The sequence below is a fragment of the Patagioenas fasciata genome, chromosome 7 (genome assembly GCF_037038585.1).
Source record: "Patagioenas fasciata isolate bPatFas1 chromosome 7, bPatFas1.hap1, whole genome shotgun sequence".
Taxonomy (NCBI): domain Eukaryota; kingdom Metazoa; phylum Chordata; class Aves; order Columbiformes; family Columbidae; genus Patagioenas; species Patagioenas fasciata.
In genome coordinates, this window is record NC_092526.1 from 6,587,458 (window position 1) to 6,659,546 (window position 72,089).

Below are 72,089 nucleotides of genomic sequence, written 5' to 3' on the forward strand. Positions count from 1 at the left end.
TTGAACCCATTACCCCTTGTCCCATCATTGGTTGTCACTGAGAAGAGCCTGGCTCCATCCTCCTGACACTCACCCTTTGTATATCTGTAAACATTAATGAGGTCACCCCTCAGTCTCCTCTTCTCCAAGCTCCAGAGCCCCAGCTCCCTCAGCCTTTCCTCACACGGGAGATGCTCCACTCCCTTCAGCATCTCGGTTGCCCTGCGCTGGACTCTCTCCAGCAGTTCCCTGTCCTTCTGGAACTGAGGGGCCACAACTGGACACAATATTCCAGGTGTGGTCTCACCAGGGCAGAGCAGAGGGGCAGGAGAACCTCTCTGACCTACTGACCACCCCCCTTCTAATCCACCCCAGGTACCATTGCCTTCCTGGCCACAAGGGCCCAGTGCTGGCTCATGGGCATCCTGTGTCCACCAGGACCCCCAGGTCCCTTTCCCCTACGCTGCTCTCTAACAGGTCATTCCCCAACTTATACTGGAACCCGGTGTTGTTCCTGCCCAGACACAGGACTTTACACTTGCCCTTGTTCTATTTCATTACATTTTTCCTGCCCAACTGTCCAGCCTGCTCACACCTCAGCTCAGCCCCATCTCACACCCTGCTGCCCACATAGCCCACCTTGTTGCATATACAAGGAACACACTGGGCTCCCCAAAGAACACAAAACCACCGCAAAGCAAAAGAATATATGCTTTTCCAAAGATGCAGTTCAGTCTCCAACTCAGCACAAATCCAGCACCAGCCACAGCCTAATTAAAAAGCAATTATATTCATGAGAAAACACTTTACTCAGGGAAGGGAAGAAAAATTCAACCTACGTAAACCCTACGAGACTCCAAAGAAATAGCAGCACCTTGCTGCTCAACAGCAATGAAACAGCCAGGTGGTTCACAGCATTTCTCACACTGCTCTCTGGTTTTGTCCTCAAGTCAGGACACAGGAAAACAACAAAATCCATTCGTTTAGGGATTCTTTTTAATGTATTTTCTTCATCTCATGAAGAACGCCCATCTGTGATTTTCTGATGTCCCACCACTCCCCTCTCACTTTAAGTTGTCAGAAAACAAGACAGTTTTATTACCAGCTTGATCCCAGACCCACACCTCGTGTTCCAGGCCTCATCCTGCCCTTGGCAGCTCCACCCTTGGGCCCCCTCAGATGCAAATCCCATTTCTCCAGTCTCTTGCCTCATTCCCAGACAGTACATGGCTCTTTCCTCATTATGCAGTCAATTAAGCTTTGGCCACCTTATCTTAACAGCTGCAAATAAGCTGGTGATCTTCCTGAAAGGTGAAACATTATAATTGGTACCAAACAGGCAAGAAAGAGAATAGTGAAATATGAGACTTAGAGGTTATTTGGATTAGTGCCAAAGCTCAAATGGCCAAAAAAGCACCTAAAGTTATCAGGGTGATTGCTTAGATCTTCTATTACTGGTCAGGTTTGTATCACTAGCACAGAGCCACATGGGTGAGAGGGTCCCGGGTGCCAGGCCTGGCACAGGGTACATTTCAGGCGCTCACACTCTATAGGTGTCTCCGCCATATATACAAACATACATATAATTGTTTGGAATCCACAGCTCAGACAGTGCCAGGGAAGCTCAGAGCAAACAACTCATGCTTCCACCCAGCTGGGACTCGGAAGCTTCTTGCATTGCTGCAGCCCCTGTTTTCATCCTGTGAGGAAAGCCATAAACACCTAAGCAATAAACACCCGACAAGAGTCGGGTCCAGATGAATGTCTTAATTAATTATGAGGTTTTTAGATGAGCAGGCAGCAATTGCACCCCCTTTTATCTGCATTTCAACAGCCCTTGATGAAACACAACTCACCTGAGCTCTCCTAGAAAACGCCAAAGGCATCTCCTGGCAGGGGAGGACTTGGGGCTGTGCCCCCGTTTTCTGAATGCATCAGGCTGATGTTCTCAAACATGAGCACGTGTGTTTCGGCTTAGTACAAGAACTGACTCAATAGCCTCCGGTCTATTGAGCCAACAGTACTCACACCGTTGCACCAGCTTTTCTTGTAGGGAATATCTGAAGCACACGCATGGCAGGTGATGCCGAGCAGACCGGCACTGCTGACCTGGGATGCCAGCAAGCAACATTTAACACACATTTCTGAGCAGGTGAACCAAAGGATTAAAAATATTTCAAGCTGCCATATTGAAGATGATAAGCAAGGCTATTTATTATACAGTACTTAAGGCTACTTAGTCCCAATCCACTTCTCTTGTCAGATGTGTTTAACTGTAGCGTTTCTGACTTCAATCATCAAAGATTTGGATTAAACAAAGTACTCTGGGAAATGAGATGTCTGCTCCCCCCACTAGGGAATACCCACTCTCATCCCTCTCCTTCTACTGGTTTTAAGGTAAATACACCATAAATACCAGACCCGCACCAAGCACAACCTGACTGCTCAAAGTAAAACCGGCACCACATATGAACAGTGTGCAAGGCGGTCGAGCCCCACGAGTCGGCCAAGCTCATCGGTGTGCCAAGGCATTACGGGGTATTTATTTTATTTGGCAAAAGGAATGGAGAAATATATTTTGATTCGCCACACCAGTTATCTTTAAAACAAGCAGAGCCCCCTATTTGAAATATGAGTATTGAATTGTGTTGCCAGAAGCAGATTAATTGCAGCTTCCAGGAAAAACTCTGAGCTTATTTCACATTGACTTTTATTCCCACTTGAATTAAGTTCCTTATGTTACACCAACTCATTTGAATTTTTTGAATTGGTTTTGCACAGTATCATTTACTGATGTACTATCTTTAATTACATAACACACATACACTCTCCAACTGCATTATTAATGAAAGTGTTTTTAATTAAATGGCTCTCAGCATAATATTCAGTCATTAATTTCGCATGCTCAGGATGTGAAGAGATTCTATGCTGATGGTCTGGGGAAACTTGGTACTTTAGATGAGGGATACTTCCAAAGTGATAGTTTCAGAGTGAAGCTGAAAATCATTATGAGCACTGAATTACCCTCTGAGCAGCTGGTGCCGCAGTTCTGCTCTTGTGGGTATTATCTGTTCTTCAGCTCAAGTGCTCCTTGTGCTTCCGCACCAGTCGTTTTCCAACGCCTCTCACTGGATTCACACACCTTCCATAGGGAATAATATCAGAGTTATCTTTTAGTAACAATTTATACTTAGACAATGGCACTAAGGCTGCACCCTCTACAATAAAAAGCTCTGCACCCTCCTTTCCAATTATATCGCCCACCTACTCTAAACTACCAGCGCTCTTTGGAGTGACAAAGAACGTTCACTCTTGGGGTTGGGCTTTTCTTGCCCATCCACCAGATGGAGGCACAGCCACGAGTTCATCCCCAACATCCACCTGCTGCTAATTGCCAATTAGGACCACAAGACTAAAGAACAGTCTTAAAACTTCTGTTTCCCCTCCAAACTAGCACAAATTTAACACAAAGATAGCAAATAGACCTCTTCTGCAGCTCAGTGTGGGAAAGAAGCCCACAGGAGCAGTCCTGGACAAGTTTTTCCCTTCCACAAAGTCTCCAAAAAGGACTCATTTTCACTTCACTTTATGCCTTCTACTTATTAATAAGTAATCCCTATGACAGCATTTTCCAGGAGGACTCTTAGAAGTAATTTTTCTGTCTTTCTAGAAGAGCCCAAAAGAACTTGAGAGTAAGGAGACCACACAATACTGTTCGTGTTCAACCTGTGAGTTCTGTGCTAAGTTTACCCATCTTCCCCAAAGGCAATTGCATATAAAACAATACTTTGGTAGGGCTATTCCTGAAATTCTTCTCATCTAATCGGTCCCTAGGCAGTTAAGTCCCAGCAACACATAGTCCTGGACCTTTGCTTTTGAGTAATGAAGTGCTTCCCCCAAAAAATGTCTTCTAGTTTTAGGTTTAAAAGCCTTCTCCTCCAAAGAAGAGGAAGGGGAAGATAGACAGGGAGGGTATAGATCAGAATAAATGCTCAGAAACCTCCTGTCAGTAAGGTGAAATCAATCCCTTCCTTCCTTAGGAACCAAAAGGACTGAAAGGACTTTGGTGAGGAAGTTCAAAACCTCACTGAAAATCAGAGCGAGACTCATCTCAGACTCATTGGGTTTTAGTGTTAAATTTAAAAAATTTAACTAAAAAACACCCAAGTAAAAAAACATATTATACATAGACCTCCAGTGCATTTAAAATGCACTTCAGAAAAATAACTCCAGTATTTTTATATTACAAGACTAATATGTGCCATATTCTCAGCATTTCACATCTACACAAAACACTGCACCATAATGAAGATAACTGAAAATATTACTTCCGTCAATATTTAATTAGCATTTGGTGCTAACTCATTATTTTGGTACCATTAATTCGACACCTTGCTGTTTGGCCTGCACAGATTTCCTTCTAGAGGGCTGATCTAGTGGTGGTACATATGGAATATCAGAAATACGGAGAACACAACTGACATTTTATTCCACTCCAGGATACAAAAGCATAACATTGAAGCTCAAAATTTGCACGTATTTAGCTAATGCCTTTTTTTTTTTGGTAATAAGGGAAATATTCTACTAAACTAACATTAGAAAACTAATTAAACCATCACAACAGTCTGCCTTTTCCTCACCAAATCCCCTGGCTTAGGTACCCAGTGATCATTTAGTAAAAGAGACCGGTAGTACATTCCGTTACCAAACTGAAATCGCTGTAACTAACAATTTTAAGATGAATCCCCATAAATATGTAGAAACCTCAACGAAAAGGTGGAACTCCAGATGATCACAGAAAGCAAGATGACTCCTGATGAGTGGGATCTACTTTACAACAGCAGGCAAAGGACAAAAGATGATTCTGTCACTTAGTCCAACTTATAAAGCTACTTCAGAGAGATCTTAGCAGGAGATATAAAGCAAAGTGAATACTTTGCCTTCCGCATCTTCAGAGAAGTGGATCCCAGAAGATACTACAGTTAGTAACTGGGGTATTGCTGCCGTGCGGGACGAGATGTAGGGAAAAAGGTAGCAAAACAGCCTCGACTGAAGGGAGCTGAAAACGCACTGCTTGTATTCCCAGATGTTCGGTGAAGTGCTGGAATAGATCCCGAGCGTGCTGCACACAGGGATCGCCTGAACAACCTTGCGCCAACACTGAGCCCCTTTGCAGAAACAGAAAGCAGCCACATCCACGCTTAGTTAACACCTAATCCAGTATTTTTCAAAGACAAGGTAATATGTACCACAGGATGGGTATGCAGCTGGTAACATGTACCATAGGACTTTCAAACCTGCTGCAACACATTCACAATTGTCACTCACTGGAAGTCTGAAAGATTTTAAGCATCTTAGAAGTTGGCCACACCGCCCAAAATTTGAGATGCTCAAGTAATTGTTTTCCTACGCTTCAGATATTTGAATGAAATGTTGAACAAAGCTTTAATGAGTGTCACGAATCGTGAACTGGTACCGAAAGCTGTGAGATGTTTTATGATTTGCTTTCCTCCACTTGCACATGTTCACTTTTTTTTATTCAACATAATCCCCTAGAGCTGATGGAGTTTTTGAAAATATACGGGTGAGGAAAATGTACTATTGGCATGCTTTTTTTATTTTTAAGGTAAAATGGTTCTTTTTTATGATTTTCAAGTGAAGGCAAATCTAAGAACAAAAAATCATGCACCTTTGTTACTTCTGAAAACAAATAAGGCATAATACTTATGTCTGGCATGCCGATGGAGCAACATATTTACAGCAGCTCTGCCATACGCCTGCTCAGAACCACATTACTGGCCATGGCACTCACGACCCAGACAGAATCTATTTCTTCATGTCATTTCTCTTCACAGACTCACAGAATGTCAGGGATTGGAAGGGCCCTGTAAAGCTCACCCAGTGCAATCCCCCCATGGAGCAGGAACACCCAGCTGAGGTTCCACAGGAAGGTGCCCAGGCGGGTTTGAATGTCTGCAGAGAAGGAGACTCCACAACCCCCCTGGGCAGCCTGGGCCAGGCTCTGACACCCTCACTGAGAAGAAGTTTCTTCTCAAATTTAAGTGGAACCTCTTGTGTTCCAGTTTGAAACCATTACCCCTTGTCCTATCATCGGTTGTCACTGAGAAGAGCCTGGCTCCATCCTCCTGACACTCACCCTTTATATATCTGTAAACATTAATGAGGTCACCCCTCAGTCTCCTCCAAGCTCCAGAGCCCCAGCTCCCTCAGCCTTTCCTCACACGGGAGATGCTCCACTCCCTTCAGCATCTTGGTGGCTGCGCTGGACTCTCTCCAGCAGTTCCCTGTCCTTCTGGAACTGAGGGGCCACAACTGGACACAATATTCCAGGTGTGGTCTCACCAGGGCAGAGTGATTTAAATCACCTGCTCCCATTGCATCTGTGACCCAGGAGAGGAGGAGACAAAATTTTGCAAGGTGCAAAGCGGGGAGTATTCAGCCTGCAGTGCAGTGTCACATCCTTCCAGCTCACACCCACTGGAAATAAGAAAACACAAACCACTTGCTGCCCACGCACGCTCCTGCTTATCAATTATTCGATGAATCCTCCATTCTCAATATTTGCTTAAGACACAAAAGAAAGAAATCCACCACATAAGCAAGCTGGAGCAGCCTCTTTCTCTTTCTGGTTTGCAGACGACATCTCCCGGCTCATACACAAGAATTAAGTGTGAACAACCTCCTCCCAAATCATAGTGGACGTTTTTGCTGAGCGTGCACACACATAGTCAAGCGTACCTTGGGGAAATTAATCATAAATGCATGGAGCCTGTAACGAAGCCAATAGCGTGTTCAGCTGCAAGTCCCAATGATGCAGCATACTCAAATACATTTATATTACACTTAGAGAGCTGGTTGGAAAAAGAAAACCAAGCGTTTCTAGTGGTGGAAAGAAGTACTGAAGAAGCTGCAGACTGGACACAAGCTATTTCCCTTATAGATGTTTAAACCCTGTTTATCTGCAGGAATAGAAGCCAGTTCTGACACACAAAGTTTATCGCTATAGGAATCAAGTTAAGATTACAAAACTATGTCAGTGCTATTGATAGTTCTGTAATAGGAACCTCTACCTAAATAAGCTGCTGCTTCTTATTACTGTTGTGGTCTCAGTGGAACTGAACATTGCTGAGCCAGCCCTGGGTTTTGTGTTTGTTTGTGAAGAATGAAGAAAAGCACTCATTAAAGGAAAAGTACCCTTCCATCTCTGTAATTCAGACCAAAACACAAGTAAGGATTATTGTTAAAGGTAGTCTCAGTGCAACAGCACCTTCCTCTACACCTTTGTGTCTGGAGGAATCAGGAACAAGTGTTTGGTTTGCTCTCTGCAAACAAGCAACAGGGCATGATAATGGACTTGCTTGCCTAAAGTAAATAAAATTACTGTTCACAGAATGACTATGACTGAGAGAGCAGAGATTATTATTACTACACAAAATGAGCCCAACTTAGAAATACTCTCAGCTTTATACCACACAGAGTATCCTCAAGAGCTGCCTATTTTACATATGTTCTAGAAAAATGTAAAACAAAAAGAAAGAAACCCAAAACAAGACCTTTTAAATTCTTCCCCTTAACATAAAGTCATGACCCACCTGCACTTCTTGTCTCTCTTTTTCTCACTGCCCAGAATCTCATCTTACTGGAGAACTGCAGCCACCTGCTGAGCCTGTATAGGCTGTTCAGCTCCCCCCCTCAACTCTTCCTGAACACCCATACTAACATTTATTTCAGGATAATTCTTCCAGAGAGTCAGTTTCAATATTCTGCTTGAACACTTTTGATTAACATGTGTACAGAATATTCACAGGGGTGAATGCGAGCAGGGACACACTGCTCCAGCAAACACCATATATTTAACTAAACAAGTGCGGCCACCAGAGCCCTTTGTTTTGCCCTTTCCCGGTGCTGTGCACCTTACAGCTTGTGATTGTTTAAACCCTCATGGTTCTCTTCAACTCAGTGAAAGAGGACAAGCATTATGCAGAATCACAGAATTGACTGGGTTGGAAAAGACCTCAGAGATCATCGAGTCCAACCCTTGGTCCAACTCCAGTCCATTGACCAGATCATGGCACTAAGTGCCATGTCCAATCTCAGTTTAAAAACCTCCAGTGCCGGTGAGTCCAGCACCTCCCTGGGCAGCCATTCCAATGCCTGACCACTCTCTCTGCACAGAATTGCTTTCTAATCTCCAGCCTCAATTTCCCCTGGCAGAGTTGAAGCCCATGCCCCCTTGTCCTATTGCTGACTGCCTGGGAGAAGAGCCCAATCCCCACCTGGCTACAACTGCCCTTCAGGTAGTTCTGGAGAGTGCTGAGCTCACCTCTAAGCCTCCTCTTCTCCAGACTGAACAACCCCAGCTCCCTCAGCCTCTCCCCATAGGTCTTGTGTTCAGGTCCTTTCACCAGTCTTCTTGTTCTGGGATCAGCTGACTGAAGCCAGCTTGGTCGGAGCCATGAGTGAAATCTCGACGCTACAGAAGACACATCTTTATTTTTACCCCTTGAATCTCTATGTTTTCTGTCCCCACGTCCTCCCGGACGCAGAAGAATGCTGAAATGGTGTAGAACCAAATGGTAGCTTGGGCAAGATCAAAAGCTGAATATAAACATCAAAGAGGAAATTCTAATTATAACATTCCTCCTCAGACCTCAGTACCATACCTCACTGTCCCTAACTCGGCCGTGCTGACTTGGTCGCTTTTGCAAAGTCCCACCTTGCATTATGTTCACTGTTGCCTCAAGGTGTGTGTGTATATATTTATTTATTTAACAGCTTTAAAGCATCTCCTTTGCACAAAATCTGCTGATTAACCTGCCAAATATTAATTTCTATTTCTTCAAGTGAAATCTTTATTTCCTGCCAACCTATCACAAAGTTTTATCCTACTGCCCTTTTTTCTCCTACTGGAGTTCTATTTGATCTCAGTTGTTTTCTCTGGGTGAGCATTTATATGAGAAGACACAAGACTAATTAAGCAGCAACCAAAATTGTTTGGTGTTTGGCTGGTTTGTTGTTAGGAATAAATGTTAGATACCCACAGAGTAGCATGGAAAGCCTGTGCCCCTATGCAGATTAAAACCCAATGGCTTTCAAAACCTCATGCTACTGATTTTAAACATAAAATTCCTAGGATGGTATCTTTGGATAAATCCCTCCTTGCGTGCATGTTAGGAGGAGGACAAAACCGAATGACAACATAAAGGAGGGATATAGAGACTGTAAACATATAGAGACCGTAAAAATTAAAAGCAGCTCTGAAGAGCAGATGCCCTTTATCAGGATTTACCTGTTTTTTTGCCATCTTACTGATGTAAATGTTTTCCAGGGACGAGTTAAGGCTCCTGATGATACATCTGCATCCCTACATTCCCTTCCTATCCACTGAAGAGTGGGTGGGAGGAAACTGCTTTACAGAAAAGATCCAAGACCTGGGTTATGTCCAAATTGCTTCTTACAGAAGCAGCACATTAAACTATCTACCGCATCTACCACATTCTCCCTGTTCAACTGAAAAAACAAACTGAAGAGCTGAAAACCTTGACACTTCGGAGAAATGACAGACAAAACTGCCTCACCCACATATACAAATCTAAGGTTTTTTTAAGAAACACTGGAGCTTGAATATGCAAATTATAAGCATGTATTAATTATCATTAATCATTCCTTCACAAAGACTAGAACTAATTGGAGAAATAATTTGAGAAAATTGAAGTACACGACAAAGAATTAAAATCCATTAAGTTTCAGTTCTTTGGTCTGTCAGCTTGTCAAAGTAGATGCCTGCTATTCTAGCATTACTGGTAAAACACTTCATATTTTCCTAATCTAGTATACAATTTAACCCTCTTTATAGCTTATTCTGAGATTAACTACATCTGACACGATACATTCTTTGTTCAAATGCACTGTTACAAAGAGAAGTTCTATCTCCATTTCTTCTCATCAGGGAAACAGATCTTGCTGAAATCCCTTCATAAAGCATTTGCAGGTTCACTAGATATTTTGTATTATTTGAGAGGTGCTAGCACGCATCCTAAAAACAGAACCACAGGAAAACAAGACATTTGAAGGAAAAGCTACATTTAAAAAGATATCCTCACTGTTTCATTATCTAGTAAATTCATGTCGTAAATTTTACATCCGATTGTTGCCCTGGGATAATCCCCCCAGGTAGGCTGTACCGGTATAGTGTCCTTCGATCCAGCAGAATAAATCAGTCCCGCTGTAAGGGAGAAACAAAGTCTTGGTACCATAAACTCCCACGTGTCTGAAAGGATCAGCACATCTGGAGGACCTGACAGCGACAAGATACAAAATTTAAGACTTGACTTTTTTCTCCTTAAAACATATGGTGTAGGTTTTATGGGGAACATCACAGCTCTTCATGTAGGGATGGCACAACTACCTTAGCAAGATTTACTCTGCCGACCACAGTAAATAAACATTTATTTGCATACTTCAGGCTAGCAAGTAGGTAGTTTGGTTTAAAATGTCAAGACTTTATAAACTAAATGCAGCTGGGTTAGAAAATGATGTGCACATAATACATAGAATTAATTTTAAAGCTTACAGAAAGTTACCAACTTCAAAATGAAAAATTTAAATATTTACTTGCAATTAAGATTAGGAGGTTAACCTGCAGCTAAAGCTTCTATGCTTTAAGAAGTCACCCTATTAGAATTTGTTGCATATGCTCCAAAATTTACCTTTATTATCTGCAAAGGCTCAGTCAACCACACAGTGAGAAATTTGGGAAATGAAAAACTATAACTGCTTAAAATGCAGCACAAGCTGCCCCCATTCTGATGAGCAGTGCAAAGTTCGACATAGTGCAACTTATTTTCTACATGACTATCACTGCCAACACATGAAACATGCATAAGTTTGGCAAAGCACAGCTTTCCACTCATTATATACATACCCTTGATCGAAATACAGTACCTGCGCAAATATATTGATATGCTCCGAACTCTACTAAGAACGCAAGACAAAAATATTATGTCAGGTAATGTGTTCAGAGGAACTCAAACCCACTCTCTGCTTCATGATCACCACGTAGTGCTACCGCTCTAAGTCTCCTTCAAAATACTTTACCTGAGAACTCAGAACACTCTTCATAGTTTCACTATAAACCAAGGCCAAGCAAACTCTGCAGAATTGTTTTTTCCCTCCCGAGTCTTGAATCACAAGCTTATTTCTGTTATTTATATTTATGTGAAACCCAATTTAACACTTAAAGCATCAACTTCACATACTGTTTAAAATGAACTTATTTTGACAACCACTGGAATGCCATCTCTATTCCAAAGCACTCAAATTGTCACAGCTGAGTATTCAGGGTGGTTTGTTTTGCTTTTGTTTGTTTGCCTTTTCCCCTAGGTGCAGTTCTTGTGGTGGAAAAAGCAAATCCTTTGCATCACACATCTCTCAAATGCTCCATTCAACTTGTGCACCTTCTATTTCTTCCAGCTTCCTCTAAGAGAACAAAAAGGAATCTTTGAAACATGACAACAAAACCCACGTTCCTCTAGTGGAAAATTACCAAGGGGCTTGCAGAAACATAAAGTCACTCTAATATTAACAGTAATTAACAGCATTTTCTCTATTACTGTACTTTCTTAATGTTATATGCAAAGTTATTTGTGGATAATGCAAGTAGTCTGATAGTTAATATAATCTACTTAATAAATAAGTCACGTAAAATTTGTAGTGGAATGGGTAACACTCATTTAAATAGTATTTGTAACAGAAGTCATCTAAAACAGAAACACATTTAATATTAAAAGGTTATATTCCTCTATACAGAACATAGCTAAACTTACTGTTTTATTTCATGAAGAATTCAGTAGGTTAGGTAAGATCCTAGAATAAATCAGAATTTCTCATGGTAAGGTTAAGGTGCAAGTGTCACAAATACTCAAAACAACTCTGAAGCTTGGAGAAGTGGCACAACGACTAAATTTAATCACGATTTCTCACCTGTGAGTGCTCAGGCTGTGCTGTGAAATATCTTCTAGTGGCAGCAATGGGTTCTGCTTAAGCTCGGACTACTCAGGACAGCAAACTAGGCTTCAGCACATGGCACGGTTGGCAGCTCTATGCAGTGAGAGATGCTTTTCACTCTAATAGCAGATCTCACACATTGAGATTCGTTCCTGGAGCTTTCCCCTTCTAAATTTAGGGGAAAGGTACATATGTTGGACTTCACATGACAATTCTTAGAAAGCTGCTCAAGTTACTAGTTAACACGTGAGTTAAACCAAGATTCAGATAGGTTGACACCGCAAAATACCCTTTTTTTAGATTTAACAGAAACGTTCAACTAAAAGGAGTTGAAGCTTAATGTGCCCAGTCTCCACACACAACAGAATTGCTTTTAGAAGGAAAAGGGGTGCTTTTTTAAAACGAACGCTAATCAAATCCATTTTGCTGATTAACAAAGAAAACCTTTGTATGGTGATAAAGTAAACACCTCAGAAGAAAAATTTCTTCAGAAAGACTAAGGATAAAAATATAGCCTTCAAAAAAAAAATAAATCTTGAAGTTTAATATTCTTTACCTAGAACTTGAAGCTCACAGCAAAAATCTGGACTTAGAAAAATAACTTCAATTACCATTCACAGCCATAACCAGTCACGTTTACATTGGAGGTTACTGAAGCCGTCTGTCAAGGTGTAAGTTCTGCCATTGCTGGTATAAGCCCCACAAAGAACTTTAAGCTGAGTAACTGCAGGGTAACTTAAGGGATGTATATTTTAAAGAAAACATGGAGAACTTCGCATGTACCTACAGCCAAACCAGCGATGTGCTACGCTGAGACACCAGGGCAGCCCTGTGATGACACATCTGTATCCTTATTTGTCACCTAAGAACTGCAATGGACAACTCTGCCACATTCGCGCCGTATCCTAGATAAACAAGACAGATATTATAATTGTGTTTATTCCAACGGCCTGTGTCACTTATTATAAAGTAACTTACCTTGACATCCTTGTCTGCAGTTCGGTCCGTCCAAAGTCAGTCCACAGAGCAGCATATCAACAGACCTAGGTATCTTTGTAAAATGCCTACAAACATTAGACCCCATGAATTCCCCATAGAGATTATTCCTGCATAGCACTTCTGTAAGAAACGCAAGCAATTCCTGTTGCATATGGTCATTATAAGTTTACGCTCCTTGGCAGGAAAAATTATAGTTTTTGATGGTAGGTGGAAAAATAAACACAATCTCTTGGAAAACATGAAGGCCACCTTCAATACCCCAGGACAAACCCTCCTTCCCACCGAATTTCGGTTCTGCTGGAGCCTGTGTAAATGCAGTTTTTCTGCTGCGAGTTACAAGCTGTTCAGAGCTCTGAGCAAGTGTCAAAAGGGAAAAATGACTAAGTTAGTGGAGATCAGAGCACGACCGCAATGTGATCCTCCCCAAAAAGGTTTTAGTGGACAGCAGTGTATGTTACACTGGACTGACTGGCAGTGCTGGTAAAACACCGTTCTCAAAGGAGAGAAGCAAAGGGAGCCGCTGTGAACATATACGGGAATAAAGACAAATACAAGTCACACATTCTGTATAAGTAACAACTTTATTGTAACTTGATGTGCTGAAACGCAAAAAATATTTTCAGCAACAAGGTACAAAAAGTATTTCACCATTAACATCAGCTGATAAAAAAAAGGCTGGATGGTTTGATACAACTGTTTACATATCCGAATTCTCTTAATCACTTCCACCCCAAAACAGGTCTAAGTCATTTCACTGGTTTAATTTCTAAAATAGGACTCATTGATCTTAAGCCTTCAAAAACCAGGTTACAAATACAGTGAAGTTCCTTGCAAAACACTTGAAATAGTGAATTCCCTTTACAAACATAGTCCATTTACTGTAAGCAGAAGCCAAGTTATGAGACTAAGTCAGTGTCTTGCTAGCTAAGGAGCTAAGCTCTGCACTAAATATGCATCAACACCACACACAGAGGACAGTTAACATTCCATTTGTCAACTACAAAAAAATAAATCAGTTAAGTTTAGGAATTTTAACCAACTGTAAAATGCAATGGTATTTCAGGTAGCAATACTTCACAATTGCAATCCACCGTCTTTCATGAAACACAGTTTCAAATACTGCACTCGGGTTTATTCTCCCAAGGGAGAAACCTTTCCATGAGGGTTTAAAAGGATCATCATGTCCATGTAGGTCTTCTACCGACCTCCTGTGCAAAGGTGAATTTCGTTCTAAATACTCAATGTTTAGAAAAACATCAGAACTAGAATAACTTGTAAAACTAACTTTGTGTCCATGGTTATCACATTTTGACATACACTTACCTTGTAACAGCAAATATTTTCACATTTTCACAAAAATATACCATTACTTAACTTGTATCTGTAATACTCCACTTTTTGTTTTGTGTGTTGTTTCTACCTCTGTGAAACTGAATTTAGGAAGCAAGAATCAACATGCAACAGAGCTCAAATGAGTAATTTGTAACTTCTCCACCTTAACCGCATACCAAATACCATTCTCCTTCACCTTTAAAAATACGTTTCCAAATGACCTTTTATGCCGTTAAATCTTTCCTTCATCACAACAGTTTCCTAAAAAAAGGCACAATGTGTTCATACTTCTGCATGCAGTAAATGGACTAAGAAATAAGGATTATTTATTGAAGCATCTTCCACCTAAAGCATCTCCTTAGGAGAGGTTCAAATGGAAAACAAAAAAATACATAATAGCAGTTTAACAGCAAATTGAGTCCTTATATTTAGAAAGTCATTCTTGACAAAAAACACCGCACAGTCATACACACACGCACACACAGGACACATGCAGGTTCTCCCCAGAAGAGCATGGAAGCGATGGTTCACACGGATCTGCGGGAGTAGTGTTGGCAAGCCAAAACATGGCACCTTCATACATTATACTCTTAATCTGTATATAAAACTAAGAAAAACAAAACCCTAAGACTTCAGCCTGAAAAAACTGTCCGTTGTATCAGATAGCTTCATATCTGCCTCACTTAGAACTGACGACTGAGGTTTCAAAGGGCAAGCTCTTGAGATGTGGGGAGGAAAAACAAGCTACTGAATCCCAAGGAGAAGGCTGTAATTACCACTGAGAACACTGCGTGTGGGTAATTAAAGAATAGAAGAGGTGAATAATTAGTGCACTCAAGAATACAGCAACTGTTTTACCTTTTCCTTAAGAGCTGACAAAACTTGGAAACATACATAATAAATAAAATCAAATCTAAACAGATCAATTATCGTGTTCCTTATCTTTTTTTCCTTCCTGTTAGTGTAATGTATGGTATACACTGTCTGGCTTGAAAAGTGGACACTTTATAATGTAGATAATATTACAGCACAGTGTCTGACATTTTTTGGTACAAAGTGTGCTATTAAGCTTGTAAAAAAAAGTCTTCATAAAAGTCCTTAAGTGTTCCATTAGATTACTGTATGTTACTTTAGAACAAGCTGAACTGGACAATCATTACAGCATTAAATATTCAAGTCACTTTGTATGTTAGAGCTGCAAGTTTCACCAGTGATGAATATGAGGATATATAGTCCTAACGCATTACACAGTGCAGCAAAAACATCACTATTTTGGAGGGAACAATTACCTTTACATCTTATTGTGAAGAATGCTTATGAGACCTTATTTTAGATAAATATTTAAAAACTGATAAAAGGATAAATCTCTGTAAATATATAATTTGATGCCTTACGTACTACTAAATTTTCTGATTTTACACTTTATCCATCATAAAGATTTAGTTAGAAGAAGAAAATGCATGTTTAGAGGTTATTGTATTCTTCAAAACCGGACCAGGCATTCTTCCCAATTTACCTTTGCTAATGGTTTACTAGTTGTCAAATATAAAACTATATACTCTTTCCTCTAAAAATTTCATTCGGAGCAATTCAGCTGAATCTTAATGAAATGAGGATGGAGATAAGTTTTAGGATAGTAAACAATCTGAAATTCTTCCTCTGTAATGGGCAAACTAAAATCCTTATGCAAATACTATTTATAAATGAGGTGAGATCTCCTCCCATTCCCACCGCTAAACCCAAGTCTTCCCCAAAAAGAAATATAGCATATTCTCACTATTACAGTAAACTCAATGCAATAACCCAGGAAACATTTAGAGTGTGCACTACGGCGGACTTTTCCTCCCAATTGTAAACACAGCTATCGAACACTGAGGATGTTGGTATTAAAGCTAAGGTTCATAGAATAAAGAACTGGCCCATGACAAGCAGTTGACAAATGTTTCATCCTTTTCACATTATGCAGAATTTCAATCCCATCCACAATGCTAATACAATAACTGAAATGCAAGACTGAGCAAGTCTCTGCTTGCAAATACCATCTGACATTTCAGGGCAATACTCCTCTCGATGTGAACATAACCTCCTTAGGCGCTAATGGAAGCTGCGCACATAACGTCAAGATGGAAAAAATCCCTTCAAAGTTTTACCATTCACATGCCTCTTTCAAATACGCGAAAATATTCTGTTACTTAAATATGAAAGCTGCAATCGCCACCTTCGATTGAGTCTTAAAAAGACATGCCTTTCTTTTCTAACAAAACTAAATCCCATGTGGCTGTGGGCATCTTAAAATGTATCTAAAAAGTTAAGCCACAATTACCTGTACCTCATTAATTCATCAAAAGCAAAATATATATGTACCACACAACATACAAAAGTTACACATTAAAAGTGCATATTCAGAATCCATTTGGCCCATTTCTTCAATTTACATTTGGTCATTCTATGCATCCTTTGCTTTTCTATGTAACCATACATGTGGGATCTATTTTTTCCATACACAATACTATTCTGTTTTCACATTGAACTCGTCACTTCTCGTTCAGTTCTGCATTAAATGTAAACTAACGATGGACCGTAAAGAAACACAAGCAAGAGGTTTATTCTGTGTTTCTTTTCACCGTTTGGACAGCTTTGACACACACACAAGAAGCATTACAAACTGTAATGAAAATACATTTTTGGGCCAAACCATTGCATATTTGCCCCCACAATGAAAAATAAATTATGTTCAAAGCAGTATATTGCCATAAATAGCCTGCAGGCATTCGCTGAAGGTAAACAGGCTCTCCCTATATGTAGCACTTGTCTAGGGTACATTATGTGCCTCTGGTTCAAGCGCTTTAAATGAGAGGCTAGTTAAAACCTTCCAGTTAGCACAGGACCGAACTATAAACATTTTCTTCTCTTCTGAAAATAATGGAAGATCCCTTTCAAAAATTAATCTTCAGTTATCAGCTTTACTGCATTATGGAGCTAGTGCAATCCTGCAGAGCCTAGTCAAAAAGACAAGGCACATTAAAAAATAATAATTAAAAAAATCAAGATACATTAGACTATGTGGACTAGAGAGTCATTGAAGATAATTTAAGGCCTTTCAGTGAATTAGAGTAATCAGTCTAATTTAAAGCTGAGGATTAAACCATAAATTATCCATCTGAAAAGCAAACAATAGCCTTTTCAGCTTCTGTTCTGTGGACAAGGGTAACAAAAACTCTTGTTATGGTTTGTGAAAACACCTCTGGACATGGAGGAGTAGAGTCAATTCAATTTCTCTAAAGTTCATGGAAGATTTCATGACTGTTTTAGCCGTTTGCGTGGAATGCCAAACTGTGGACACTGTGCAGACGCTAGCGCACGAAAGGCCTCTGCTACTAAGTGAGGGTGGGAGTGGATCATGGACTTCCAGCCTGCCGTCTCCATTATGTCTGCCGCTTGGCTGAAAACAGAAGCATTAACAACAGTCACACAATTATTTTACAAACCAAATGCACAAATGCACAGCAGAGAAGAGCAGGCAAGGCAGAACTACTGCAGAAGAGCAGTTGAGCGTTATCGGGCTATGAATGACAGAAAGGATGCCATTGGAAAGAAGTAGCAGGTTGCAATGTGGGTATATTAGTACCCAATGATGTCCCATGTGATGATATTTATTCTGCTCTACTCAGTACCAGCAAGACCTCAGCTACAGAACTGCGCCCAACACTGGGCATCATGTTAAGATAAGCACCTTGAAATTTCTCAGGAAAAAAAAAGCAAACAATAACAAGGATAAGGAAAAAACTAGAGGAAAATGAGGTCTCATATAGAGAAGAAAAGCAAGGGAAGAGATGATAATCTCATTACATGGAAGGGCATGCTCAGTTTGGGGAGAGAGAAGGATGAATCAGATGAAACTGCAGCAAAAATGATGGAGTTCCTCCACTACAAAAAGCCACGAAGACAGATTAGCTGGCTGACTGCAGAGCCCTTCATTGGGAGCTTGCAGTCTGAATACCAGTGGAGCATACTGAAGAATATCCACTTTCTTCAGTACAAGACTGTGTACTACATTCAGAATTCAGCAATAACAGATTTCAGCAAGTATCACATTGACAGCCAAGAGATTAAAAACAATGCATTTACTCAATGTATATATTTACTTTTTTTTGTGAAAGAATATGGAATAAACCATAAAATTTACTCTGCATATGAAGAATATTACACTGGTGGGGATGCATGCCACATCGATACAGGATAAATTTGTAATTTGGAACCAACAGCTTAATGCGTCAATTCCAATTTTCCATTGCCCTGCATTTTCAAAAGCCTTTCATGAGCACTTTCCTACTGTTTCAAGAACATTGTCAAGCACCAAGTTAGTACCTGACCTCTACACTACACAATCTCTAAAAAACCTTTTGCAGATTTCTAATGCAAGCCTTTAATCTTCTGCTGCAAATCAGTAAAGGTAAGTGCCATGAGAAACAATATCAAAGGTCAGACTCCCTGGTGCCCAGAGGCAGTAAGTTAAGCCTGGCTCTCTCATATTATTTCTCTGATTTACTGTAGATACTTTAGCTGAAGCAAAGATGACCAGCACCTTCACTAGCAATTACGCAAGACAGAAACCAGCTTGGTAAGTTCCAAATCACTTGAAAAGGAACACATCAACTAGTTTATATTGTTATGTATTCTGACTTATCTTTATTAGTTTTTCTACTAGTCTTTTACTATTTCCCTTCTACCATCTCCCTCCTTTTCCACATCATGCTCAAACATTAGGCCCGTGAAGACTTTTTTAAAAGGAGAAACACTAATTCGAAGTAACTGGTACAACACAGTTTTGGACTTCTCTGGAGATTCTGTTGGTCCTTTTCCCATTTCCGCCTACCACTGGTTATTCTGAAGCTGGCTGTCTTCTATTCCATGATTCAGTTGAGCTGTTGAGAGCGTATGCTGCAATCAGTTCTACAGCCCGAGCCACCTATTTCCACCGCCAGCACAAACGCTCCCAGAGCCAGAGCCGGCTGGATCAGAGGGACCTGACTGACCAGCTGCATGGCCTCCAGTGCCAGCATGTGGGAAGGTGCACAAACATTTTGCCAAAGGCAAGAAGAGCAACTGCCCTCCTTTCTTTGGCAATACCGCAGGCTCAGATTGACCTAAGCAAGTCTTGAAAACACAGTGGGGTTGCCACTCCTCCAAGACAAACCTGGTTAGTCAAGAGAATGTTTCCTTTCTCTTGTGGTGGCTGCTGCCACCATCTCACAGCACCGATATGTCCCTGAGAGAGGAAGAAAAACCAGTTTTTGTTAGGATCTAACACTGTGCCCTCCAGTTAAAGTTAACTCATCTAAAGGGAAAGTCACAGCCATAACTGGGGTAGCATCTCCTGAATCCTGCTTTACTTACAGGCAGTGACTGGCAATGATCTGCAGTCTATTTAGCAGTTGTTTGTACAGAACAGTGTGAGGCCGGGAAACTTACTTGCTATTCCAGTTTTTCCCATCTTTACACCCAAGTTGTCTAAGAACACTGCACCTGTAAGAGAGAACTGTGCTAATATTGAAAAGGTACACCAAGCAGAAATACGGATATTTAGAATCTCATAAATATTACTTGCCTGTTAATAAAGTCTATTGCTTGTGCTTTTAACTGTTCAGCGCTGTGCAAATCTGCGAGGATAAGAATGTCAGCAACATTTTCTACCGAGAGGTTACTACAGAGTGCTTCCTCACACATGACCTTCAGCCGTTCCAGTGCATACTGATAAAAGAAAAAACTACACTAATCATTCTTCAAACTCATTCTTTCTACCATTATCTCTACAGTTTTTAAGACAGTTCCAGTCATGAAAACACTTGGTGTCTCTTATGATCAAACCGCTTCCAAACAGGTAATTCGAAATTCAATACGCTGCACTAAAGACTCCTCAAATGGTGAGACGTACATTAGGTTTGACACAAACTGATCAAATGCTTTACTGAGAGAACTTTTATTAGAACAACAAAAAAACTGCAAAGGTAGTTTAAGAAATTGCCACATTCTCAGCTGAGAGTGAAAAAGTTTCAAATTACACACATTAAAGTGAGTATTTTCTGGATTCTAATCTACTCATGGTTCCTCAGGGAAAGACAACTGTGTCCTCTTAGGACAGCAAACTGAAATTCCAACTCAAGCTGTAAAGCAGTGACAAGAAAACAAGGTATTGGGTCAAGTTTTTAAAAGTTAGAAAACTGTGAATTATATCAAAGGGAAAAATCTCACCTTAATTGCTGTGCTAAGTCCCCTCATCTCAAAAACCATAGTAGAAAAAGTATTGCACAGAGTGCAAATTAAAGAGAACACAAGATTCCCAACACAGAAGAGATGAATGATTAGCACTATTAAGTTTGTAGGGAAGAAAAAGATGAAAGTTCTGAAGCAGGAGTACTTTAGGGAGAACGGTTAATTCAAACACTTGTATTAACCCTCTTCAAGAATACAAAAATCTAGGATACATTTCATTCAAGGCCAATTTTCCAAATGGCCCCAAATTTCTAAAAAATGTGGCTAGTAAATACAATTAATATCCGGAACACTTCTGGTCAAGAAAGATTTATCAACCTTCTACTGCTAAAAAAATCCTATTCTTTCTCATCTTCCATCATTTCTGATGAGATCTGTTTCTCACATTGAAAAAATACATAGCTATCAATCTGAAAATACACATGTAAATAACAATTCCACAAGCAAATACCAGGTTTTAAAACTCAGGAGTCAATTACTTACTTTGTCTGCAGCTGCCAACAAATTGTCAGCCATTTTTTCAAGGTTTGGTGCTTTTCCTGTGTAAATGAATCTCATCATTTCTTTAAAAACTTCAGGGTCTACATCATTTATTTCTACGCGATTCTGGTAAAGAAAAAGAATCAATAAAAGCCTCTGGACTTTAGGTACAACTTTAAAGTGCACATATCAAATATCATCTGCATGCATGCATGCTCCAAGTTTTCATTTGCCATCCGTCATACAGAATCCTTACAAAATTAAGTTAGCAATCAATAAAATTAAGCAGAAAGTAATGAAAAATCAGTAGCTCTTGAAGCCAGGTAAAACCAGCTGGAAAAGCTTAAGAAATAAAAAGTAATTGCAACTTTTTTCTAGAAATGTCTAACTCACAACTCCACTGCACAGGCTGAACATAAAAAAAATCAAGGCACAGTTTCAGGAATATTTAAAAGTGCTGCTGAGTTTCCAACCCCACGGTGATGTGCTTGGAATATCAGAAGCCAGAGCAGCAGATAGAATAAAGCCATTTTTTGAGCAACTTAAACCAAGTCAACACAGCCTACATCTGGATCTCATAACCCAAAACGCAAACAAAGCAGCACATTCAACTGACATCGCGTAGCTGAAGACTGTCCTAACAAAACTGTGGTATTGCATGCTTGACCCCATCCCCTAATAGTATTCCCTAGAAACAAATAATGAAGTAGAAAATTATGTCAAAGATGCAGAAGAAAGCACCTAACTTTTGAACGGGGTACAAAAATGACAAGCTATCAGCACAAGGTGTACATGCTCTAGTTTCCTATCCACTGAAGCAGATACAGAATTTAGGAGTAGGGGAGCACTGGAGATTTATTGCTAACATGAAGGCAAAGGCATCTGACATGGCATATTACTGAAATTTGGACATGTCTGAGTTTGAGTCCAAAAATCCCAATAAAATGCTTCCGATATTCCAATTCTACCTGTGAAATTGTCTAGATTGCAGAAGTGAAGGAAGAAAAATGCCACGTTTCTGAAACTCAGTTGTACTACAGCACCACATTCATCTATTTCTTCACACAAGCAGCATCACTGCAGCCTCCAAGACTAAGTGATGATCATTTATTACAACCCTTTAGTTAGCTGACCAGCTCCTTGCCTTTTCATGGATTCTGCCTATAGCCAACCCATTTTAGATAATAATTCTTCATGAAAGACACAAGCAACTCCTTGCTGTGGGTGGCAGCAAGTGTGCAAAAGTAGAAGCAGCTCTCTGTGCTGATTAACTAACTATCCACCCAAAACACTCACACAGGTCAAGTGCCTGCAGAAACCGTGACCGAAAAGGGCGCCTCAGTGCCTCGGGCCTTCGTTGGAGTCATAATTCAGCTGTTGTTTCTTTGTGTCCTAGCTACCATATAAAACATTTCAATACGCCACAGCAAAACCTTAGTCAAGCCAATCGGCTTATACAAAGGTATAAATTAAAGCAAAAAGGGGCAGCGATTACTAGGTCACATCAGTAGCTGATGTTAAAAAACAAAACCAAAAAGAAAGAAGAAATCCTCCAACACCTCTCCAGTCAGCCCTATCTGCTCTTTCTACACCAAGAAACGCCTGCAGCATTCACTGGGAAGGCGTTCAGGAGACGGAGCTCCTCCACTCACACAGCATCACACAGTACTTGTCGTCCTCAATCTGCAATGCTCCAAGTTTTCTGTGACTTTTCCCTTTTTTTGCAAATATTTACCTGTGAAGTTTTCAGTAAGGCTTACCTTTTTGCTTTCTTCCATTTCATGTTCAAACATTGCATTAAAAACTGGAGATCGTGCTACAGCAAGAAAAGTAAATATTAAATATAACCTGATTTTAAACTTTTAGCAGTTTTAATTACAAAATAATAGCGATACAAAAGTAGAAAGTACCTGCAAGGACAGATTTATGAGCTTTGAATTCTTGTCCTCCTACATAAAAACTGCAATCTGTAAATCTTGTTGTTTCCCAGAGATTCCCTAAATCTTCTGCTAGGCGACATTCGGGTACCTTCAAAGTGTTTGTATTAGACTGTCCTGATATATTTACAGAGTCTTGGACCACGCTTACCTAACGGAAAAAAATCACAGCAAGACAACTCCTTCATTACTGAATGCTAAATATAACTAAATTATGGTTCCTATTGCTAGAAGTTCAGCAGTTACAAAGCAAAACCAGTGGTGCTTCTGGCATTAGGCCGGAACCATAAACTAATGCTTCACAGCTTACTTTTAAGTCACATACAATAAATTGAATTTTACTTAAAGGTTCTAACATTGTGTATTTATCCAACCAAAACAAAAAGAAAGAACGCAATACCACGTGCCACCTGGTAGAAATACCAAAGAAAATAAGTCAAGGACAGATAAGGTTCTTGGGATCTCGGTAGGATAAAAAAAAAGTGAACGGTATTTCAGATAAATTAACAGTTCAACACTCTTCACACATTTAAATAAAATATATACAATAAATTGTAAACAGATCATCAGTATCACAAGGTCATAGAAAAGTTTCATAAGAATAATGCATAGAAATTTTGAATAGTATGATATTCCTAATTACAGTAATTCATACTTAACCTGTAATGTGATAATGCAAACTAAGTGCAAGTAACACAGCCCCTTTGTTATTTCATTTTAGTGTGTCCAGCTGAGACAGGAATCACAAGCAACTGTCTTCCAAACAATATTAAAAGACATTATTTTATAAATGTAAGTCACTGAAATGTAAGATGTAGTAAGTAAGCTCAACAATGAAATGCACACTTATAGGGGGCAATTTGTGTACAGAACTAGCTAAGAAAACTGTGAAATATGTGCATCTGAAGTGAATATATTGCCATTATTCCCCATGTTTAAGTCTTTCACATAAGTAGTAAACAGGACAATAGCATTCTTACTTGCTTTTTTCAGATATCTTTACACACCAAGTCCTTTTAATTGGTATGTTGGGCAAACAGAAGCCATACTACAAGACCTTGATTACTGAATCTCCCAAATATCGAAAATTAGGATTATATATTAAGAAAAAAACGCTGATACTGTTAAGATCGGTGCTCTGTTTGATTTCCAGAGGCTCAGCATCTGGAATAAATCTGGCATAAAGCAAAAATAGCACAGCTAAGCTTCACAGAAAGTCAAGAGTACTGCAAACCAAACTCCAGAGCAGAAGAGGAGGATGATCCAATTAAGCCAGCAGCTTGGGGATTTCAATCATTGCCTAATTCCCTGTTTCATCCCATACCCCCTTGTGATGGTAAGAAATTCCTCTATGTTCTTCCACCTTTTAAATGGGAAAAACAAACCCCAAAGCACTGTGAAATTCCACCTTCACAGTAAGACTTCACATTTCTAACACAGAAAGACCTACAGAGCTATTGTGTACTCTATTTCGCAGTTTTCATACACACAGAGTGATTTCAGGAGATATATACACACACACAAATGGAGTTCTAGCTTAACAAAGCCAGTCTTCCGTTGCCGAAGGAGAGTTCTGCTTCTCCAGAGCTTGACTCAAAGTTCATGATCCAAGTTGTCCGCACCACGTCCTCCCGTTTGCTGCAGACAGTGTCTGTGAAGGTCACCTACATGTTCTTTACATGTACTTAAACTGACCTCTGATGTTCCAAGCTTCTATTTTAGAATGGTTTCTAATACTGATAGTTATGCAACATAATTTGTTATGGGCCATCCTTTTAAAGATACAACCCAAGCAAAATCTCCTACATCTTCTGAATGGCCTGGCATGTATTGTCTCTAGGTTATAACAACTTATAAAGATCCTGAATACAAACATTTACAAGGGTTGAGTACTTCATCTCGCTTGTCCAGATGGTAAGCTTAAAATCAAGTGTTGGTTTTTTTTATATTTTTAGATTTATTTAGATCAAAAAAGTATAAAGTGGGACATGAACAGGTTGTGTATGTGATGACAGTTAACACTGATAATGTGTATGATTTTCTTGGGTTTGAATCTGTGGTGATCTAATACTAAAGATAACATAAGTAATACCCTGGACTGCTCTCTCAACCTAAGCTAGGTAAGAGATCCATGAAAGCACTCACTTGGAAAAACATCACTGCAGAGGATTTACTATTCTATTAGCAAATTAAAATACAAGGCTTCAGTAATTTCAGATTATATGGAAAGTGAGAACTGAGTGAAACAGAAATGAGTTTGCTTAAAAAAATAAAATAAAAAGTTGTATTTAATCAATACATCACTTGCCAGTGGCAACATCAGACTTTGCAAAGTATTTATCCTAACAACCCTTCTGTTTCCAACCCAAAGACGTATCCCCAACTGACCTTAAAACATTCGGCCACAGAAAAGGAACATCTTTGTTGCCAAGGAAAGTCAAATAATTACTCTGCAACCCAATGGGCAGAAAAGAGCCAACCAGCACAGCTGGTACTCAACGACCTTTTCTGAATACCTGCTGTATCTGGTAAGTTTGACCAAGTCAAGTGCAGTTTAGGTTTAAGTGGTTGTGTTCCAACTAGGATGCACGTAGGAAGGTAAATACAGAAACTGGAAATTACAGTTAAGTATTAATACGACAAAAACTTAAGACTTGTCTATGGAAACAAGTTCTTCAAACAGCACCTGTTAATTCTAATGAAAGCTGAAGAGCTAGAAAAACACACCCAAATAAACAAAGTTTTAAAATATTTGGTTTTTCTTTTTTTTTTTTCATTTGCCTGCAACAAGCCAGGAGCTGCTTTAACATGCTCACTGCACACAACTAAATTGTGTACTTTCTTCAGTATTTATAATCAGAGTAGGTCAAACACTTCACGAAGCCACTCATATTAAAACATCAAGAAGTTTCGTAGGGAAACGCAGTTACATTTACCGCATCGAAATTTAAGTAACAATAATTCTCTCTGGAAAATTCAGTATTTGTTTAGTTTATTTTTTTAAACCAAACCTTGTCTCTAAAATTACATAGTGACCTATTTCCAAAAGCAAATGCTATTTCTGAGAGCTGTTCATTTACATCAAAGTATTCATTACCACGAGACTTAAAATGAGAAAATACTCAGAAGTATCTTTACAGAACCATAAACCACTCGTTGCATCTGCTTTTATCACCCAAATAATTGTATTCATAACAAATTTATCATGCAGCTAATTTAACTTGTCTAAGTGAAAATAAGATGCACTATATTTGCAATATCTAGTCTCAGGGGCCACATTTCAATTATTCTTCCTACACAGCATAATGACATATAATTAAATAGTAATCTTGCCAAGACAATTTTACACATTTCCTGTAAATACACAGATCAAAGCAAACTTATTAGCACTTAGAGTATCTATCATCCCCCTAAGCCACTAATCACTTTATGGCAGGAAAGATAACCAGTCAATGTATATTTAACATATGTTGTATTACATTGCAACTTTCTCCAGTTTCAGTTTTTAACACTAAGCATTTTACTGAATTTTAATAGGACACTTTAGGTTACCAACATAACCGATGTTGTAAAAGTGACCCATAATACACCATGAAGTTAAATTTCTATCACAGCTCTCAATATTAAAACAGTCCTCCTACAAGAGACCTGCATTTGTTCAGAACACAAAATTTAATAATTACTGTAAAAATAAAGTGGTTCATTTACTTCAAAGAAACGTTCATTGGTTTAAAGCCATCAGTTACAATATTACAGGAATACGGACTCTGACAACTAGTTGGTTCTTTTAATAATGCGAACCAGCATGCAGACATTTCCTTTTGCTTATCCAGTGAAAAATAATCTTATAATGTCAAATCATAAAATACATACATATTTTATATATATAATATATAAATATATATAACTCTATATATCAATATATATAAATACATATATAAAATATGGTTCCTAGAGATAGCACATATCAGTCACCTTTTGCATAAATAATTCTACAGTCAAATCCAATGTAATCCTGGCAGACTCATGAAGAAGCCCAACAAGTGATCAATTCAGACTTATTCTACACTTCATTGTATGTATATCAACAAACAAAATACAATGCAGATAAAGTGAGCAAAGGTGTTATCTTGCCAGATTAATAGTTTACAGAAAATAACTCGTAGCGTGTTACTGTTTAAATCAACGTAAACCTCTATTTATTAGCATAGGAAATAGTTGATTTAAAAGCTTACCACTTAAAAAACTATACTCACCTCACAAAATAGTGTAAGCTTGTCATCTGGTAAAAGACCATTAGCTTCATCTAGTAAAAAATCTCTTCGGATAAATTTCTTAAAACCCCAGTCTTTGCCTTGCACAAATCGATATGCTCTTTGGCTTTCTGATAAAAAACAGTTATGCACAAACAAAGCAAGTTAAGTAAAAATATTAACGAATAACAACACCTAGAAAATCTATATTAAGTAAGGATAAGTTATTTTATATAACACTTGATAGAACTTAGTACAGCACAACTTGCAGTTCAATCCTATCAGCTTCTTAGATGTTATCTAAGGCATAATCCAGAAAAAGGCAAGTTTTTCAGTTAATGTTTTAGAACCCCAATGTGTCAAAACAGCATCCGTTCCCAGAGAAGCCTGATTACAATGGATTTGTCATCACAAACACATTCTGACAACACTTCTGCAGTTGTCATAACAATCTGTTTTGACTTCTTCCTGAAATGAAAATTCTTGTTTTGCAGGTTGAAACTGTTTTGGAAGTATTAAAAAAAGCAAAACAGAAATAAAAGCTTTCGAGCAACAAACTATTTCTTTGGTCATAAAAATGTATTACTAATATTTATATTTTCCTTTTTTGCCATAGCTATGAGAATTATTTCTTTAAGCCACCAGATTTGCGAATTTTTTATCTCTATCTATATCTGGAGAGAGAGATGATAGATACAGATTTGCTATATATAGATAGCATTCTGTCCAAAATAGAGATAACAAAGTGCCTTCTCTACACTATAGCTAACTTGGTAGCTTTTACGATTACCAGCAAGAATCAGTGTTAACTCTCTGAAACCAAAAGACCCGTAGCAATTTAAGTATACAAAACTACAAAAATAAAGCAGCATAAAAGTGTAAATGTATTTTTTTCTTCTTTCTAATAAAGATAAAACATTAGTTTGTTACCTACTTTATAGACTGCTTCATGACTTGAAGCAGCAGACTATGCATGAATTATCAATTTACAAAGCACATCTATAGTTGGGCATCATTCTACTCTATAAATAAAAACAGAGCATCTCCAGAAGCAGATGGTAAATGGCTGGAAAGTCCAAGAAATAAGATTCCTGTTGGTAATTTTCCCAAATTAAAAGATGTTTAAAATTCCTGTAGTGCCAAATACAGGATAGCTACTATTGCAGAAACAGAGCACACATGTACTCATAGTATTTTCGGGCTTTAGCACCTTGTGATTTTTAGCATTTGGTACATGGTCTCCAGATTCTTAAAATCCTTTTGTCCCACACTGCATGTCCTTTATTTAAGAGATCATTAAGAAGAGAGCTCTCATACATTTTCTGGGAAATCATCACAACTGAGTGCTGCTCTGCAGTGGCCAGAAGCTCACATACACAGCTCAGGGAAGAAAGAGGAGGAATTAGAGAGCAGGCAACGTGAACGATCTTGTGCTCAGTGTCTGCTGCAAACCTACTGACCAGGAAGAAAGAGATGACTGGTGACAGGGGTCCTGCTGGACAACAAATTAACAAGAACCAGCAACGAATCCCTAAGGCAAAAAAGGACCAGCATGATCTAGTTAAACACTAAAATGGGTTGCTCAGATAAGTTGTGAAGTCTCCATCCTTGGAGATCTTCGAAGCACAAGTTGCAAGCAAACTTCTCTAGTTCACCCTGCTTTCAGCTCAGGGTTTGGACTTGACAACCTCCAGAAGTCCCTTGCAACCTCAACCATTCTGTGAGTATCTCAAAATGCTGATGCACACACTGCAGCTTCATTACACGCACCAGTCCACTACTGGACTGGAAGATTGCCTCAAGCTAAAAGTCATGATCCACCAAACGTGCAGAAGCGGAGCTTTGTTCATATAAGCTCCAGAACCAGAGGCTTCCAGAGACTGAAGCAACCAACTCCACCAGTGCAAGAGGATAAACAGAGGAAAATATATGCATTTACTTTGCTTCCAAGAAGTCCAAACATTTAATTTTTAGATTTGAACAGAGTTTTGTGGATTTACTTTAAAGATTGCAAGTGGGCTAGTTACACAAGGAGGAAGCAGCATGAACTTTGGGTTCAAGTATTGGAGAACTACAGATTTTTCCAAGAAATGCAGAACTTGCAATGGAACAGACCCTGTCAGAGCTCTTAAGTCCTGGAGTAGGAGGCAGGATGAAAAGTAGACACATCCATCATACACAGGACAAACTGCACAAACTCAGTGCAGACCAGCACTAAATTTCACATTTTCATGAGAATTCCAGCTTTCTCAAACTGTTTCCAGTGAAGGTTGTTCTTAGAAGTTTGAAACTAAGACCTACGTATTTTTCGTATCAAGAAGGCAATTAAATAATTAATTATTTCAAATTCTTCTAATTCCTTGGGTACACAGTTTATGGTTTTTAAGCTAATTACAGTGTAAATCAGATGAAATAGACCAAAACATTGTAAAGGAGTGTCTAAAAAAAAACAAACACCATACATGTTTATCCTAATTAACATGGAAATCACTTACTTTCACTGTAGCCAGAAATGAGAAAATATACCCCTACCAACAGGAAGCAAGAATAATCTGCTAGAAAAGCCAAGTGACAAGAATCTGGAGTGACAGTAGTTAGTAGTGCGCTGTAATTTATACTGCTCAGGACAGAATTAACATAGCTCAGTGATCAGAAGTGTGTGAAACATGAGGAAGATTTTTAATTAAGTTTCTAAAGGGATATTTAAAAGATATTTTAAAGTTTATCTTAATATTAAATTCTGTTCTCAACTGAAAAATAAATACAAAGCTGATTTTCTTTGGGATGTTCTTACAAATCCACATGCAGTACATTAAGACTCCCTTACCCATTGCTTTTGTTTCTTCTCTTTTAGCATTCAGTAGAGAAAATTTGAATTTTGCTCTGACTTCACTTTTTGGACAACTGACTAAAAGCAAATATAATGACAGGTAGTCTTTGCTTTCATCATCTAATCCCTTTGGATTCACTCTCAGGCACCTGAAAGAAATGCAGAAATTGTACATTTTTAAATCATACCCAGAATAAATTCAGAAATATTTTTATAAGATACAGTGGTATGTGCTACCAAAACAAAAGGTTCCCTTAAGACTGTTGAAACTTGGAAATGAGAACTAATCCATACCTATAGTAAAGCTTCAGATGTCTGAGTTCTAATACTTATTTGCAATTTAACTTTGGAACTTTTGCAAGTGGAAAACCAACAGATAAAAAAAAAAAAAACACAAAAAAACCCCAAAGCAGTTGCTAGAATAAAGACCTTACCACTTCATTTTGTCATTTGGCCCTGATGAAAAAGTAGAGCTCTTTAAAACTTCACCCATTTCTTCTCGGCAAAAACTGAAGTTATTAATGGTCCACATGTAGGAAAATTTTACTACTTTAACCTGAACGAAAGATGCAAAACATGTCAATAAAATTTCACTTACATATCAAGCATTAACTATGAGAACTAGCTTGACTATCAGCACAACTCTTTTCTTTTTAAATTATGACTAGAAAATAAAGCCATTGGAATTGATATAGATTACCTGTGTGTAACACCAGCTTTCAGCCACAGGTCCACTGGACATCTCCCCAGGAGGAGGTGGGGTGGGAACCCTTGACATTGCCACTTATTGCAGGTTTATAGTATCAAGATAGCAATCCAAACTTCAGTAATTCTCCTAAAAAAAGTAATTCATATATTTTGTTCACCCTTTTTAAGCGTGAAAAATAATTCCATACTTTGACATCCATATTAGTGTGTTTACTAAACGACGCACGTGAAAACTAAACTTGAAAAGAGGACAACGGCTTTGGCATTTAGACAAGCTCGGTGTCACACACTAATGACCACTTGTACACAACATCTGCAGGCTGAATCTTCATGCAATACTTCATAGGCAAGTGTCTGTGCATCAGACAATAACGCTAATGGCATTGTTTCAACATCACCTTTGCAAATTACCACCCCGACCACTCCAGTCATGTTATAACTTTCTTCAGGATCTTCTCCTTTGATTTGGAGATTAACTTGGGTCCTGTGAGCACTCAGTTATTAGTACCAATGTGTTAGTTGGCCACACACACCTAATTCTGTCCTGAAAGAGCATCAGGTCACCCAGGAGTAGAACAGGTTTAAACAGCCCTGGGATTTCTCAAGGGAGGGCAAGAAACTAAACTTTCATTTCAAGTAGTATTTTCTTCACACATCTTTTGCAGTTGCCTTGTATCTTTAATACCAACAAATCCAACTGAAGAACTATAATCACCAGAACCATATGCCAAAAATCAGTCTGAGTAAACTCATCAACTCTGAAGAACTTTCTAAGAGTACATAAAGTAATTTTCTTATGGATTGTCACCCAGGAGAGCACTGCAATTTCTCCTGTCCCTCAGAAATTGAGTCACAGGCCCACATTCATCACACAGAGCTACAAACACGTAATTAGCCTGCTTGCACGAGCCTTTGTGCGCAGCTAATGAAAGAAGGCAGCCTTGGCAGAGGGTAGCTCTGGGTTACTGGGCTGGCTCTTGTAGGTTAAGGTTTGCTGTCATCTTTGAACAGCTTCGCACTTAAGCGGCACCATTAAGTTGCTAAAAAGAAGTGAAATGAGCCCTGATGAAACCAGATGAAAGTCACAATTGTTTCTGCCACACAACATTTTCTCTCGTAGTGCAGAAAGCTTCTTTAAACATGTCCTGCTATGGGTAAAGCAACCTCAGAAGTCTAGAATCTTCCTATAAGGTTTGAGTGTTTCACCATGTAGGTAATTTTACTTGTGACAGAACAGCGTTAATTGTCTCACTGATTGCACGCCACTAGTCACGTTGGAACTGTTCCTCTGGGGACAGGCAACACACTTGGAAACAAGTTATACACAGACCAGTAAGAAGACACTGCAAGCCCATGTACAAAATTGAGTCACAATGTGAAAGCGTTCATTATTCCTATGGGAAAAAGAATTCTCTGCAAATCACTATGATCCTCAGTGGATTCTTTTCCTCCTGCCTTTCTGGTACCCCTTCTCACTCACAATATCAATTAGCCCTTCCACATTAAAGCCTGCTGACATGGGAATTGCTCTGAATCACGAATGTATAAAGCCATGAAAACAAAACTACTTCGCAGCTTTTATCAGATGAGGAAGCAGATGCTACATAATCAGATCTCTTAATAGATCTCTACTAACCGATCTACTATGTCAAGATGAAAAAAGTAAAATTAATAGCTCTCCTGCAAGATATGGATCACTGAGACATTCAAGTGTAATCACAAATATAACTCGGCTGCCTCTCATAAGTGACTTTTCTTTCCAAATAAAACTTGTATTGATTTATGCCAATATTCACTAATTAATTAGTATGTACCATAAATGAAAACTAGTAATAAACAGCCACCCTAAATTTAAGATGATGAAACTTGTTTGGCCCATATTTTTAAAGCAGGAGTCACATGTATTGTACAAGCTGTGTTTACATAGATTTTGTTCGCAGGTTTACAAATCCTTTCAATTCTCTGCACAGAACAATGTAGAGTAAAATTCCTGGGAAGGATACATGTGAACATCCCTCTTTTGTAAAAGAAATATTAGTACTTATACTACTATTATTTCTGGAAGCGCATCCTATCCAATGGTGACAACTGGAGCTGCTACCAAATACATGATAAATTTCATACAGAACCATATCCTGAAAGTGTCTGAACCTCAGCCTTACCAAACCTGTTTGCTCTTCTTCAATTCTCCAAAGCTAAAACCAAAAAGAAATACAGCCCATTCCTTGTTTTGTCACTTGCATGAGATGCACAGGGCTGTCTCATCTCTGACCCGTTCCTCAATTCTTTCGGTCCGTTAGACCAGTCAGCTCCTAAGAACCACCAAGGACCAGCAGATCTCAGCCAAGTTTGCACTGAAGGGGTCTATAAATTGACCAAGGCTGAAAAAACTGTATAGTATCCTCTTCAGTGACCTTATGTTGGCGACCAGCAGTTACTTGGCCCTTCCCATCTCATAGCTAAATCAGCTTGATTCACTGACAATTTAACGCTAAGTGAAGGTGGTTGTTTTCAATTATTTTAAGTTGGTTTGCTGCCTTGTCTCTGTACCTATTCTACCAGGGCATTTATACTTCCAGAGGCTGCTTCCACCTGCTGTGTGGCGTTTATTTTATATTTCAGGTGCTGACAGAAGTAATGATTTTACATAAGTACACTTTTCAGAGCCTTCTGAATAGCTTCAGCTTTTTGTAAAGTTTCTCATTACAGCATTAGGGCCAGACAACTGATTTTTCCCCGAGTTCCTAATGTCTTTGAGGTACAGATTTGTATGTCACTTTTTAGAGGATCAATTTACTAACCCAATCAAATTTTTAGATAGAGAAAATCAGGACAAAGCAAGAAATTTAAATAGTCTGACATCATACTGGGAGCCCATGTTAAGGCATTTTTTAATATACCTGGATACATAATTAAAAACAAAAAAAGGGGCAAAAAATCAAGCTACAGCAAACTGAACCACAGAAAATGAATAAACAGAGCATCAGAAACTCTGTAAGACATACTGAAAGACTGCCAGCAGGGAAACAGTTTAGCAGGACTCCTGATCTGTCCTTCACATTACTTAATCCATTAATCAGGATTTGGGTGGGAACTTAGGAGTAACTACAAGGTGAAAAAGAACATGAGCTTCAAAGTTGTTATGGTGAAATGCAGAGGTGTTTGGGGAAGGAAGGATTTTTTCAGTCCCCAGGTCGATACCCAGACCAAGTGGACCTTGCATGGGCAGACTGAAGGTGAAAGAAAGATGCACCTACACACCCACCCTTTGTCCTACCTACCGTACTCTGCTTAGGGAGAAGACTAAATACTACTTTGAAGAAAGTGTTTATGAATCATTGATTAATTGTCATCAGCTCCAACAAAAAGGTTTTTCAACTACCAAATCTCATCACATCAAACGGCTGGGAACAGACAGAGCTGCAGTTCACAAAACCAGCTGGAGAATAACTGGGCGGAATTAAATCTATGAGGTGCAGGAAGACAGGCCTGTTATCTGCAGGACAAAACAACTTGGATGGACAATTTTCATGCTAGAACCTGCATTTCTTCCTCTGCAGGCTATTATGAGCAAAGCATCAGAGGTGACAGGACATTATCAGGTAATACCTTCAAGAGTTTTCAGGCAATGCTATGCCTGTCCAGACACGGCTTAACAAACCAGTCCATGCAGCCATTTTGCCAGGCAGAAGTCTCCGACCATCAGAGGAAACATGCGCTGGGAACACTAAACCAAGTTTAAATGCACGAGGGAAAAATAAATTTCTGCCTTCCAAAATGGAAATTACAGATGTATTTTAAAGTGTCTGTCAAGTACCTTTGTTGTTTGTTTGGGGTTTTAAATGAAATTATAAACCCATGCTGAATGCGGTGCAGCAGTTGGTGATGATTCTATGCCGAGTTTGCGTTACTTCGACAGAGGAAAGAAAAGTTCAAAGATATTTCATTTTATTTAACTTGTACTCGCAGGCTCCAAACATGATGGTCTTATCACTTCTTCTACTGGTCTCTCAAGGCCAGTATTGGTTTCACCTGCTAATCACTCTGTCAAAGAGAGGAATTTATCTTAAATCAGGATCTTCACAGAGCTGAGTACTCCTTGCAGAGCAGTAGTGGGCAAGTAGGTAGAGGTAACACGGAAAAAAGTTATTTCTCAAAGCACACTGTATTTAGGAACTGACTGCTTTCCTATTCAAACAAATACTTGTGTTTAACTTCAAGCCATCTGAAGTTGATTATCTCTAATTACCTGCACATAAAGAAAGCATGAGCTACTCTTCATAAAACATACTTACACCAAATTTCATTAAAAGCTGTATCGGGTCTCTATTTTCCTAACATTTAAGAGATCTTAAGATTGAAAGATACTTCATATATCAACACAACATGAATTTCATCACACATATCTTGTTTCCCTTCCCACAAATTGAATATTTGTCAACATTTTTCTAAACAAAGTTACTTTTCAGCCTCTAAGAGCTAGACAAGAACACATTCCCAGTCTCTTACATCTTGTGTTGGAATCATCTCCACAACTTTCTCACTAAAAAAGTTACTAGCTCATTAAGAAAGTACCACATGCATATAAACACACAAAGAGGAATTTTCCACTCTCTCAATAATAAACCTGTACAACACTTCATAAACCTATTTGAAGAATTGCCCAAAGTGTAAACATGATCTTTTGCCAGCTGTCATGTCTACGAGGAGAAGCTCAGTACAACCACCATATCCTAATAGTTATTTCAGAGTAATAATAGTGTAACAGGTGCATACAACCAGGTGTGCATGTTAACCAGTCACTATAGCAATGTTTTATCTTTATATTTCAATAAGATATTACAGTCAACAAACTCCTGGCAGGAATGGCTAGATAAACTGCCTTCTGCAGAGTATCTAACACACCCTGAAAGTCAAATCCAGCCTGCCAGAACCTAACCTGCAGATGAGCAGACCAAGTAATCGGTGTCCTTGTCCTGCTCCCTCCAAAGCGAGAAGAATAAGTGCTTGAGGAGTTCCTGCTGACCCTCTTCTCTCTGCTCTCCTTCCCAGGGCTTGAGCCTTCAACATGGAAGCGTTTCCCTCCTGGGCTGCCCGTATCTTGGCACATCACAGGACTTCAACACCTCATCACCATATAACTGAGCATGAGTGAGCTGGGCACAGCACGGGCTTATTCTCAAGTCCTATCCAGAAGGTGAGTGACAAAGCAAGATTTTACAGTCGTATCATGGTGCACTTCCCAACCATAATGGCACGGGGTCTCCATAATGTCCCAGAGGGAGGTGACAGAGCCTGTCCTACCTGAAACAAACATCTCTAACCAACAACTACTTCAAGTGTTTAACAGCTAACGTAAGAGTAACTTGCTGCCTAAGACTGACCAATATTAATACCATTTAGCAGTTTCTAAGGAAAATCAAATAAAGGACCATGCCAATAAATCCCACATGCATGTATTGCACAGTCCAGTCCATTTGAACGATTAGAGTAGTTTCCTGAACAGGACTGAACATTTCAAAACTGCAAAGCTGTTACGAATTAACTTCCCCCCCATTTGGAAATATTGATATTTCATCACTGGTTGAAATAAAAGATCACGTTCTGAAGGTTAAATGGCAAATAACACGCTGATTCCTCCAACTTTTTATTCCTAGTAAACCAAATACAGTTTGTCTAATTGTACAGCCAAAATTTGGTGTTTAAAAAAATCTGAAGTGAATAAGACCTCCATTCAATAAAATCACTTTCCAAAAACCTACTCAAAATAAACATGCTCTAGCTACAGAGATAGTAATTTTATTTCCTCTCATTAAACCATCACCACTGAATAAATACTACATTTTATTATATATTATATATAATGCCATCTATCAGTATTTGTTATTCAAGAAATCAATCAGTTTTGTTTTTTAAATTACTGAGCAAGTTATTGGGAAAAATACTGAATTGCTTTAGGGTTCACTATGTTATCAGTTCTTGGGTGAGAGAGAACACAGATATGAAGCTAAAGATGAAGGAAACAAACCAGATCAAAGGTTAAGTCTGAAGTGAAAGACATTAAGGCCCAAGACTAAGTTTACTTTTGTACCACTGCCATCCAAAGCAATGCTCCAGCTGACTTCTGCATTTGCAGGAAGCATCAACTTCTGAAATCCAAACTGTTGAAGAGCCAAGAAAACCAAATCCCTTTCTCTTTGGTCACAGAGGACTTGTGTAACATCTCCCCATCACCTGGGCCACGCTTACCCAGCAGCATGAAACTCCTGTGGCTGATCGAACTGCTTCGAATCCTGCTCAAATCCACACAAGAGACATCATCTTCCCCACCAGATCTCAAAGACTTCAAAAAATACCCAGTTGAAGAGAGAAATTTACCATTTTTTCCTGTTTAAGAGTTTGCCTTGTAATATGATCATGCTCACAAAAACTCCTAAGATTTTTTTTCTGTAGGTAATGTCTTAACTTCATAAAAGATAGGATTGTTTCTTAATTAGCAGGATTTGGATGGCTCCACAATTGATCTTTTTGAAAGAACTGCTGTGTATTTCCTATATAGCTAAGTATTAAACTAAATTTTCTGCTGGATGATACACAACACAATAACAGACCCTTGAAAGGTCTATTAAGCTTAGGCAGTTTTCCAATTTGTTCAGTATCATCATTTGCTTCTCTGACAACAGACTTATGATATACCTAGAAAATTTAAATAGTGTTTAGTATTACTAAATTTCATCCCTATCACTGCAACATTTGAGTGAATAGTATCACTAACACTTAAACAATTGCAGTCATATATATTCACCACTACTAAGCTAGAAAAACAACAGGTTAAAGATATACCAATTTTTACATTATTAGTAGTACTTCCAACACACAAAATATTTTGTTTTCAGGGCAAGTAGAAGTAAATAGCAGCTGGGCAACCCACAAGAAAACCCTATGACACTTACTGAAGAAATTAGAGGTCTGTAACAGCTAAAAGGAAGGGTTTTGTTGTTTTTGTTGGGGTTTTTCTTGTTTGTTTGTTTTAAGAACATCATATTAAAAATGCTTATTTAAGTATATGTTTGCTCTGGAGCCACACAATAGCAACCAAGCCTACACAAACCTAAACTGGCTTTGGGGCTTAAATCACAAGCCGTGGCTGCTCTCATCCGTGCCATCCCTGAGCTCTGCTGGAAGCTCCCACCCAGCCAGGAGAAACACCTGCACCATGAGTCAAATCATAACCCTCTGCACTGCTCTCCAGCCAGAGAAAAATACTACCGTGGACTGGACCATGACAGCTGACAAACTACGTATACATCCCCTGGCACCCCTGCTGCAGGGCCAGCAAACTCCAGCAGAGACAGGACAGGCAGTCGGGGTCACAGACATCTCAAAATAGCTGCAACAAAGACTCCAGAATTTAAAAGCGCACATCCTCGAGGTGGTTCCTGCAGAAAAGCTCCAGCAAGGCCAAGTCCAGCAGGTCTGAAACACCCAACTTCTCACCATGGGCACGGTATTGTAGCTGTGACTGATAACATTGAAGTCAGAAGCTCAAAATTAGAAAGATTATCAGCTGTAAAAATGATAAAGCTGAGTACATGTAGTTCTCAGGCTTTTCTGAGTTTTCTTTCCCATCTTAAGCCTCTGAAAAACAAAGGTGAATTTTAGCTCAGCGGGGAGAAAACCTAGTGCCCAGCAGAGCTTGAATTGTAAGTTTACATCAGCCAAGCTTATTAATAAAAATCCCTCAGCATTAGCCTTGCACTACTGTTCTGTAATATAGAAAACCCATCATGCTTCTTATTAGATAACCTAGACCACTGCCTACAGGAGTCATCTATGCATTTCCCTAGAGAAGAAACGCAAGATTATTTCTTACAGCATATTTCAATTTCATTGCCCGATCTAGTTTTATGGGACCTGAAAGATGGATATTTCCACCACGATTCCTCTTGGGAAGCTATTCTATTCAAATAATCTATTGCTGTTGGGTTTTTTTTCCTGGTATACAGCCAAAGTGATCTTTTCCTCTCCTTAGTTTCACTCCATTACTCTTACTCAAACAAATCATTGGCATGTGAAAGCATATTAAATGAAGACATTTTTCCCTAAACACTTCAGCTACACACAAGAGTTCACCAAATTGAAAACGCTAATCTCGATTTCCATTCTTGCACATGAAACAGAAATATCTGTATTAGCCAGAAGAAAGTTGACTTCAATCATAACAAAAAAAATATCATTTCCAGCAGAATCACAGTTAGTTTGGGGTGTTATGTTTTTCTCTTTTTCTGAAATCCATAAGATTTGTGGAAAGCACTGGGCTGTATTCTCTGGAGACAGGTGCTTTCAGGTGTTGCAGAGCAGTTGTACGGAGCAACAGGAGCATAATGCTCTCCTCATTAACCTCTGCAGACTGTCAGCACCTGGAAAATTCACACCGAAATGGCACAACTGCTTTCAGCAGCCAAAAATTCATACTCACAGATGTTATCAGGAGGAGTTTTTGATAATTCATTTGCCACTTTGTTACCTGTCATGGCAAACAGTGGACAAATTTGTGTGCACAGTTGCACCTTCATGGAAATTTTGTGGGAGGTACAGCTCATTTCTGGTCTGGTTTATGTCCCTTAACAGATCAGTCAAAGACTACTACACTTTCGTGCAAAGAACAACTACATTTATAAGCTAGGAAATGGAGAAGAAAAACCTACACATGATTTTCAAATCCCAAACCTCAATTCTGTCGATGGACCAAAGTGCAGCCGATGATAGGTTACCCAGTCTTGCAACTGAACTAACTTCAGTGGACCGGGTATTAAATCCAATCCACAATAGCTGATCAGACAACACCCTAGGGGAGAGAGGTAGGTCAAGGGATAGAGCTGCATACTCACTGGCTTCGATGAATACAAAATAGGAATCTCTGGAATTATAGCTATATAAGAGCTGATGAAAGCCATAAAGGCAAGCAAAACTTGACATCTCAGTCTTGGACTGCAGCTAAACCAGTTCACACTCATAGAGGTAAAAGAAAATTCTAGAGGTTCATAGAATATCTTGAGTTGGAAGGGACCATTCAACTCCCAACTTCAGTACAACAGAGACTGTTTCCTGAAGTTCGAAGACAAGTACGCAATTTCTCCTACTCCATTGTTTCAAACACATCCAGATATTAGTTGTTTTGCTTACACTTTTGCATTTAAGAACAATTCCAAAACAATCTGCTTCAGATCCATTTTTCTATAACAAAAGTGATGCAAACTTTTGCAGTTTCCTAAGACTTTTCCCACTTAGGGCACAGTCTTGCTTGATCAAGACAAAAGGAAACTTTAAAAGTATCTCTTGCCTCTCTAGACAGAAAAGTTGAGCAAATTCAGTAGCCATAAGCTTCTAAAATTATGGATTAGAAAGAATAAATCCTGAGACCAAAAAACAGTATTCACATTATTCTCTCACAAAGGTTAATTCTTTAAGTTTGAACATTAAAAGATTTCTGTAGCTTTCCATTCCCACGGAACCATTTACTGCCTCACAAGAAATGACTACTCAGCAATAACCACTTCTTGTTCTGCGTCTTTTCCAGCAGTTGCATCTGCACAACTCCCTGCTCTGATTTGCAACCTCAGGCTGCTTACCTGGGGTGAGAGGGAACGGGAGCAGGGGATGGCGCAGCTCACCCCACACCCCACTCCCCTGCCAGATGCCTGTCTCCAAATACTAACACATTACCTGCTCGCTTGACAAAACCTGTGCAAACTCTTTGAGGGTTAGAACTGAGGCCTAATACCATAGTCCAAACTATAGGGAAAATGCTATCTTGCAAAAAGCCCTAGTTACCAAGGTGTGAGTGTGTAAAATTTTACTCACACCTGATTGAACAGGGTATTTGTTCACTCCCCCCATGCCCTTATGCCATCAGTTTGTTCCTCTAAAGGCCAATTGTTTTACTGAAGTTTAAAAACAAGAGCAAGGCAAACACAACACAAACACCTTGGTGTAGGGGCTGTCAGGGTGGCCTGGCTAATCCAAGCATGGTTAATCAGATTTCAGTTTCACAAAACCAACGTGGCTGATAAAAGGCAGTAACTTCTATCAGACCAAACTCTCTTTATAAAAGGTGCTTCCATCACCTTCGAGAAGCTCTTGCCAGCAACATGCTCCACAAACCACCACACCATGAACCATTACTGCAATCGGCTGCCTTGTTTGCAGAAGTTCTGCCTCCAAAAAATGGGTTGCCCGGGCTGCAGAACCCCCAGGCAATCACCCACCAACATCTATGCTTGAATAAGCCAAATATCCCTCCTTGCTTTGCTGATACTCTAGCACGATCAGGCTTGCAAAGTCCTCCACTGGCTATGGCAAATAAATAGATGTGGTTTTATCGTCGGTGCTGCCAAACAATGCAGACCAAAAAGCAGCTGCAAGTCTGCTGGTTTTTTGCCTCCATCCCCAGGAGATGGAACCTTGCTGTGATCATCCCGACAAGGCCGCCTCAAACGTTGCGCAGTGCGATGCCTGTGGTGCAGCCACAGAAAATTGCTTTCACAAAAGAGAAAAACAAACAGAAGGAAAAAATGCAACTTAATAGCAGGAAATCAAGAAGTCAGCTAACACCAAGTGATGCGCCCATCTTTACAAGCGACTAAAAACCTCTGTGAAGGCTCAGACACTATAATTTATTAGTAACCCAGACAAAATACATTTAGCGATGCTACTGCCATGTATTTTTCCTCTCAGCACTCGGTGAGCAGCGTCTCACAGCTGTTGGAGGGGACAGCACATTCCCCAACACAACTGGGATTTAAATTATTAAAAATGATGCCTGGTCTATAAAACAATATTCAAAACTACTGACTACAGGATAAAGGTTGATTTTGCTTGAAAACCTTATTAATATAAATAATTACAGTATCTAACTCTGGACACAAAGTCTACCATATACAAATTTTGAGCAGACTACTGCCTACATAAGCTTTTATCACACCTCTACTTATGCCATGCTTCCACCCCCCCCCCCCCCCCCTTTTAAAGGGAACAAACACACTTAAGGAAAACATCATTGATAACGTGCCTTTTGCCATAAGCAAGACAGGAACTCCACTCATGGGATGTAACAGTATTAATTCAAATCTTCCAGATGTATTCACTGTAATTTTTTTCCCCTCAAATCAACCACTTGCCCAGTGCAAAACTTGCAAAAATGTAATTATGCAAACTTTCTCAGTATAAGAACTTTCTTATTAACTATATCACCTTTTACAACACAAATACCCTTCTGCTGCAGTTTTTAATTTTAGAAGTTTGTTTGCTATATGCATATGATGAGCAAAATCTACCTCGACATATTCTGCAGGGAGATTAAAAAAAAAAAACATTGAAACTAGATTTCATATATTCTGTTCCTCTGAAACCACCATATGCCAAACACAGTACCAGACCTAACAGTAAGATCACACCAACTCCGACAGTCAGTACAGCAATGTGTTATATTAACCTAAAAATCACCCAAAGCAGCTAGAGATTTCAGAAAATTTGGTTTCTAGGAGAACATTTCCAGAACTGAAATAATATGACTCAAGTCTTTAAATGAGTTCATCCAGACTGTAAGAACTTTCCAAAAGCATGAAAACATACCTAAAAAGAGGTACAAATCCAGATATATGCAAATAATCGCTGCAGTTAACTTCACACACACCACAGACACTGAAATGACTGTATTTTGTCCTCTGTTAAAAAAACAGTTATTCAATTTGATATGTAAATATCAGTGGGACCACAGGTACCTACAATGTTAATAAAAAGGCATTAAAGTTTAATTTTATCATTACATATTGCTTCATCCCAGAAGCTGAAGCAAACTATATTAAGAACTTGTTATCTAAATTCATTACAAAACAGTTCTGATTTTATCTTTGAGAGTTTCTGATGAAGAACAAGTGACTCTGAAATTAAACTCAGTTAACAAGGAATCCATCTGTTTCTAAATTCAAGAAAAACTGCCACCAAGGAGTGCTGTTTTGTTGCTGAGGTAATGTCTACAAATCAAGTAATTCAGAGCCCTATTGTGTTAAATGCTGCAGACAGTAAACAAGTGTCTTTTCTGAAGAATTTTAAGAAATTACTAGCTAACTGATCTGAATCATTATACCAATACATTAGGCACTCAAAGCAACAAATGACTAATGATTTTAGATTTTATTTCAACTTAAACCAGTGATTTTTTTACTTAAACTCTGTATATTGAAATTGGCTGTCCTTCACAGGCTACGGGCCATGCTGATGGAGAAAACAGATCCACCAATTAGAAACTGAATATGAACAAAGAATGCCAGGAAAATTAAAACTTTTAGGAGAAGTAGTTTTCCAAAGAAAAAAGTCAATATGGAACAGAGAACCAGAAAGTATGACACCAGAGGAGAAAGTTATACCAGCTGCTCCTCAGGCCAGAAAGAGTTCTGCACCTACAAGTAATTTCAGTTGTTCAGGAAGCGCCAGCTGACTCAACTAACCCCAAACCCTTTTAGAGACACCCAAGTCTAATTAATTTTCCTAACATTTAATACACAACAAAACAAGCCATCTGAGGGAAATCAAGTGCAAGTCATCGCTCTCCCCCCACATTGCCTTCATCTCCATTCATAACACTACTTATGAATTGATTTTGCAAGTGACTTGACCAACTGGTAAGTGAGCTCTTGGGAGGGGACAAACATTAAAGGAAGAAGCAGGAAGGAGGTCAAGAGAAAGCTGGGCACCCAGGTGTCACCCAGCGATCCTCACTACCACACAAGAGAGGCAGGTACCACAACACAAGGTTCCCACCCCATGAACTTCAGAAGTTTCCCAACTGCTGGAGATGTTTACTCCAGGAGCAGCAGCACTGACTACACCAAGAGCTACTCCACTGCATCCTCCCTCACACACAATTGCTTTTTCTTTCCATAGAGCTGCCAGTTAAATTACACATCAAATGATAAATTCACCTTTGAACTACTTAAGAAGTCACAATATAGTGCAAAGAGCAAATGTCACATCAAGTGAGGTGGATGGAACCGACACCAACTGCTCACCACTCGATTGATAAAGTACCACCACTTAAAGGCTAAGCAGCTGTCTATTTCACAGCAATCCTACCGCAAGAGAACATCAAACTAGAGCTTCAGATAATGCTTAACAGCTAAGTGAGTTGAGATCTAAAATTGGGGGTTTTGAGACTTTTTTTGTTTTTAATTAAACATTCGCAGACACACAAGAAGTAAATTAACATCTTGCAAGTGCTCGTAAGACCCACCAACTTCATTCTATATATTTAGCAATGAAAGCAAGGAAGAGTACACTAGACATTTCCAATGCTTAAAAAAAAAAATAAATAAAAAAGGTTACAACTACTTACAGCAGTAGTTTTTAGAGAGTTCAGAACTCAACACAGAAATGCTTCTCCCCATTCACCTAGCATTCAACTTTATGTGAAGCCCATATTGAAATCACTTAGTCCATCTTTCATCTCTGAACAAGCACCATGGAAAAGAAACTACCTTTTTCATTAAAGCAACTGTCAAATTCTGGAAATAACATTTTACACTTGGTTTATGTCACCTATTTTGATTATTTCCACAGAAAGTAAAAGACAAGTAACCAAATGAAAACTGGCAAATGTAGAATTTTTCACAAAAATCAAATAATAGCTTTTGGGAGATACAAGGCAGTATCAAGGATAAGTAATTTAATTCAGGGAATTTGTATGTGTGAGCTCTCTAGATTATTCCACGCCAATGAGTTTCTGAATCAGCTGAAGGCGTATCTGACTTTCCACTGCATTTCCTAAATGCTATATGCAAACACTGATCACAACAACTTAGATACATGTACGCTTGCAAAGCAATTCCTTGTAAAGAACACTAAAACACCTTTATAGCTGACAAAGAATATTTTTAAATCAGGTTACCAAAAAACACATTGGAAAGCTATTAAACTCAGGTAAAACGTGACCATGAAAGTTGAGGAATTTTCTGCTTAAGCTTACTCCAACATTGAACATATACTCCTGCCAAAATTCAGCCTCACCACACAAGCTGAACAGCTAAAACATTAACCCAAAAATGAAACATTTATGCAACACCATACACACTCTATAATATAGTATACATACTACTTAAGAAACTCACTGAACTAGGGCAAGTGAGGGTCTCCTCTCAGTAGCAACTACTATGGCATCTAAAGTGCCACGATGAAAATACCTTCACCCCTCACACAGCTGCAACAACTCTCCTCCCAAGTACTAAGCACAAACTGAAGGTGAGATTTCCTACTTCCATTTGAAAGGACAGCTTCAATACAAGTCCTTCTGACATTGGTGGGACAAGAAGTAGTAGAAGCAAAGCGCCATAAGGACATAAACAAGAAAGTTGCTCCAGAAATCAAAGCAAGGAAGAAACCTCCTGTGAATATGCATGCATTTTGCAAAGGGAAGAAAGCAAACCAAGAGCCAAGGTATGAAAGCCTCTTGCAGAGGACATCCGTGCCGGGATGGAGCAGGCATCCGACAAGTGCTGAGGCAAGGGCCTTCTATTTTGTCCTAAAAATGAAGGGCTCAGGGCACATGTGACAAAACACGGAGCCCGTTTTGCTGCCCAGCTGCTCTTCCCCCCCAGTCTGATGATTACCACAGAGTCAGGAGAGGGCTGCCCTGTCCCCCCAGCTTCACATGCTCATGGCCTTCTGGAACTACACCATTCCCACAGGTTCATTTATCACCAGTATATCGTTTTGCTGCCCTGTCACTATATGACTGCATGGCACATCAGCTGATTTGACGGAGGTTGTTACAGAAACATGAACTGTGGCTCTTAAGAAGCCAAAGTGCTTTAACATATCTAGTGAGGGAAGAGCTAAGAAAAACAAACAAAAAAAAAGACTGAGGGGAATGACAGTGACACTTTCAAAGTCTTCTTTTGATTCACACCACAGTATTTTGAAGTTCACAGGATCTCATGATTACAAGTATAAGGTTACTGCTTTTATTGAGTGCAACAATCTCAATTAGATTTCCTTACTCTTAACCATGTTTTGCCAAATACACAGGAAGCAGCATGCCATAGACTGCCCTTCACAGAGTCAGAAATGCCCATATAAGTCTGTCACAAAAAGCTGATGGAAAAAATACCACAAACATCCACTTGTCATCAACATGAAAACAAAAACAAACGCACAACAACAAAAACCCAGACCAAAATGGCTCTGAGCACACACCAGAACCTGGAAACAAAATCAACAGGACAAATTTCTATCTACAGTCATTTCTACAAGGGCATAAGATGCAGAAAGAAAAAAGTGCACAGATAAGGTAGATGTGAAGAAACTGTATATGAAAGAGTGGGGAAGAAACAAATGCAGGCAAAACTAAGGAAGAATGAATAAGAAAAGAAAACAATGAGATCTGTGTGTCAGTCTCCACTATCTACTACTGCCCTCAGCTATTTCTTTTCCACTTGAACTTCTGCTGTTAATGACAACTGGTTTAATTCTCTCTCCTGTATGTTTATGTTTAGGTGCTCTCAAAGGCACAAAAACTAAGAGATAAACACCACATACAGAAAAAGGTAAAATAGTTTTGTAATATGTGATTTTGACTGAACACCCAAGAACTATAAGCAATACGCACTGACAGCTGAAATCAGTGATTAGGCCAGAAAAAACCTGGTGGCTTTTCAAGTTCATTTCACATTTCTCTATAGCATATATAAGTTTTCAATAGCAACAAGTAGCTCACAACGCCTATGCAAGCTCAGAATGTAATTCTTTATTTTCACTGACAGTTTAAAAGCAGACTGCAGAGTACTGAAGCTAAAAGTTTGGCAGAAAGCTGTTTCAAGGCAATATAACACCAAGGATATTTCTGGACACTTAAAATCTCAGGTTTCCAGAAGAGAGTTAAAAGTAGTTTCTGGTGATACACCAAACCCTGCCATGTTTGCAGCTTTATGTATGAAACACATACTGTTTAAAAGTTATTTTCCCTTTCCCAAGCAAATATCCCCTTATAGAGTGGGGTAAAAATCCTACACACACACTGGAAATCCTCCACAAACATTTATGTTTGTCCTACTCACACATGCCAGAAGGCCCAGAGAAGTCAGGTAAAATACCTTCAGAAGTGACAGTGACTGAGAACTGTCCCTCTAAGAAAGAATTTTTATTTCCAGAAATAATATTAATTTTTTTTCAGTAAAAATGGAAAAAAAGAACAAAACCTTTTCTAAAAAAAAAAAAAAGTTAAACAAAATGCTTTGGCAGTCATACAAATGGCTCAGCTCCAGCACCACTGTGGTACAAATTCTTCCAACCATATGGGATAGTTATCAGAATAATGCATCCTGCAGAACTGATAAGAATAAGGAATGACCCAGCTTGACTCTCATAGATTGTTCTTCCTGGCAGGAGGTTAGAAACAATCCTTTTTGTTCAAATGCTATTTTTATAGCCTTTAACACCATTTTAGAAAACAAGGTAAGAGTATCTTCACAACGCAAAGGTATATTTCAAAATAAACTGTTGATTTCTAGTACACTGCAGTTAAAAAAATATTGTGAACTCATCAACAGCACTCACGTTGTTTTGTTTTGCTTTTAGCCATTCTTTATGCTCCTTCTCAGCTACTACTGCCCTCAAACTGCTTTAAAATGACGCAAATTTCACAGGACCCCAGCGAATTTCGGATGACATCACCAGGTGCAAACCCGGGTTAGTCAACTCCACTTCCTGACCACGTAGGAAATGGTGCGCGCAGAACCCGTGAATCAACCGGGAGCTTCGCAACATTATTCACCCGCTGCCACAGCGTCCTCCAAAGTTTGCCACAGCCCAAAGAAAGGAGCCCAGTACCCCGCCCCCTTTTTTTCATGACAAGACGAGAACTTCCCCAAACAAACTGTCACATCGCAGTTTGAGATAATAAGAACGCACGCGGAAAATAAAGCGTATGGGGTTGTTTTGTGGGAGTGCTGAGAGCGCTCATGCCAGGGCCTGCAGAGCCCATTACGAAGCGCGTCCTGTCCAAGGTATGGATTACATACGTGGGGACAACACCGGTCACAAGCCCCTCCAGGCCGGCACCGGCTCCGGGGCCGGGAGGCTTCGCCAGAGCCAAGGCGGGGGAAGGGCCGTTGCCCCGGGCAAGGGGACCCGGGCCCGCCCCGCCGGGCAGGGCAGAGCAGAGCACAACAAAGGCCTCCCCGCCACCCGGCAGCGCCCCCGCCGCCTCCCTTGCTGCCCTCCCCCCCAACCCGGGGCGGTACGTACCGGAGCGCGGCGCTGACTGGGCGGCGCGGCGGGTCTCATACTGCCGGGGTGGGGTAAGGTGTGGCGGTCACCGGTGGCCAGCGGGAGGCGGAAGCGGCGAGGCCGGGCGGTGGCGGAGCCGCATCGCTGCACGGCGCCGAGACCCCCTGCCGCCCGCTCCTCCGTCCCTCACCCGCGCTCGGCACCTCGCGGCTCCCGTACGACCCCGCTGCCGCCGCTCCGGCCGCCGCCGCCGCTGCACTTCCGGGCGGGGAGGGGTCACGCCGCCTCGCGCCCCGCCGCTTCCATCCGGGCCCTCGCGCGGGGCCCCGCCTCCTCCTCCGCGGCGCCCGGGGCGGGGCGCGAGACCGGCCGTTGGGCGCGGGCGGAGTGCGAGACCGGCCGTTGGGCAAGGCGCGAGGCCGGCCGTTGGGCGGGCTGGGGCGCGCGGGGGCAAGTGCGGCTGAGAGCGTGAGGAGATGGCCGGAGAGACCACCAGTCCCGCCGTCGCTGTTGAGCGGGGGCGACAAGCAGGGTCCGTGAGGAGGCGGCGGGGCGCTTCTGCGAAGGCTCCGAGTGCCGGGACGGGGGAGCTCAGGGGTTTGTCGTGTGAGGTTTCAGTGGGAAGTGCTCCCGTGGAGCAAGTGCCTGGTCAGTACCCCTGGTTACCGAGTGGTTCACGCTGCGGGGCCGATGGTGGTCTTCCGAGGACTCTTTTTTTCTTTTTTTTTTTTTTTTTTCGGATTAAGGTAACATAAAAATGACACTTGTGAACTCCATCTGATCATGAGAGGCCTAGAGCACCTTTCTTATGAAGAGACACTGAGAGCGCTGGGTCTGTTCAGCCTGGAGAAGAGAAGCTGAGAAGGGATCTGATCAATGTTTATAAGTATCTCGAGAGCATGTGTCAAGAGGATGTCAAGACTCCTTTCAGTGGTGCCCAATGACAGGATGAGGGGCAATGGGCATAGACTGAAGCACAGGAGGTTCCATCTGAAGTTGAGGAGAAACTTCTTTCCTGGACCAGGCTGCCCAGAGAGGCTGTGGAGTCTCCTTCTCTGGAGACATTCAAACCCACCCGGGCACATTCCTGTGTGATCTGCTCTGGTGAACCTGCTTTAGCAGGGGGGTTGGACTGGATGATCTCCACCGGTCCCTTCAACCCCAGCCAGTCTGTGACTCTGTGATCTGCTCCAGGTATTGGGACCTGAAAAGAACGGCCCTTCCATAACTACTCCCCCACATCCAGTGCTGATGTTGGGTTTTCAGCCCCTCACCTGATGCACAGATCTGCCCCATGCTCCTCGTTGGCCCGGGTGTGGGCTCTGAATCCTCCTCTGAAGAACTCCCTGGCTGGGCATTTCATTTCCCTCTTACATGTGTTCACCACCCAACAGTTTGGAGAGCTGTTGTTCAGATCTGTTTCCCTTAGCCCAGGTAGAATGAATTTCTCTAAATCATTGACATATCTTCCTAGTAGCTTCTAACAATAAATGATGTTATAATTGTAAATTCCACATAGAGTGCTGCAAACTTCTTTGTGGAGGGTTGGAAATAAAACTTAAGCAGTATGTTTTGGGTTTGGGCTTGGTTGGTTTTTTTGTTTGTTTTCTAAAGGCAGAGCTTTAAGGAAAATAATCATCTTTGGCGGCAATCAAGACTCAGTGACACAATTGCATGCCTTGAGAATGGGCGCTAAGAATACACACACACAGCATTGTGCTGAGTAACGATACTCAAGCTAGCAAGGTCTCACAATCAATACAACTGCATTAGTGAGGCCCAGTGCCCTGGATAATTCATCCTGCAGAGAAAAACTGCACTGACGGGGCCATGCTGCTTATGGTATTACTGGTTCACTCAGAACTGTTTCAGGAACCAGTCCAACATTGTGCTGTATTTCCAGATAGCTCAGTGTTTTTTGTTTGATGGGAGTCTTTTTCATACCAATTCCCTGTAGGAGATGATAGTGTTACAGCCACAGCCAGGACTTACCTCATTTAGCTGAACAACATTCTTGGAGTAGGACCAGGCTGTTATGCTCTATATGGCTCACCACTTAGGAGTAAAACGCAGTACAACTTTGTGGTTTTATGAGACCCAAGTAGAACACAAACTGTCAGAATTCTTGGTATTGCAAGCTGAGTAGTTCAGTGCTTGGAGATGCTGTTGCAAATGGGAAATGAAGAATGTCCATTCTTTCACAAGACGGAATTCAGTCTCTACTGGAAGTGAGGGGTGCATTCCTACTTGTTATTGAAGAGTCTGTAACAGGAATCTTAATGATTTACAAAGAGTAACTTAGCACATAGGGAAATCAATGAGCCAAGTGAATTTTCATATATCGTAACTAACTGCCACCTCCCTTAAATCCCACTCTAGAGAAAGTCTGCAAAGATGGTTCATTAGCAAAAGCTGTGAAAAACGCATATTTGTCAGCAGACAAAAGGGGAGATTACGGCTCATGCATCCCTTGGGCTAAAAGTTCTTTTGCTCACCCTCAGATCTATAATATTCTGTGTGTGTGGGCAAATGCTACAGTAGGGCATGCAAATGTTTGCCAGGTAAAGTGACTAGCACTTTCCAGATCTGGAGTCTCTGGTTGGTTTTAACAAAAGTTTAATTTATTTTCCTGTACTTTTCATCCACTGTTCAATCCCATTCCCTACTATTCCCTCTTACATTCCCGTTTTCATACCAGCAGTTCGTTTCTCGTGTCAGTGCTAAATTAAAGTGCCTCATACAGAACCAGCCTCCCATGTCGCATTAAGGTGAAATACAGTCACATCAGGATGCACCCGTATAATTTGCATTATGGCAGCACTTAGTGGGTCAATTGAGATAAGTGGCCCTTTATGCCAGACATTTTACAAAACATATGAGACAAACACAGAGTTTATAATCTAATTAGACCAAACAGAAAATGGTAGAGAAAAACAAGACAGGGTTAAATGATTAAGCACACTTACAGAACAAAGATTCTGGCAGAGACCAGAGGGGGAACCAAACTTCCCTTCGTCCAGAGTGAATGCTCTAGATTTTGCTTTCTCAAACCAGGCAGGAGGCCCCACAGAAATACGCACTTACAATATATGCTACTTTCTGGCAGAAATTTGGGGGTATTTATGCTTTTCAAGGTTTTTCAGGAGAAGGTGCTATGTTACTTTATCATCTAAAAAAGAGGTTAAAGGAAAAAGAAGCAAAGCACCATTGTAGATGTTCTTTCTGCCCTGCTTCCACTGGGACAGAGTAACGTTGCCACCCTTCACTGGGAAGTCCTCATGTTAGAATGGAATGGCATAGAATAGAATAATGGAATATTTCAGTTGGAAGGAACGTGGCACAATCATCTAGTACAACTGATTCTATTCCTCTGCTACAGTCAATCTGGACCCCTTCGTGAAGGCTGTCTTTTTCAAACACCATGTCTAATGATTATTAGGGGTTTCTTTATAAAATAATTTTACTTAAGCATGCACCTGGAAAGAATAAAGAAGCATATTAACATACAGTTATAAAAGGATTCATATTTGGAAATTTTAAGTTCTCTTGTCTGGGCAGGCAACAGTCTTTCCTCCTTCCAGGGTGATCAAGTTTCAGACAGTTGAGACTTTCACCTTAGATAAACCCTTCAAAATAAAAATTCTGTCCACTATATATTAAATATCAGATTTCCTGTGCTTCTGTTTGAAAGAGATAATTTATTCTAGGTTATTGACCAGATTTCCTCACCTCTATTTTGTGATATGAGGCGAACTGTCTGAATTCAGCTGCCGGACATGATGATGTTAACTCTCAGAGCATGTAAAATAGATTGTTTTCCGTATTAGGCATATGAGCAGTCCCACAGATTTAAGGGAAGTAGTTGCATATGTAAACATTTATTTAAATGATTTGCAAAATGAAATTAAAGGTGGAAGTCATTCTCTACCTATTGGTAGCCACATTTCAATAGCGAAGTTATGTATCCTAATTACTGATTCATTATAAACCTCTTTGAGATATTTTTGGTGAAAGAAAGCATTATACACATACACACAAGTATAAGCACATTGCTATAACATTTTTTTAAGATTCACAACAGGATTACATAATGAAAATAAACTTTTTGAAAGAACTGAAAGACAAGAATGTTAATTTCATCTATTTTTTTAGATCAGGTTACTATTTTTATTACCTTGTGCTAGAAAAATCAATGGCAAACAACCCAAAATACTGTTCATGTCACATGCTTTCTCATTTCCTTTGCTGTTTGTTGTCCAAATAAGAGCACTTTCTGGAGGAATCATGATAAAACCCTAATATAATATTTTATCCTACCCTACTTACTTTTAAAAGAGCAAACAGACAGCATTGCAAATGTACTGCCAAGATACACGGGTGATTTTTCATTAAATAAATGCAAATCTTGATCTAGCTGATTTGAGTCACGATTCATTTATGGACAGTTTTTAAAGCGTATAGAATTTCAGCAGGGAAGGTTTTAGACTTTTGATAATACAGTGGCCTCAGAGTTTGAACTGCTTTTTGGAATTTGAAATTCCATGGTGTTAAGGCATTGCACTATTTAGACTGATTTTCCCACCCTAACTCGTTTTACATTTTCCTTCTAGGTTTTCCTCCTGAAAAGGAAAATAACAAAACCCGTGAAGCTACAACAAACAGCTCATTTCTTACAGGTTAGTGATACAGCTCTAAAATTACTCAGTAATATGTCAACAGAATGACTCTTCACTTGAAAAGGTCAATGTTTTGAAACCAACACTCTTCGCTGTAAAATATATACTAGTTTTGTCAGAAAGGTTTTAACAAAAATACAGTTTTTTTTCTGAGGGAGGAGGTGAGATTGTCTGAATAAACGGTGTTTCAGTGGCTACAGCAAAGAGCCTGCCAGTGCTGGGTGAGTCAGATTCAAGTCTGTTTTTCCTGATTCAGTGAGGTTTTTGATCTCCTGTCTTTCACATCACAGATAAAACCTTAACCAGCAAGCCACTGAGTGCTATGCTATAGGAATATTCCCTCTTCTTCCCTGTTTATACTTTGTATAAACAAACATTAATTTTAACAGAGACTTGAACTTGGGACTTCCAGTCTTTGCCTGAACTCAGCACCTATTTTGTGGGAGCTTCCTTTTCTTCTTTCATTAAAAACAAATAAATAAACACTTAAAAGATTTTCATGCAAAAGGTGAAATGTGGAAACATAGGTGTTTTCTAACATTCACAAGACAAGCAAACATTTCCCACACCGTTTTAATCAGCTTTGCAACACATTTTAGTTCAAGGGAAGCATATATGTTAATAACATTAAAAAAGAATTATTAAATAGAATTTGCTTTGTATTGTCTTGTACCTTTCCCTCAGTTTCTCTTCCTGTGTTTGCTGTATGCACTGTTGCATCTTAAAATAGATCATAAGGACTTCAAAGCAGGTTATCATATCTTCCTATGGATATTTTGTTAATGCATAATGGCAGAAAGCTCACTGGAGACTGGTTGCAGCACTCCATGACATCATTTTTTCTGCAGAATAGCCTGCTGCAAATTGCTGACCATCTTTGGTTAGTTCAGCCTCAGTGTTCTCTAATACTTTATTACCAGTTTCTTGCAAAAAAAGAATTCCCAGATTTCTTCCAGTCATCCACCTCTACAAATCTTCCACTTTTTTCCTTAGTTTTACTTCATGCAGATATAAGTTGTTGTATTCATATTTACTAGAACTCCAGAACTATGACTGTGTAACTGTGTGCTATGTTGCAGGTTCTTCCTACTTTACTTCACCACCATTGTAGTGTCATTGAGGATCACAAATAAGATGGCAAACCAGTGGTATTATTTGATATCCTTAATAAGACACATACCTGACAGCTACCGCTGTTTCCAACTTCGTGTTCCCTGCTGCCATCATGACATGTTTATAGGTCTTTAAAATTAAACAACCCTTTCCCCCGACTCATCTGTACAATGAGATTTTTTTCATAATGAGAAGTGATGGGCAGTCTAAATAGAGGAGTCAGTACTGTTGGCTCTGTATACAATTTAAAAGAAGAACTACAACAGCCATTGTGCTTTGTTCAGGTTTCTTTAGAAATATGGTTTCCCAGGCTGTAACTTGGAAACCAAATATATTCCTGGATGTGGTAAAATTTTTATAATAGTCTCTAGTGGGAAAGCGGATTTTTTTTGTGTGTGTGTGAATTTAGCAGATTCTTTTCTAAAGTATGAGAAAGCTTCTTTTAAGTTCTTTACAAATCAGCATCCTCTCCTCTCCCAAAGAAAAGTAAAATCAAATCCTGTATTTTTAGATGGAATACTGAATCTTTCCTCCTCTGCTCCCTTCTGCTCTCCAAAAAGCAATGAAACGCAAAGGGGCATACCCTTCTGCAGACTTTTTGTTTCAGAAAGTGTGGAAGTTTCTTCTTATACCAGAAAGCAACAATAAAAAGCAAATTTTACTTTGCAGCTTATATGCATAAATTTGATAATGAAACAAATACACAGTCCTTTTTTTTTCTCATTTCAATACAAGTAACTTTTAAAATGCCTTTAAAAGTCACTTTCATAGAGGGAAGAACAAGCATGAAGCTCTGAATATTATGTGGGCTCTAAACATCATCATTTACAAATTCAGATAAAACCACTGTCTGAACATAATTCGGTTGTCTCAGTGAGAATGCAAACAGATTCACAGAAGAATCACAGATTCTTCACTGAATGAAGATCATCTTACTAAGGCACATCTAGAGGAAAAAAAACACAACTCAATTCAGACTGTAAGGAGGACAAGTTGTTTTGAACTATATTATCCTCTTTGGTTTTGAGATTTCTGTGGTGTTCCCTCTTGAAATGGCCTCCTGCTTCCTAGCTGATAAGCAAAATCCTGAATTATACTACTCGCAAGAGTAGTTTTCAACATGGATACTCCTCACATTCTCTTGAGTTTCATAACCAGACTTGGCTCGGTTGTGTCTACGCATAGTAATAGCCCTTCTAACTTAACATTTTATAGAACTGAGTTATTCTGTCATACATTGCAAACCTAACTTTTTTAGCATGGAGCACTAAATATATAACTTTTAATAATGACTAAAATAAACCAGCACTGTTGTTTCAGTAATTGCCAATTTTACACCTGTCAAATATACTGGACATTTACTGATTTTTTTTTTTTTCACAATTGATATAATTTACCCGTGGATTTATGAGTTACAAATGCAATTGCCTATTTTGTTCAATTCTGCATATTTCACAAAAATTGTTTTGGTATTTTTCTTATTCTCTCTTTTTCTCTATTGTACATTTTTTGTAGGAAATAATACATATGGGGAAAAAAAAGGGATTTGGGGAGGAATATTAAATTGAAATCTCATGTGTGTATGTTTTATACCTAAGTTGACCTCTATTCATTCAGAGGTTAATTAACCACTAAATGAAACATACTTTTACTGTGTGTCAAACAGCATTTTATTTGATCATAATTTACTTCCCCCCCCCCTTTATTTTTTTTGAGAATTGCAAGCATTCTACTGGCTGCTTTTTGTAAATTTTATTACACCATCCACCCAAAATCATAATTTACACAACTTTATTCACCACCATTAGGTGCAGCTTTCCTCCAAATAAAGTTAATTTAAAAGTGTACTGGACCAGGTACACTAAATAGTAAGCAATACTTACATATATCTGTGTGTAATAGTATATATGTGTAATAGTAGTCAAAATAACATGACTTGTGCAGTAAGTTTCTATTTGAAAATCTTCTAAGCAGAATGGTTCTTGAGTTGCTGAAATGTTACGGGCTCACTGAATTTCATCTCCAAGAAATATTGGAGATTCGCATAATAAGTGATTCACTGTTTGTTATGAATAAAAGTAAGGATATATAGTGTATCCTGAATACCAGAAGCAAGAAAAAAAATCAAACACGTTTCAGGATTACTGTAAGGATACCAATACAAATGCTAAATACCAAACTGAGACCACAGAACAGCCCCATGATGATTTCTGATAGAGTTAGTCTTGGTATTTGAAATTTTGACATAACCAACTTTTCATTTTAAGACAATACTGACCCGTTTTTATTTATTTTGGAATCTATTTAGATGTAACACCTTTTTACATATCAGTGTGTGCTTTAAATACTGTAGTTCGCATTAGCACAGATTTTGCACTGTTGATGCTTTAATTTAGTTCGTTTCTCCTTTCTGGCAAGCATTTCGTATCTCAAGACATATTATGATTCATAAGCTGAGTAGCTTCCTTTGGCTCTGGGATTCGAGAGACCAGCGTGGATGTATCCTATTCCTAGGGCAAAAGCTCAGATGAATAATGTAATATGACTGGAGTGTACCACTCCAGGATGGAGATATTCTGTCTGTGTAGATAGCTTAAAATTACTGGTCAGGAAAAGGTAGATTAAGGCAAGTACTGGTCTTCTGAGTCAGATTTTCTCTGGCATAAGAAATACATAAAACAGTGATAGAAGCATTTTGCAATAATGTCATTTGATGCAAATTTCATTCGAGATTTTAGCTTTCAACTGCTTTACCAAATGTACATAACACAAATGCTAATTGGTGAAGAAAATTATATAGTAAACTCTCCTGCATGTTACACTCAGACAAGCTCAAAATCTCACTTGTATCAAAAGGTGAAAGTTGCTTCTTTTTTAAAAAAACAGACTATTGACACTATTGGTTTGGAAAGACGTGAGATTTTCAGTAATTACACACCACGATACAGCGTATTTGCATGTGAGTTTCTTTTTGTATGTATTAATTAAAAAAGAATTTTCCATCGTTTTCCCATACATATATTAAAAGCCCAATTTTCTTGCAACTCAAGGTTGAGTTGCTTAATTTATCTTGACTCTTTCTTGTTTTGTACTTTGACTATGTTGAATATTTTAATTTAGAAATCGATCTTTTCATGTGGCTGGTTTGTGCCTCAGTATCTCTATTGATTCCAGCAGAATTATCCGTACTGGTACACAAGCTAGTTCAGTAGTGGTCTTGTGCAGAAAGCAGAAATTCACTGTGAAACAATTACAACATATTGTATTTAAATTCAGAAAAGTAAATTATAGTTCCCTAGTGAGTCCTTGTGATAAAGACCAGATAGCTACCAGACCAGACACGTATCTTGTACTTCAGTTGTCTCAACCGCGACATCCATAATTGAGAACTGCAATGTTATATGTCCTGTGAATTTTAGTATTTCAAGGTGTTTTTAACAAGCTTATAAGGTAGCTAATTAAAAAGAAAAAAGTTAAATGTATTCATCCATGATAACTGCCTTGAATTGCATTCAAGTGCCAATAAAAACTTGAAGTGTGTTAACTCAAAGTCACGGGCAATCATGGCTGAAACTCTAAAAAATGTCTTCTAAGAACACAGTCAAAGATCAGATTTGTCATCTAAAATGTCTGTTTGGTCCTGCAAGTTTTAAGGTAACAGAAGACAACAGCAGCATTTCCTCAAAATGAAGCAGTTCAAAGGAAGCAGTGATCTCATAAACATAGAATGGCTTGAGGCAGTCCAAGGTTCTCTGACTCGTATCTCCCTAATGGTAATTTTAAGGTCACTGCTGAATATGGTCCGTTTATTTTGAGAGGCAAGAAACAATACCTGGCAAGAAAGAAACAGAGATCAATTGGCACAACACATAACTCCAGTTAACCAAAGTGTCTTTTGGAATACCTTAGATTTGTAGCTTTGGTTTTCTGTTGTTCTAGAAGACTGTTCTAATTTTTCATCCAGTGCTCTGTGAAAAAGTCTACGAGTTCCATAATGTCTGGATAGAGAATGAATGAGTTTTCTATAACGTCTGGATAGAGAATGAGTTAGTTTTAGTGCTTTGGTCAGTCTTTGCTGACAAAGCTTCATCAACCTTTACTGAGATTATTTTTTTCTACATACTATCATCAGCATCGTTTCTCTGAAGCCTCTTTGAGCACCTGAATGCAAGTGGTTAGTTTGCTTCAAGAGGGAAAACAAAACAAAACAAAAAACTCAAAACACACTGGAGAAAAAACTCCCATCTACAATTTAAATATCTGTCACCTATGCTGAAAACAGTTTATGGTGTCATATTTTGACTAACATGAAGAAACCTATAAAAGCGGATGCTTTCCAAAGTGTTATTCCTGGTCCTGAGAAAATAACTTGTCTTTCCAAGTTAGGAGGAAATAAATGGGATTAACCTGCAAAATGCAGACCACAGACTTTCATTTGATAATTCTCATGTCAAGTACAGTAACACTTGGCCAAAATAATGTATTGCTAATAAATAAATCAGGTTTTATTTCAAAGATTTTATGCAAGCACAAGATGTTTCACTTACATTGGTACCTTGGCGTTACAGGCTAACCCAAAGCCTAGAACAGTGAGGGAAACTCTGTGTTGGTATGATACCTTTGTCAGAACAGCTGCATAGAAAGTGAGGGAAAATTAATCTTTGTCTGTAGAAATAACTTCCACAGAAGTGTCTGAGAAAGCAGAAAGCCTAAAGAAGATGTTTTCAACAGGCAGATTGACTTTTAAAATGTCTAACATGAAAGTTCATTCGAGGCAGACTTTAAACAGTCAGCCAAGATACAATGAAGATAAGTAATTTCTAAGATTTGTTTTCATTAGTGGGTCCCAACTATTAACAATATGATCTGTTTTTCCAGTGAAGAGAAAGAATTCCCCTGTACTTGACAAGTGTTTATGTCAGTTAATATTGCCTTTTACTTGCTTCTAGTTCCTTGATTACCTATGTGTGTAGAGGTGGATAGGTCTTAACTCATAACCATGTGTACCTTGTCTCAAATGCTTTTACAAGGTCTTGGAAATGTGTCTCTTTTCTACCTAAATAAACAAACACAGAAGGATCTTAAAAAAAAAAAGTAGTTCATGAGAGTTCCTCATCAGTGGCAAATACATTTACTTATGAAAAATGTAGATGGTAACATCGTGTTTCTGTTGGCTTAATTAAAAAGGTCAGTCTATCAATAGTTTTCTTTGAAATAGATAGAAAGCATTTTTACATTCCATTAACCTCTTTATCAGGTATTTCAGTTACTGAATGATCAATATTACTTGTTCTTCTCTCTGTACACTGAATAATAGAGGACAGATACGCAACAGGACTTTCAGAAAAAGTAAAAAAATATATATATAAAAGAAGAGTGGAGGTTTGTGCAAACACATTTGTACAGATAAGTGATGCGTCCAAGCACTTGACCTCAGGACTTCAGAGTACAGAACTGCCAGAATGGTTCCTGGGAGCAGTTAGGGACAATGCTGGAAGAGAAAAATCGGTGTTCCTCATAGGAATAACTCCGGAAATACTGGAATGAGTAATAAGTGTCTGATGAGAACTGTGACCTGAGACAGAATGGGGCGGTAGAGTGTAAAGGTTCAAAACGTTAATAGCCATTGATGCAGAAAAAATACAAAGTTCAAGGTAAAGGGCCTGGGAAGCAGAATAGGCAGACAATATCTGAGAAAGCAGACATTGCGGTTCAGTGTAGAGAAAACAGACAAAAGGCAGGAAGTAAAATGCCTTGCCTCAAAAGATTATTGAGAGTTGTGTGGGCAAAGGAAGTATCCCAGTGTTTGTTCCCCAAAGGAAATGACAGCTGAAGCACATGCGAGCACATATAGAGACTGCAAAAAAAACCCACAGGTTGTGTGACAAGATTGTCTCCAAGATTCTCCATATGCACACTTATTATCCAGAAAAAGCTGGCTGCTATTTTTGCCACTTTGCTGTAAGACCAGTAAAAAACTTGGTTTCTGGCTGGTGGGCAGAGCTGCAACTTTATTCCAGTAACGCGGATAAGCAACATGCAAAGAGAACTTGAGTATTGCAAGACCTGTGGACTGGCTATCAAAAAAAATTCCTCACGAGGTGTTATATAGCCTGAATTTTTTAATAACTGGCACAGAAATGTCCTTCCAAGAATACTGCCTCCCAAAACGACTGAATAGATCTCCCACCATAGAAATGTTTCACTTTTTTCCCTAAAATCAAGTTACATGTTTTAATCTTTCTTTTTCCCCTACTTTTAATTTTATTTTAAAATGATTTCTAAAAATGTTTCCTAATGAAAAGCCAAAACTAAGCAATTGTGTAACATAGTCACAGAATGTTTCTACTGTTCCAAACCATGTTGACTTTTCTCATTATCTGCCATTTTATTTAGACATACCCAAACAAAATTTGACTTGAAATCACAAATAACTTTTGTTCCGTTCAGTATTTTGGCAAATACATAAGTGTTTGACCAAGTGAATCAAGGAACATGTACCACAGTAATGAAAAAATGTGCCTTGAAAGTGAGTGGTGGGCAGAATTCACTGCTGTGGAATAAAGAACTGATTCTGCTTTCCACATGAGAGACGGGACAAAGCCTGAGTTTACAAAGCTGTGTAGGAGAACCGGAGTTTGCAAGTCCTCTGTTTTTAAATGTTTATGAAAACAAAGCTCTCTGTGAATTACTGTGGTACTTTCACACCTCACAGCTTTACAAACACCAGTCTCTGTTCTAAAAAAATCTCACAAGTGACACAATTATAAAAGTAGACTGACAAACATTAAAACTGACAGGATAGAAAATGTTCTCAGTTCAGTAGCTTGGATATAAACTAAAAACTAAGAAGGCAGCACATGTTTCTGCACTTGAAAAACTTCCCCCAGAATGTTCTTTCAGGGACAGCTTGAAAAGACAAATTGTACTGGAGTTTTTCAGTCTGTCACAGTATAGGACAGCTTCTGAACTGTAGAGAGATGCCTTCAAATGAATCATATATCATTTTATCTAAGAATTTATAAACCTTTTTAGTTCAGTTGTTTTTTTCCTCTCTTCAAATATCAGAAATACGTCATCCAACTCTAATCCTCTACATACTACCAAAAAACAACCATATAAATCCAAACCAAGCGTTGGAGTACCTCATTAGTTCAATTTTGTGTTTTATACTATTTCTCTCTTCAAAATTAAAACGTCATGTAGAATGAAGTGAGGAGGCATCCATGCTTTAATGGGACCTCCAGGCTGCAGATGATAGCCCATACTGTATGGTGGTGGAATCCAGGCCCACTGGATCTCATTAGAAAAAATAATACAGTACAGCTGAGAGGTTATCATCTCTCTAGCAAGGAGAATATGTATAAGACCGTACACAACAAGTTAGTTTTAAAGCTAATGAAAAACTCTACCAACCTCTGACTTAAAATATGTTGATTTAACTTGAAAGTTTTCCTTGTTCATGAGAAATCTACATCAGCACACAAGAACTGATAGAATCTCATCATGCTCTGACATGACTTGCATAAAACTGAAGAAGAACACAGTGTCTTCTGGTTGAATGATTCAGTACAAACACAACTTCCTTGGCGGCTGCCTGTTCAATGCCTGTCTGTGATCATCTGTAGGGTTGTACTTTCACATGAACTCTGTTCTAACATGCTGTCATGGATGATAGTCTTTGCAGTTTGATAAAGTTCTCAAAAATGACCATTTTATGACTCATTTTCTTCTTGTTATGATTCCTTTTGTCAGGAACTGTGCTAAATGCAGGTTTTATTTTCTTTTCCTTGAGGAAGGTTCATGTATATTATTTTTCAGCTAAGCATTTTGATTAACTGAATCACTGAGACTTTCTGTGAAGTAAGTAAATAACAATATTCATGTTTTATAAATGGGGAAGCTGAAGAACAGAGAAGTGACTTTCATAGTGAGTGGTACTGTCAGTGGCAAGGCTGGGAATAGAAACCACATGTCTTTACTGCCGGTTCCACACTAATCGGTGGAGACCGCTGTTCCACGGATGACATCCCCACATCCCTCCACAGAGCTGCATAAAAACTACTTCAGCAGAGCAAAATCAAGCATTCACAAGATACGAAATGACAAACTAAGGACTCTTATGTAACTTCCAATTCCAGTCTATAGGCACCTGTTCTAGTCTGTATCTTTCCTACCATTTTTCCCCCTACTCCAGTCAATACTGAGCATCTTCTTTTTCCACAAATACCATGTACTGTATCATTGCCTTATTCCAGTTCAGCTGCACAAGCCTATCCTATCCCAGAGGACTACAGCTCATTCATACCAGCTGTAAGAAGAACATCTAAATAAATTTGTTTAAAAGCATTGGCTAGTGCAGGGTCCCATCATAACCCTTGCTTACTATTCCTTATTTTTCAGTAACTTACTTTTATTTTTAAAGTCACCGTCCTTGTAGTTTTGCACAAATAATATCATAAGCGATGCATTAAGTCACATTTAGCAGTTTCATGCAATTTTAATGCAAAATAGTAGAAGGTGATGCTTTGGCAGTGTTTAGGGGAAAATTAAAAAAAAAAAAAAAACAGATGTTAATTCTGTTTCTTTTGAATTTCCCCAAAGTTGAAGAGCTTTCAAGAAATGGACACATACAGAATTAAGCAAATTATCCTACTAAAGTGAGAAGGTAAAAAACCTTAAGGGAAAGGAAATTTGTAGTGGAGTTGGTGTGATGATGTGTAACACAACACCTTTCCTTTGGGATGATGATTTGATGGTGTAGTAATTTAGGATTTTGAACTCCTAATGCCAGATCAGAAAAAAACCTTTTGTGTTCCATCTGCAACCATCATCTTACATAAATGGCATTTGCTAGTTAAGATGCTGTCTGTCTTCACGTCATGGTAGAAAACCCTCATTAACATTATAATTGGTGCGGATATTTCAACAGAAATGCAGTGTGCATCCATAGCTTATGTGGATGAAATTTACATGGCAAAGTGATTTGATACTGTACAGATCTAGTGTTAGTGGTTGTGGAGTTATGGCTTGAGTCAGAACTAACAGTTATGGCCAATCTGGGAAGAATCCCAATGTTGTCACCTCTTTTACCATAGTAGAAGTCTCATCCAGACTCAGTTCTGTTTCCATTCCCTTTCTGACTCATTTATTCGACCTGTTCTTGGATAGTTTTTTAATATGGTCCTTGGTTATCTTTTAGGGCATCTAGGTGGCTGACACCCTGTCTGCTCCCAGTTATTGGTGTGGTTTTGCTCCTGTGTTTTCAGTCTCATTCTCAATGGACATTCTGTGCTTGTTATCTTGGTCTCAAATACAAGACAATTCCCTCTCAAAAGCCATATGCCAATATGATCCATATTCGAGGTGACAGGAAGATCCAAATTCCTTATATTTGTGACAAGCAAATAAGAAGTCAGTAAATTGCTATGGACATTTCTGATTGTGTTTAGTGTTGGAAGAGCTACTCCCCAAGCTCTTAGTAATACCTCATCTGCTCTTGGACATACCTAAGTGTTCTTTTGAAAATATACTTTTGCAAACCTTACATCAGATGGCAAGCAGAGCTTGCTGACCCCTTACCAGCCTGTTAGCTTGAGGAACCCCACGTAGCAGCTTCTGTTACTGGTTGGGGGTGGGAGGTGAGCTGTGTTGTGCAGAAAAGCTGCATGAAATGAGCTAAGACATTAAATAGCAAGCTTCAGCCCAGAGTAACATTTTTATGCCTGAATTATAAACCTCCTGTAATAGAAACTGTAAGGGAAATTTGAACAGCCTATTAATTGTAGCAGTGCCAGTATATTAACATGAATAAGATTTTCTAAAGGTATATGCTAAGCAATTTCAGTTGCTTTTACTTGCTTCATTAGAACTGAATTCTTTGTAGGTGCATTTTCAATAAAGGTGTGTGCTGATTTAAGAGCTCCTGTATTGGAGTCAGTCACCTCTGCCAAGGCTCAGCAAGCACTGTGTTCCTAATGCCACCAGGGTTATACTGCTGTTACATGCTCCGCTATGCCTTGGGGTTTCTATAGTCTTCATCCAGCCTGTGATAAATCCATGCTGACTGCTCTCACCTTCAAGGAAATGAAGTGAGATTAAGGCTTCTAAGGATATAAACTTTTGAAGATGAATCTCATGGTCTTGAAGCTTCTTGGCTGTTTTAGAAAATGGTACAAGTCAGATGGTCATGGTATTTTGTTCAGTTGGCAAAACCGTTTTGAGGAAATGCTGAAACTTCTCCTTTGAGAAGGGCCGTTTTGGTTGTTCTTGGTCAATAAAGGTTTCCCTGAAATCCCGCCTGAAATTTTAAACAGAGAGAGAGAGAGAATCAATCCAGTATTACCCATGGCATGGTGGCTCTGTCACACAGCAAGAGAAAAAACTGGGCTTACATCCCCACTCTACCTGGTTCAGATCAAGGATTTGAGTTTCAGTTGAGACTCTTTTGCCATAGCACTCACTTCACCTGGTCCAGTTTTTTTTTATTTCTGTGAACTAGAACAGCTCCTAGAAAAGATACTGAAAAAAAAGGAAATAAAGAGTGACTTTTCATTTTAGAAACTTCTTTGAGTGGGAAATATTCTACCCAGACCTCATTCTGCAGGAAAAGATGGAATGATGGTCGCAATATTCAGTGTTGATATGCACAAATGTGTTAGCCAGAATTCCAGGCAAACATCAGAGAAGATTTAACCTGAAGTGATAGTCTTGGACAGAATAACAAAGGACACACAATAGAATTCTAAACTGCGTAAGAACTGTGTCTATGAAAGTGATTCTTGTCATTGGAAGAAAGGAACAATTTTGTTTCCATGAAGAATTATCTGCATTGGGTTCTTTCTAGTTGTGTATGAGATAATAAGGTTGTTTTATTCCATTACTGGTCCTCCTGTGTTCTTACTTTGCCAAGCCTCTGCATATGCTATTGTAAACAGAAATTTTTGTTACATCACTATAGAAGTGTTTGTCATTGTATGTCTGCTTAGGTGTACTTGGGGAACAGGCACCATTGCCAGAAACAACACAATGAAAAAATATTAGTCAGCATAAATGGTTCCCTGTTTTTCCTGAATATTCATGTTCTTGTGGGAAGTATTTCCACAGACTTCCTTTAAAGGAATGAAGTGCTTGGAAACCCTCGAGGGACAAAAACCATTTCCTCTGACTAAGCATCCCTAAGCATCCCATCATTTTCAGAATACGAAAAAATATCAGCTACTTTAGTTGACTTCTTCCGTAAAGCATTGTTTTTCTGCCAACCTGTTATTTCCTTTGCTTTTTGAAAAAAGTATTTCCATTCTGAGGCCAGTTGCAGAAAAATTAAGGAATCTCGTCAATGGAATATAAGAAAAATCAGCTTAATAACAGAGAAAATTAGACTATTGCAAAAGGAATAAAATAATTTCTGGTTCATGTTTATCAGTGTTTCATTGTATATTGTTATTAAGGTGAATCCAGAACAATGCTTAGTTCTGTCTGTCAAGGAGCATACGCAAGACAGTAAATTCGCAGTGTTTCCAGCTGCTGGGTACCTACCACACCACATTTAGGGTGTTTTTTCTCTAGATATCCAAAGACTGAAAATAAAAACTGTGCTTTATAGCTACCAAGCTACCAGACTCAGTGAAGCTATTCCAATGTATACAGGCTGAGGGTCTGACCTGTCAGAGGCAGTGGTGTCCAAGTGCACTGCTAGGAGGAATTTAAACTGGCCCCAAATATGCTCCCTCTGCTTTGTTTCTTGCTTATTTTCTCTGCATTGAAATCATAGAGCTTTTTCTTTTTTTTAACTGCTATTCACTACAGTTCTCTCCTGGAAACATACCAGTAATTTAAAGGTTAATAGAATGCTGATGTCACTGTAATTAGAGCAGAGGAAAAACATTTCTGTAATTACTGTTAATGCTTTCTTGCTGTTCAAGTAGTAAGATACGGCCCCCAGTCTGAGCTGGAAGGTGGGTGTAGAAACCTGTGTGAGCAAGAACTTTTGACAGGGTGATCAGACGAGTGCAGAAATGATGCCTGAGTCACTTTGGAGCATGTTGGAAATTGGTCATTAAGCATCCCACCTGGGAAAAATAGAAGCCAAAATGTCAAGGATGAACATGCCATAAAAATGTAGTTTCTGAAATTGGCTAGCCTGAGTAAATTCAACACATGCAGTTAGTCAAAATTAAGTCTTTGATTTTCACTACACTGCGTTACAGATAAACACATTACTTAGGAGGTTTACATTTTCAAAACTAGTGATACTGCGGAGCTGGACATAGAAGGGAGCCTGTGACAGTGACCATGGAGCAGGGCTGGAAGTCGGTTGCAGTCAGATCATTATTCCTAAAGCAGCTTGTTGGTGCTGTGCCTGCTCACAAGCACCATCAGCTTCCCATGGAGCAAGTTAGTGCCTTGAAGTGCTCAGTGAGGTCTCTGTTCTGCCTCAGACGGTGTGAAGTGGTGTTTCAGAGCTTGGTGAATTAACCCTGAGCAAACATAGTAGCTGAGCTGGGGAGGTTTTTCTGGGAGGTTCCATGTGAATATGAAGAGAAACTTCTTTAGTTTGAGGTGCCAGATCCTGGACCAGGCTGCCCAGAGGGGTTGTGGAGTCTCCTCTGAAGACGTTCAAAACCCGCCTGGACACGTTCCTGTGTGATCTGCTCTGGTGAATCTGCTTTAGCAGGTGGGTTGGACTGGATGATCCCCAGAGGTCCCTTCTGACCCCAACCATTCTGTAATTCTGGTTGATTCTGTTCTGCTGATGGGAGACCTCTGACTGATTGGCTGGAAAAGACCCCCAGCTGCAGTACCCTGGGATACCCATGGGTGGAAACCAGAAATCTCTCCCACTGATTATTATTACATCAGATAATGGGTCCAGCTATCTCTATGTGACCTGGCCAATCGTAGATTATCAATAAGAACACTCCTCACTACCTAGCAGGGTGCCCTTGTTCAATGAAGGGACACAAGGGCATATCCTGGCTGCCGTGTGCTCTGCAGGAGCTTACTGGCCACCCTGGCAGGGATGAGGGAACACAGCCTGTGTCAGACCAACCCCCGCTGCCTTGATTTCAGTGCCTAGATTCACTCTTCAGGCTATGGGTGAAGTCAGAGGTTTTGCTGTTAGTGAGTGCAGTTGTGTGATAAAGTGTCCTAACCACAAATATAATTGATATATGAACATATCTCAAATTCCTTATTACCTCTAATGACTGTACCTTTCTTAGCTATACTGTTAGGTCAGCATGGTTTCATTTCTTTCTTTGAAAGAAGGAAAGATTTACTTTCAAAATCTATTAGGTTACAAGTCTTGCCATTTTGACTCCAGATTTTTATGTTTCTGTGCTCCCGCTTCACATTACACTATCTGTAGTTTATCCTGTATGGATGACTTGATCATGATGGAGATTTCTATGTTTTAAAGAACTCATATTCTAGGATAACTTTTTATACAGATCTTACTGGTCAGTCATACTGTTTTAGTCTACTCCATTTGTTTCCATCTTGGATTACAGGTGCTTCTAATTAGTCAATTATAGTATGGTTAAGCAGTTTCTAAGCTGGGTCTAAACACTTTAATTCAAATACTTTTGCCTTTTGGAAACTTTTAATGGCTACCTTCATCTTCTAAGTCTATTCCTTCTATTTTGCTAGTTTCTAACATGGCTTTTTTGAGGATCATCATCTTAATTATAGACCATGGTTAGGAAGACTTACTGACTGAGGCCTGTGCTCCTGCAAGAGTTTCCTCAGCTCTGTGTGTTCTATTTGTGCAAAGACATAATGTGGAAAATTGTCACAGGGCAGTGTAATCTTGCAATGTATAGAAATACTTTTTTGCTATTTTTTAAATGTAGATGGAAATTAAATTTCTAGTTATTCGAATTTCTATAATGTTGAAATAACATAAAAAGAGAACAATTTCTGCATTGTAGAAGCTGTTTCAAGAAATGTTAAGAAATTGCTTTCCACTTGAAGTCACCCATTTCTGGCTGACCGATCCCCTTTATTTCCTTCAGTATTCAATATGTTTTTTCTTCACACACAAACCATTTAATTTTTGTATCTGTATGTGTTTGATAGACAGAAGCTTAAAATTGGTCTTTGTTTGCACCCACCTAAGACATTAAGAAAAATCCTACTTACAAATAAGTAATCACATGAGTTTTGCTAACTTTAGTTTGCACAATTACTAATGAAGTTCTACACTCTGATGGATCCAGAAATCATCAGGCTCCCACTGAGCAAGCTAGGGCAGAGTGCGGTATTGTGAAGACGTACTAACTTCCTTCTCTAAAGCAATGTAACGCTGCTGGCGTGGCACTGTGCTTGGCTAATTAGCTCTGTCCTGCAGAGCTGCCTTGTTCAGTAGCAGCTCAGGTATCTCTGTGTCCTGTAGCATTGCACAGTGCAGACATGCCCTAAGAAACTCATCAATGAAGATTAGAAAAGAAGAATAAATTTTGCTATTGCTATTTTTATTATCAAATATTGCCCAGATTCCCTTTGGTAGACCTGCTGTTAGTCACCTCATAGCTTGCATGTGTCACAGTAGATGTGGATTTTTAAAAGAGTTAGCAAAAAAATAGCTATATGTTTCAGTCCAGAGCTGGCATCCCCTGGAGGAGCTTGGAATGAGAGAAGCAGCAAGTGCAGGTGAAGGTCAGAAACATTCGAGAGAAGTTGGATGATGTGATAATAGACAGGAGCAGATAACAGTAAAAGTTTCATTGCAAAGGGAACAAGCATGCTAGATTAGGAGGAAGATAAATAGGGCTTTGAAACTTCAAATCTTATCCTTTCCAATTTAACATATGAAAGTGAATAATATCTGAATGCTTATGGGGATCTAAAACTGAAAAAGAGCCAAGGTTCTTTTCTGACTTTTTTTCAGTGTTCCAGTAGCTCAGTTTTCGCTTTGAAACACAAGTGGCAAAATTCTCATGATGTGATCTGTACGTTTTAGAAAGGCATCCAGAGATGATTATTACAACAGCAAGTATTCCTTTCTTGTATCATCGCTGCAGTGATCAGGACTCTTGTAAGGACAGAGCATAGTGTACCAAACTGCTCCTAAGTGATTTTAATGGTTTGGAATTGCAAATAAGTTATAGTTTAGCTATACTACTTAAACTACGTCCTTGAGTATATTTTTCAGTATTACTTTTAAGTAGACTATTTTATTTTTCCTGGTGTCATGTCTGTAATCTGCACTTAATTGTGATTGTGATTAAAAATCAGAGAGACATGAGATCTTCACAGTCTCAGGCTTAATACAGGCCTTTTTCATGCAGGCCAAGCTGATTAAGAAGAATTGTAACATCTGAGGACTTAGCTTAAGTTTATTATCTTTAATTATTTTTAATCTTTTTTGGCTGGCTGTGTCATGGACTATGGACCAAATAGATTAGACATTTCAAACGAAAACAGGAATTGGAGGAGTTGTACCTCTTTTATTGATCCAAGAGTTCTTGGCTGGTAATGAATGCATGGGAAAATGAAGGAAACTGAGAATGCTGCCCTTCGGTTAACTGTAATTGCTGTAATTCAGTGCAAATATTAAATTAATCACTTTAATACAGTGGAAAGATCACTCTTCAAGCTTTTTCTAGCTGTCACTATTGTTCAGATTCCATCAGGCTAAATTGAAACTAATCATAAACATGCAATATGGCAAATCTGCTTGACCAGAAATTACTCTACACTCCGTCTTCTCGTAGGAATAGGTCCTAACACTGTGTACATTCAGCCGGAATTTTCCTTTGGTCAACAGAGTAACTAATGGTCCTGACCTTCATGTTTTCCTCTGTCTCAAGGGCAAGGCATAACATGGAAGCCAGGTGAGTCAAATGCGGCTATACCAGAAACTGGAACTGTCATGTTGGACAATCAGCAGTAAGTGCATCACTATAAAACTTAAGGAAGTGATGGCCACACAGAGATCCTCCTGGCAAGGAGTATTTTCAGAGGACCTGTGGCTTGCTCAGACTAATGGAAATAGTTCGGCCTCTTCACGCACCAGGTCAGCAACCCTTGGACATTGAGAATGCTTATTTAAATTGTGGATGGTCCTCCAGAGAAAGGTTATGATCTTCGTGAAGGCCATCTCTCAAGTAAGACTGATAGCAAGCTGCCTGACCAACAGCAGCAGTTATCAAGAGAATAAATTCCCAGCCTTCTTTAGAGTACCTGTACATACTTCTGAGGGATAGTTTGCCAGTGATTTGGAAGCTATGTCATTGGTGTCTTTGAGCTCTTATGCCTTGGTGAATCTTTCTTTAACATGAATTTTTCCTCCTTATTTCTGTTGTCCCCTACTTCTTGTTCCACTTACTCCCTTATCCCTGCATTTGTGAAGACACAGTGACAATATGCAGCTAATGGTTCTTTGCCAAGTCCTTGAAAACAATGCATACACATCTTGTTCTTCTTATGAGATGTTTCATTTTAATTTGGTACAATATGGAAAACGGTGACATACAGAACCCATATTGACTGACATAAAATTCTTAAAGGAAAATCTGATATGGATTTAATGTACACGTTGATAAAAACCAGCATTTTAGTTTCTCAGATTCCCAGCTAATGGCTCAAGGCCATTTAAAACAATGAGATAGTTTTCTAAAAGAAATTGCGTGTGTTAAATCACCAAATACCTTTAAAACAAATAAGTGTTCATTATTGCTCCTCCTCTGAACCTGTGAATAACATTTTTACTCCTTTTTTAAATGCCCATACTGCGAGATTATTTCAGCAGCTTCATGTTCAGTTTTTTATCTGGCAGCAAGTGGGATAATTTGCCCACAAAAGCTTGGCAGTTTCATGGTAAGAACAGTAATTGCTACTGCAATTAGAAGTTAAAATGATTTATTTTAAATTTGCAAATATTTTCAGTAGATACTGTGCATAAACTTACAGACAGCTATAGAATCACTTCAGGAATCTACACTAATTTTCAAAGGTCAAAGTAGTAGAATAAAGAAGGAAAATTAGATGTAATGTAGTTGGTTTCTGTAATGCCTGCTTTCATAAGACTGCTAGCAGCAGCTCTGATATTGTAATGGGAATTGTAATAGGCAAAAAGATTCTGTACCCTTTATAGTAATCTTAAATTTATCTTCATAAGTATTTGTACATGCATATTTGTTCAATGAAATAGTCACTCCAGCTGAAATGGTTTTCTCTTTTATCCAATATGTCTAAGCACCTAAGGACAAATGTGTTTTCATTTGTTTCTGTCTTAGGACAATAGTTACACAATATTTTTCATTCCAGAACCTCCCGAAGCTCTTAGTAATTTATTAAATTAAAAAAACAGGAACATGGTACAAAGGAAAGTTTAGCAAAGAACATGGGACAAAGACCTGTTAATAATGTTTCTGCTATGAAGTGATGCCCTCTATGCTTTTAGACTCGCACTGTTTCACTTGCCAAATGGCTCCTCTGTTTCCAAGTGCTGGCTTTTGCCTCTTTAGATAGAAAATACTGCTGTGCTGGTATTAATAGTGCAGCCAAATGCTTTAATCACAGGAAGGGACAAAGAGTTTTCTTGTAATTGGATAAGAGTATCTTCCCCTTGTTGAAAGTTTAGCTTGTGGCCATTTATAACCTTTCTATTTTCAACTGAAACCTGAATCCTTGTTCTTCACATGGAGAATGCTACTTTCTGTTAATATTCCCCCTGTAACTGAGAGGAGGGTTTGGTTGTTGAGTGTGTACTTATGGATCAATATCAGACCTCTAAATTTCTCAGGAATACATTCACTTCTATCAAATTATTTACTGAAAATACTATGTTCAGTAGCTCTATAGATCCCTTGACATGACTTATCTGACTAACAGTGATCCATAGGTCATACCTTGTGAACCATCACCTGAAACCATAAAAAATAAATGAGATGCAAACCTTAGTAAGGATTTCTATTACAGCTGTATTGTGTTGTTCAGTACTGTGGTATTATGCTGTTTCTTGATCCCAGTTTAAGAGAATTTTCTTATCTCTTTACAATGGTGATAGAAATGATGAGTACAACCACTGTACTTGGAAGAAGTATTTTACCCCACAGTATGACTGTTACACTGAGAAAAAAAGTAGAGAGCTATTTCATATTTTTTCTAGGCACCAGTGGATGTTTGTTTCCACACTTTTCAGTGCAGGGAAGTGCTTCTTTCCTACTATATATGAGCTTGTATCTGATTATAACAA

General features: G+C 39.1%; 1 protein-coding gene across 1 annotated transcript; it reads right to left on the reverse strand.

The window, feature by feature from the left end:
- Positions 1-13,567: 13,567 nt before the first annotated feature.
- SPOPL (speckle type BTB/POZ protein like) lies at positions 13,568-48,365 on the reverse strand. The gene is made up of 11 exons (XM_065841103.2): positions 48,117-48,365; positions 30,811-30,945; positions 30,545-30,666; positions 30,108-30,259; positions 27,284-27,411; positions 23,001-23,178; positions 22,851-22,906; positions 21,094-21,216; positions 19,946-20,088; positions 19,810-19,863; positions 13,568-17,779 (listed from the first exon to the last, which is right to left on the reverse strand). The coding sequence occupies exons 2-11, from the start codon at positions 30,886-30,888 to the stop codon at positions 17,635-17,637; spliced, it is 1,179 nt and encodes a 392-aa protein (XP_065697175.1). The 5' UTR covers positions 30,889-30,945; positions 48,117-48,365; the 3' UTR covers positions 13,568-17,634.
- Between the last annotated feature and the right edge of the window lie 23,724 nt (positions 48,366-72,089).

Excerpts from the sequence above, each read along its gene's own strand:
- SPOPL (XM_065841103.2), bottom strand. The coding sequence starts at position 30,888 with ATGTCAAGGGTTCCCACCCCACCTCCTCCTGGGGAGATGTCCAGTGGA. Across the intron at positions 30,260-30,544 it reads CCAAATGACAAAATGAAGTG|GTGCCTGAGAGTGAATCCAA; the intron begins GTAAGGTCTTTA and ends CATTTCTTTCAG. Across the intron at positions 17,780-19,809 it reads GGGAAAAACTGGAATAGCAA|CCAAGCGGCAGACATAATGG; the intron begins GTAAGTTTCCCG and ends TTCTGTTTTCAG.